The 60,948-nt window shown below is 44.8% G+C and overlaps 1 protein-coding gene and 1 non-coding gene across 5 annotated transcripts; both read left to right on the forward strand.

The window, feature by feature from the left end:
- Nucleotides 1–29,390: 29,390 nt before the first annotated feature.
- Nucleotides 29,391–60,043, forward strand: EIF4B (eukaryotic translation initiation factor 4B). Of its 4 annotated transcripts, none has more exons than XM_047786712.1 (15): nucleotides 29,391–29,484; nucleotides 38,477–38,614; nucleotides 41,960–42,168; nucleotides 45,001–45,117; nucleotides 46,883–46,937; nucleotides 47,548–47,682; nucleotides 51,924–52,061; nucleotides 52,151–52,324; nucleotides 53,937–54,165; nucleotides 55,141–55,253; nucleotides 56,818–57,031; nucleotides 57,579–57,634; nucleotides 58,703–58,811; nucleotides 59,047–59,119; nucleotides 59,508–60,043. In XM_047786712.1, exons 1-15 carry the CDS (start codon nucleotides 29,472–29,474, stop codon nucleotides 59,583–59,585), a joined length of 1,851 nt encoding a protein of 616 aa, XP_047642668.1. In that variant the 5' UTR covers nucleotides 29,391–29,471; the 3' UTR covers nucleotides 59,586–60,043. The 4 variants fall into 4 exon arrangements, with proteins under 4 accessions (XP_047642668.1, XP_047642669.1, XP_047642670.1 ...); XM_047786713.1 differs by having other exon boundaries at nucleotides 58,706–58,811; XM_047786714.1 differs by having other exon boundaries at nucleotides 55,141–55,238.
- Nucleotides 47,992–48,098, forward strand: LOC125131930 (U6 spliceosomal RNA). The gene has a single exon (XR_007136101.1). It is a non-coding gene; the product is annotated as a U6 spliceosomal RNA (small nuclear RNA).
- Nucleotides 60,044–60,948: the final 905 nt, after the last annotated feature.

The raw sequence follows: 60,948 nt of genomic DNA on the forward strand, positions 1-60,948 counted from the left end.
TACGTCACAGCAACGCCAGATCTGAGACAGGTCTGTGACCTACACCAGAGCTCAAGGCAACGCCAGATCTTTAACCCACTGAGCAAGGCCAGGGATTGAACCTGCATCCTCATGGATGCTAGTCAGACTCCTTTCTGCTATGCCACAATGGGAACTCCTCTTTCTTTTTTTTTTTTTTTTGTCTTTTTGCTATTTCTTGGGCTGCTCCTGCGGCATATGGAGGTTCCCAGGCTGGGGTCAAGTCGGAGCTGTAGCCACCGGCCTATGCCAGACCCACAGCAACGAGGGATCCGAGCCGCGTCTGCGATCTACACCACAGCTCACCGCAACGCCGGACCCTTAACCCACTGAGCAAGGGCGGGGACCAAACCCGCAACCTCATGGTTCCTAGTCGGATTCGTTAACCACTGCGCCACGACGGGAACTCCTCTTTTTTTTTTTCAAATGGGCACACCCACAGCATATGGAAGTTCCCAGGCCAGGGACTGAATCTGAGCTGCATTTGTGACCTACACCACAGGTGCAACAACACCAAATCCTTAACCCACTGAGCGAGGCCAGGGATCCAACCCACATCCTCATGGAGACTATGTCAGGTTCTTAACCCTCTGAGCCACAGTGGGAACTCAGAGGTCTTTGTAATTAATTCACTTACCTGCAAAACCTGACATGAGGCTGCTTCTAGGTTTCATATACCCCACCTAGGGGGGAATGGGTGTACGTCTCCCTGCAGAAATAATAAAGGGTCTGATTCCATGGTTTCAGGTGCCAAGTCAAACCCCGCTGTGCTTTTACTTGTACATTATACATAGTACGTTCCCTTTCTAAAATCTAAAAGATTCTGAATCCCAAGAGCCATCTGGACCTCTCGGTTGGGTTCAGGGATTGTGAACTTGTGATATCAATCCAGGTTTAAGGGGTTTTGTTTTGTTTTTGTTTTTGTCTTCTTTTCACAGCACACAAGTGGCATATGGAAGTTTCCAGGCTAGGGGTCAAATCTGAGCCGCAGCTGCCAGCCTACACCACAACCATGGCAACATTGGATCTAAGCGGCATCTGTGCAGCTTGCTGCAACACCGGATCCTTAACCCAGCGAGCGAGGCCAGGGATTGAACACATCCTGTGCACATACAGGAGTTCCCATCATGGCTCAGAGTAATGAACCCAACTAGAATCCATGACGACACGGGTTCAATCCCTGGCTGTGTTCAATGGGTTAAGGATCCTGAATTGCTGTGAGCTGCAGTGTAGGTCACAGATTCGGCTCGGATCTGGCGTTGCTGTGGCTGTGGTGTAGGCGGGCAGCTGTAGCTCTGTCTCCACCTCTAGCCTGAGAACCTCCAGATGCCACAGGCGTGGCCCTAAAAAGACAAAAAATAAAACAAAATAAAAATAGAACGTGCACATACATATAAAAGTGAAATTGTACCAAGCAGATCAAAGTAAGATCTCAAAGGAGAGGCACGTTTGACCTGGAGAAAGAGAAGCTGGGGAGGGAAGAAGGGCGCCCTGGGCAGTGTCAGGAGACCTGGGTTGCGTCAGGCTGACTCACCCGGCAACGCTAATACACCTCTTTCCCCTCCGGGCCATTTTCCTCCCTGACAAAACCTTCCATCTCCTCTGAGTTCCCTTCTACTCTCTATGACGTCAAATAGCTAAAGGCCTGTCATTCAGGAGACGAGACACCAGACTGGTCTTTGTACCTCCCCGAGGAGCCAAGCCTGGGTAGCCCAGGAGGCGGGCCTCCGTTCCCACGAAGGGCTGTGTGAGGTGCTCTCCCACAGTCCGGCCAGCTGCCCGCCTCATCCTCCCCGCAGTGAGGCAGCCTGGGGTTTGGGCATTGGGCAGGGGGCCAGAGAAGGGGCTCATGGCCTGAAAAAAGGCGGGTGGCCTCCCCAGGGACAAGGAGAGGGATGAACAAAAACCCAAGGGTCTGTGGGAATTCCCACTGTGGCTCAGTGGGTTATGAACCAGACTAGTATCCATGAGGAGGCGAGTTCGCTCCCTACCTAGCCTCGCTCAGTGGGTGAAAGATCCGGCGTTGCCATGAGCTGTGGGGTAGGCTGCAGATGCAGTTCCAATTTCACCCCGAGCCTAGGAACGTCCATAGGCCGCAGGTGCGGCCCTAAAAGGCAAACAGTACAAAACAAAACAAAAAAACCTCAAGGATCTGGGATCCGGGCACGCATGCTAGGTGTTGTCTCCCTCCCCATAATAGCAGCTGCAAAGGGCCCGGGCCCAGCTTCCCAGAAACACCTCCCCGGACAGAGCCCAGACGATGCCGCACAAGAACCATCCTCATCACCTCCATTCCCTGTCTCGGGACAGACCTTCTCCAGCCCCAGGATCTATATTCCAGGGAACAGTTCTGAGGATTGACTTCTGAGGACCAGTAAGGCCTGGCCTGGGGGTCACAAGAGAGAAAGGAGACACTCACTCTGGGGAGCCTGAGGGGGTGGACTGAGCCTTTGGGATGCACCCCCCACCCCTGGACCCAGTGAGCTTGCTCCAAACCATCCCCTTGCTCTTGAACTTCTGCCCTCTGCTTCTTTCTCCTTTTTCTTTTTCTCTCTTTTTTTCCTTTTTCTTTTTTTTTTTCTTTTTAGGGCTGCACCAGCAGCATACGGCAGTTTCCAGACTAGGGGTCAAATCAGAGCTGTAGCTGCCAGTCTATGCAACAGCCACAGCAACGCCAGATCCGAGCTGCATCTATGAAGGACACCACAGCTCATGGCAACGCTAGATTCTTAACCCACTGAGCGAGGCCGGGGATGGAACTGGAATCCTCATGGATATTATTCAGGTTCTTTTTTTTTTTTTGTCTTTTGTCTTTTTTGTTGTTGTTGTTGCTATTTCTTGGGCCGCTCCCGCAGCATATGGAGGTTCCCAGGCTAGGGGTCTAATCGGAGCTGTAGCCACCGGCCTACACCAGAGCCACAGCAACACGGGATCCAAGCCGCGTCTGCAACCTACACCACAGCTCACGGCAACGCCGGATCGTTAACCCACTGAGCAAGGGCAGGGATCGAACCTGCAACCTCATGGTTCCTAGTCGGATTCGTTAACCACTGCGCCAGGACGGGAACTCCGATATTATTCAGGTTCTTAACCCACTGAGCCACAACGGGAACTCCTGCCCTCCCCTTCTCCACTCCCACCTCCCCTTTGGGCTGAGGCCAGAGCGTGCAAAAGCCAGTGGTACCAATGAACTGAACCCTTCCCTGTTCGGTGCCAGGCCCTCTGGTCCGGAGCAGTTGACCCTGTCCTGTGCCCGCAGGAGGCAGGGAAGGCTTTGTCATCCATGCTCCACTGTGGACAGAACCACTGGCCAGATGTGGCCCCAAATCCGGAGAAGCCTTGGATTGGGAAATGGGGGAGCCAGGTCTCTCCCGGCTCCCTCAGTCCTCACTCCAGGCGCTTCTGGGCCTGCTGAGACAGTGGCCACAGCAGAGGGTGAGGGGCGTGGGAAATGCAGAGACCATGGGCCCCCCACCTCTCACCCTGATCAAGGGTCCACACTGTGCTTCTGGAATTGTCACCTATCCCCACTCCCTCCACCAACAAACACCTTCCATGGTCCCATTGTTGAGAGCATAAAATCCGGCCTCCACCTGCTGGTTCCTGCCTTCATCTCTGCCATCACCCTGTATTTGTCTCCCTGATTAGCCCTCCCGGCTCCTCCTTCTCTAAACCCTTTGTTCCTAGACAATGTTTCTTCAGCTGCCCCTGCCCGCTCCTCTATTTCCTGCTGCTCTTCCAGTTCCTACACCCCACACCTCCCCCAGGACTCAGCAGTAGGGACACCTTATTTGTTTTTTTGGTTTTTGTTTTTTTCACAGCTGCACCCGAGGCATCTGGAAGTTCCCCAGCTGGGGGGCGAATCCAATCGGAGCTGCAGCTGCCTACACCACAGCCACAGCAACGTGGGGTCCAAGCCGCGTCTGCAACCTACACCACAGCTCACAGCAACGCCGGATCCCGGACACACCTGAGCGAGGCCAGGGATCACACCCGCATCCTCACGGACACTCTGTTGGGTTCTTACCCCGCTGAGCTACAACGGGAACCCCATGACACCTCCGTCCTCATAAGTCTGGCACCCGATACTGGTGCCGTCTCATCAGGACCACTCGTCAAGATTACTTTTTAGTACCTGAAGTGCCTGTTGACTAGAATTGATTATGGGAATGAAAGTTGTATTCGTTCAAGGTTGTCCCCTGCCCTACTGCCCCAGGAGAGAGAGGGCAGAGGAGCCCACAGCAGGGGTCAATGACCCAGCCCTAACTCTAGAGATGTCCCTGTGATGATTAAAGTGAGACATCCCCCTCCAGGTTCTGAGGAGGCCCTGGAATCAGATGAGGATGACAAAAGGGATGCAGAGAGACCAAAGATGGAGCAAGGGCTGAAGCAGCGGCATGGAAAGCACTGGGGCAGACAGCAGACAGTCCTTCCCCCAGGAAAGAAGATAAATTTCGGGGACTTAAGGGAGGGCAGAGGGAGTTCTCGCTGTGGCTCAGCGGTGAAGAGCCAGACTTGTATATCCATGAGGATGCAGGTTCCATCCCTGGCCTTGCTCAGTGGGTTGAGGATCTGGCATTGCTGTGGCTGTGGTGCAGGCTGGCAGATGCAGCTCTGATTTGACCTCTGGCCTGGGAACTTCCACGTGATGTGGGTTCAGCCCTAAAGGGACTAAAATAAAATAAAATAAGGGAGTCGGGGGCAGAACGTAGTTCCTGAGAAAGAATGTGTTATTCATCCTAGAAGAAAGAGAATGGAAGCTTCCTGGAGGGGAGGGGGTGCTGATCTTATCTGCTGCCTACATTCCAGAGGGCCCCTGCTGCTGCTTCTCATCTTAATTAGAAAATACCTGAGGATCCCCGCTAAGTGCTGGGACAAAGGAATTCCGGCGCCTCCCCCCACTCCCACCCCAGTCCTGCTCCCCACCCTCTGACCTCCAGCCTTGCCCTGTGGAGGGATTGGGGGGAGCAGGGGCTCAGGCTGCATTTCTGTTTCTTCATCGACCTTGGGTGGATCCTTGAAGCTGGATTCCTTGAGAGATAATGGGAGAGGGTCTGGGAACTGTCAGGACTCCACGCCTGCTAAAAAAAAAAAAAAATCAGAAATAGCCCCTGAGAGAAATAGCCAAGTTTCTCACATCTCCACCTCGGGGTTTCTGGATGCTGACGCTTCACCCATTCGTCCATCTGGCGGTCTGTTCAAAGCCACTTATTAGGGGCTGCTATAGATGTGCCAGGCAGTGCTGGGGTACAGACATTTCTGGGGCAGTCTGTTTTTGATAATATACAATAATAAGCTATAATCTAGATATAAACATGCTCTGAGTGGGTGGGGACAAAGTTATGTTGCCGATATCCCAGAAGCTGACATCTGAGCTCCTTGAAGGATCCATCCAAGGTGAGCTGGTGCTAAGGCGAGAAGGGGCCACAGGAAGGGCCAAAGGAAGAACCCAAGCCAGGGTCTGGATCTCATCCCCTCCCACACATCATCAGCTGACCTTCCTCTCCTGCATCAGATTTTTCCCTCACTCTTCTAGATCCTTCTAATGGCTCTCCCCTCCCCCACCTCCTCCCACCCCACTCCTCAGCCCACTCCAGGCTGGTCAGGGCTCCCATTGCCCCACAGGAGCTACACTAGCCCAGGTTCCCAGAGACCCCCCCCCTCATGTTATTAAAAATCAGTGGACATGATATTCCTTCTATGCCTTGGCCTTTCAGCAGCTGAACATGAACACCTGCTCCTCGGGACACTCTTCCTCCCCGTCTCCTTGACACCTCCTCCAGGTTTTCCTCCATGTGTAGGGACTCAGGCTCTTCTCTCAGCTCCCCCCTTATCCCTTCTGTAAAAGCTGACATTCCTCTGCTCTTGTTACTATTTCCTTGAGGAATCTCACTGGCTACTATGCTACCCTGGCTTTCATCGTATCTTCTATAGACCAAAGGCTTCCCCACCTTCCTTCCCCTGATAAGTCTATGGAACTTTCTACTTGATGCCTCCTTTGGGGTGTCTCTTAGGCATCTCAGATTTATCCTGTTCCAAACTGAAAACTGGCAGTTCCCGTCATGGCGCAGCGGAAACGGATCCGACTAGGAACCATGAAGTTGCGGATTCGATCCCTGGCCTCGCTCAGTGGGTTAAGGATCCGGCGTTGCCGTAAGCTGTGGTATAGGTTGCAGATATGGCTCAGATCCGGCGTTGCTGTGGCTGTGGTATAGGCCAGCAGCTGTAGCTCCAATTCGACCCCTAGCCTGGGAACTTCCATATGCAGTGGGTGCAGCCCTAAAAGACAAAAGACAAAAAAAAAAACCTGAAAACTGAACTATTAATATTAGCCACCCCCTGCCCCCGCCCCCGCTCCTTCTTAATTATTGCTCATCTTAGTAAATGACACTCCATTCATTCAATTGCTCACAGCACAGCTTGGGAATCATAGTTGAGCCCTTCTTTCTTACCCCGTCTCTCTGCAGCTAATGAATTACTAAGTCTACTTCCAAAATACATCCAAGCCCATTCCCTTCATCTATACACCATGTCCAGGCTGCACCTTTCTCTCCTCTGTACTATAATTCCTCCCTGATGACAGGCCTTCTCATGGCCACCGGCTACCCCTTAGCCTTCCTCAACACACCATCCCATATGGTCTTCTTCAAATATAAATCTCGGAGTTACCCTCATGGCTCCGCGGTTAATGAACCCAACTAGTATCCATGAGGACTCGGGTTTGATCCCTGGCCTCGCTCAGTGGGTTAAGGAGCCAGCGTTGCTGTCAGCTGTGGTATAGATTACAGAAGAGGCTTGGATCCCGAGTTGCTGTGGCTGTGGTGTAGGCAGTCAGCTGTAGCTCCGATTTAACCCCTAGCCTGGGAACCTCCATATGCTGTGGGTGTGAACCTAAAAAAGACAAATATATATTATATATATATATGTCTCTTTGTGTCCCCCACCTGCTTAGGGTCCTTCAATGATCCCAGAAATGAGCCAACCACATGATCAGTTCCCTCTCTCTAGCCCTGTCTCTTGCAGGATCCCCTTTGCTGATCAGCCTTCTTCGGCACCAAGCTTCACCAGTTGGTTCTTCTAACCAGGCATGTGTTTCCAAGGACCTGGGAGTGTAGTCCGCTCTGCCAGTCACACTTCACACACCCACTCTTTGGGGGGGGTGGTTTTGTTTTTTTTCTTTTTTGGCTGTCCCCGGGGCCTTGGAAGCTCCCAGGCCAGGGATTGGATCTGAGCCCAAGCTGCGACCTATGCCACAGCGGCAGCAACACAGGATCTTTAACCCACTGCTGCAGTTCTGGGATGGAACTGGTGCTTCCATAGACAAGCCACATCATTAACTCACTGTGCCACAGTGTGAAAGTCTCACACACACACACACTCTCTCTCTCTTTTTTTTTTTCTTTTTAGTGCTGTACCTGTGGTCCATGGACGTTCCCAGGCTAGGGGTCAAGTTGGAGCTGCACCCACCGGCCTACAGACACAGCCACAGCAACGCCAGATCCAAGCGGCATCTGTGAACGTGGCCACAGCTCACAGCAACACTGGATCCTGAACCCACTGAGCAAGGCCAGGGATTGAACTGGCATCCTCATGGATACTAGTCAAGTTTTTAACCTGCTGAGCCACAAAGGGAACTCCCACACACACCCACTCTTAGGCGCACATGTTACCCCTCCCTTAACTCCCTCCTACCTCATCCTCGAGGGATCTCTCAGGCTCTGGCTTCCTCCCCAGGCTCTGGCTAAATGCTCTGGTACCCAGTAGGCACTGGATGAATATGGGGAAGGAAGAGAGGACAGACGGAGGGAAGGCAATGTGGGGGGAGGGGACGAGGTTCACAGCAAGGAGGTGTACGTGGGAGCAGGGGAGGACTGAGAGCAGTGGTTGGACAGGGACTTTCAGCTGCCTTTGTGCATTTAGTTTCAAGATCTGCACCTGTTGTGTTGCTGTGTTTTGTTCCCAGTATTTCATTGTCACAGTGACCCGTTTTATTGAATAGCTTCTGCGGGCATTGCACACCCGTGACTCCAGCAAGCCCTCTGGAAGCAGCACGTCTCTTAATCTACCTCTGCCCCCTGGTGGCCATCTAGACGGAGACCACGGTTCCAGGCTAACCCAGGGCCACCGTGCTGCGCTCTGATTCTCTGCCTTATAGCACCACCATCTGGCTGAAGGTGCAAATAGCTTCTCCACCAGCATTCACCTTCAACTTCTTTTCAACCTTCCCATTGGGCAGAGTTCAAAGAATCTTGGCCCCTTGGAGTGCAAATGACTTCAGCAAACAAAGTGACCTCCAGAGTGCATGTACGCTTGAATTTCATTCTAGAGGGCCATGCTAGAGGTGTGGACAGAGTTCCATGATCCAGCAGTCAAGGAACCAGCAATATGAATGGTAGGTGTGGGGCCCAAAACTCTGACATGTTCCTTGTGCCCAAACTATCCCAGGTTTCCTGGTCCTGCCCCCACCTGCCCCTCTTTCTGGGTACATCTCTCACTCTCCTTCACCCTTGATGGAAAGTCATTGGTCCTCCGACTGGATTCTCTTCCAGTTCAGTCCTATTAACCTATTAACCCAATCCTTGATGTCTGCCCACCTAACTCTGACCATGCTTTGAAAAATAAATGTGGGAGTTCCCGTCGTGGCGCAGTGGTTAACGAATCCGACTAGGAACCATGAGGTGGCAGGTTCGATCCCTGCCCTTGCTCAGTGGGTTAATGATCCGGCGTTGCTGTTCAACAGCGTTGCTGTGAGCTGTGGTGTAGGTTGCAGACGCGGCTCGGATCCCGCATTGCTGTGGCTCTGGCGTAGGCCGGTGGCTATAGCTCCGAATCGACCCCTAGCCTGGGAACCTCCATATGCCGAGGGAGCGGCCCAAGAAATAGCAAAAAAACAAAAAGACAAAAAAAAAGAAAAAGAAATGTGGCTTTTCCTTATTACCAAAGCAAGATGCATTCATTGTAGGAAATTAGAAAACACAGATAAGCAGAAATTAAATATTGGGGAGCTCCCTGATGGTCTAGTGTTTAGGACCCGGCACTTTCACTGCTGTGGCCCAAGTTCAGTCCTTGATCTGTGAACTGAGATTCCACATCAAGCCAATGCAGGCTGTGGCCGAAAATAAAAATAAAATTTTAAGGAGTTCCCGATGCAGCACATCAGGTTAAGGACCCAACATAGTGTCCATAAGAATGCGGGTTCAATCCCTGGCCTCACACCTGGGTTGAGGATCCAACGTTGTCAAAAGCTGCAGCATAGGTTGAAGATGTGGTTCGGATCTAGTGTTGCTGTGGTTGAGGTGTAGGCCAGCAGCGGCAGCTTTGATTCAACCCCTAGCCTGGGAACTTTTATATGTTGCAGGTGTGGCCTTAAAAGGAAAAAGAAAAAATGAGTATCGATTTTTCTTTATCTTGCTCTTTTTTTTTTTTTTGGCTTTTTAGGGCCGCACCTGTGGCATATGGAGGTTCCCAGGCTAGGGGTCCAATGGGAGCTGCAGCTGCTGGCCTACAACAAGCCACAGCCACAGCAATGCAGGATTCAAGGTACGTCTGCAACCTACACCACCTCTCACAGCAACGCCAGATCCTTAACCCACTGAGCAAGGCCAGGGATCAAACCCCGCATCCTCATGGATACTACTAGTCAGTTTCTTAACCCACAGAGCCACAGAAAGAACTCTTCACAAAAGTGAGATTGGACCGTATCCACCATTTCATTATCTCTTCTTTACACATCACACATATCATGGGAATTTCTTTCTTTATCAATAAATATTCATTTATATAGATTCTAATGATATTATTTTTAAGTATTGAATAGCATCCCCTTGATGAATGGATATGGCATAATATATTTAACAATTCCCCTATTGGGGGATATTTACATTACTTTTAGTTTTCTGCTATCATAAGCTGAATTGCAACAAATATCCCTCTGGTCATTTTTTTTGGCTGTGCCCAGGGCATGTGGAAGTCCCCAGACCAGGGATCGCACCCTCTCCCAGCAGCAACCCAAGCCACTGCAGTGACATCAGATCTTTAATCTGTTGAGCCACCCGAGAACTCCCTAAGATATAATTTTGCATTGTAAATGTTCCTGTGGGTGCATGCTTATCCCGTTAAACTGTGAAGACCCCTGCCCACACCTTTACCCCTCAGGCAGAGGCACATTTGCCATTGCTACCGTTCCCCTCCTTCTCTCCTCCTGGGAGCACAGGGGCCAGTAGACTCACTTCTCACCTAAATCCCTCCTGCTTTGGCTCTCCACTTCTCCGGGGCTTCCATTTCTTATTTTTCTTATGGACATAAATCAGTATCCATCTATGAATTCGCTTAAAAGTGAGGTGATGGGAATTCCCACCGTGGCTCAGTGGTAATGAACCTGACCGTGAGAACACAGGTTCCATCACTGGCCCTGCTCAGTGGGTTAAGGATCTGGCGTTGCAGTGAGCTGTGGTGTAGATCGAAGACAAGTGTAGATCCCACTTTGCTGTGGCTGTGGTGTCGGCTGCACCTGCAGCTCCAATTTGACCCCTAGCCTGGGAACGTCCATATGCTGCGGGTGGGGCCCTAAAAAAAGAGACAAAAAAAAAGTAAGGTGATATTTTTCCATGGCAAAGTGGAGTCAGCCCAGATCTAAGTTTGTTTTGGTTTTTTGTCTTTTGTCTTTTGGGGGCCGCACTGGCGGCCTATGGAGGTTCCCCGGGCTAGGGATTGAATCAGAGCTACAGCCGGAACCTACACCACAGTCACAGCAATTTGGAATTCGAGCTGTGTCTGCGACCTACACCACAGCTCACGGAATGCTGGATGCTTAACCCACGGAGCGAGACCAGGGGCAAAACTTGCATTTTCATGGATGCTAGTTGGGTTTGTTAACTGCTGAGCCACGACAGGAACTCCCAGACCTACGTTTTAATTGTGGATTCATTGTGGGTGTCACAGGCTGTCAGCCCATCCCACGGACATGTCTCAGGAAGGAAAGCTGACAGTGAACGCCTCCCAGGCGGGGCGCACCCTCCACAGTGGCGCAGGGTTGCTCTGTGTATTTGCGGCATTTGACTTTGAACTGGACACCTGGGAAGATGTTATCCCATTCGACCTTTAACAAGGATTTGTAAGGAGGGCCGGGCTGTGGGAGTAGTCCACCCAGAGTTAGGCAACGGGGGACACGCTGTCAGGAGAGAATTTGGCAACAACCATAAAACCGAAAGTCTGTTTTTATCAACTCCATGCGTAGACAAGGTCAATGATGAAATAGTCCATAAGAAAATCTTTGTGGGAGTTCCCGTCGTGGCGCAGTGGTTCACGAATCCGACTAGGAACCATGAGGTTGCAGGTTCGGTCCCTGCCCTTGCTCAGTGGGTTAAGGATCTGGCGTTGCCGTGAGCTGTGGTGTAGGTTGCAGACGCGGCTCGGATCCCGCTGTGGCTCTGGTGTAGGCCGGTGGCTACAGCTCCGATTGGACCCCTAGCCTGGGAATCTCCATATGCCGCAGGAGCAGCCCAAGAAATGGCAAAAAGACCAAAAAAAAAAAAAAAAAAAAGAAAATCTTTGTGGGTCTCAACGATAAACACATGCAGGGATGACGGTCGAGTATTGATCATACACGTGTAAGCTTCAAATTAACACACTTGCGTTACTTAGCGTACAAGAAACTTACTATTCCGTATGCTGAATACCCAGTGTGTTCCACAACACCGTTTATTCTGAAAGAAGTTTCTAACAGTTCAGAATTGTTCAAGCCCTTGCCCAGCTAGCCTTTGTGATCATACGTCTTCCGGGGCTTAAACAGCAGGTGAGAAATAGAAATTTCCATACACAGTGATTATAAAGAAACAGCCCTTGACTTACTCTAATTCTTCCTTCCTTTCTTTCTTTCTTTTTTTTTTTTTTACAGCTGCACCTGCAGCATATGGAAGTTCCCAGGCCAGGAGTCGAGGCAGAACTATGGCGGAAGCCTACGCCACAGCCACAGCCACGCCGGATCCGAGCTACATCTATGATACAAGCCACAGCTTTTGGCAACACCGGATCCTTAACCCACTGAGGGATGGAACCCACATCCTCATGGATACTAGTCGGGTTCTTAACCTGGTGAGCCACAACGGGAACTCCTCTGTACCTCTTTATTTCTATTCAGGCCTTCGGCAGATTGGATGGTACTCACCTAAATTGGTGAGAATGATCTTGACTCAGTCCACTGATTCAAAGGCTTTTCCCTTCCAAAGACACCTTCAGGAGTTCCCGTTGTAGCACAGCGAAAATGAATCCGACTAGGAACCATGAGGTTGCTAGCCTCACTCAGTGGATTAAGGATCCAGGCATTGTCATGAGCTGTGGCGAAGGTCGCACACACGGCTCGGATCTGGTGTTGCTGTGGCTGCGGCATAGACCGACAGCTATAGCTCCAATTAGACCCCTGGCCTGGGAACCTCCATGTGCCATGAGTGCAGCTCTAAAAAAACAGGCAAAAAAAAAAAAACCTAAAACAAAGACACCCTCACACACCCTCACAGACATAATATGTTACTACTGATTTATTACATAAAATAAATCATCACTTACAAATTCAAATAGTATAAGAGATACAATGGGGAATTCCTGCTGTAGCTCGGTGGTAATGTGCAGCTCCAATTCGACCCCTAGCTTGGGAACTTCCACATGCTGCAGGTGTGGCCCTAAAAAGACACACAAAAAAAGATACAATGAAAAGCATGTCTTGTCATATGACCCAGCAATTCCATTCCTGTGAACATAGTCAAAAGAAAATGAAAACACTAATTCAAAAAGATACGTGCAAAGAAAAATAAAAATAAATAAAAATTAAAATTAAAAAAAAGATACGTGCACCCCAATGTTCATAACAGCACTATTTCCAGTAGCTAAGATATTCATCAACAGAAGAATGAATAAGAAGAAGTCGGGAGTTCCCGCTGTGGCGCAGTGGTTAACGAATCTGACTAGGAACCATAAGGTTTCGAGTTCGGTCCCTGGCCTTGCTCAGTGGGTTAAGGATCCGGCATTGCCGTGAGCTGTGGTGTAGGTCGCAGACGCGGCTTGGATCTGGCATTGCTGTGGCTCTGGCGTAGGCCGGTGGCTACAGCTCGATTCAACCCCTAGCCTGGGAACCTCCATATGCCGCAGAAGCGGCCCAAGAAATGGCAAAAAGACTAAATAAACAAATAAATAAATAAATAAATAAAATAAAAAAGAAGAAGTGATACCTGTATACAATGGAATACCACTCATTCATAAAAAAGAATGAAACTTTGCAATTTGCATCAGCATGGATGGACTTGGAGGGCATTATGCTAAGCGAAATAAGTCAGGCAGAGAAAGACAAATACTGCATGTTATCACTTATATGTGGCATCTAAAATATAAAACAGGAGTTCCCTGTTGGCCTAGTGGTTAAGGATCTGGCATTGTCACTGCTGTGGCTCAGGTTTGATCCCTGGCCCAGGAACTTCCACATGCCAAGGGTGCAGCCAAAAAATAAAAAATAAAACTAAGTAGTGAATACAACAAAAAAGAGTAAGTCTTCTTATCTTAAATGCCCAGCCCCATACCTCACCCCAAATGTAACCACTACTTACAAGCTTTTTGTTTGTTTGTTTTTTGTCTCTTTGCCTTTTCTACGGCCACTCCCTTGGCATACGGAGGTTCCCAAGCTAGGGGTCCAATCAGAGTTGTAGCCGCTGGCCACAGCAACACCAGATCTAAGCCGCCTCTGTGACCTACACCACAGCTCACGGCAATGCCAGATCCTTAACCCACTGAGCAAGGCCAGGGATCGAACCCACAACCTCATGGTTCCCAGTCAGATTCGTTAACCACTACGCCACAATGGGAACTCCTACAAGTCTTTTAATTATAGGTAGATATAATTTTTTGCGTGGCCACATTCATGTGGAAGTTCCCGGGTCAAGGGTCAAACCCAAGCCACAGCAGCAACCCGAGCTGCTGCAGTGACAATGCTGGATCCTTAATGCGCCACAAGGGAATTCCAAGGTAGATATAATTTAAATTCCATTTTACAAATGAGGAAACTGAGACTGAGCAAGGTTGTGTGACTGCCTGATATCACCCAGCCAATGGAGCTCCCAGAACTGAATAGAGCTTTTCCTTGACACCACACTACCACCCCGACATCATCCTGAGTTCACTTGTACGCCCTGGATGTACAGCCTGGATTAGGGGCCCTCAGAGAGACAGGGCTGCATATGGAACCAGCTGAGGGCGGTACCCAGCACTGGACCTTTGGGCACAAGAGCAGGAGGCCTGGGATCCAGCCTGGGATTAGCTATTGCATGGTGCCAGGATCTCTTCATTTTCTCATCTGTCCTTCCATTCACTGGGCTATATTGGGACTGAAACGAGCTAAACGGAAAGATATTGGGAAAAGTAAAGGTGTCACGTGACATACACTAGGAAGGGAGGAGGCAGATACTGATGACAAGTTTAACTTTGTACTTTAATGTGGACGCACTTGTCCTTGTTAGGTGTAAAGTTCTAGAAGGGTGCCGTTTGTTCTCCGTGTCTTCTTTTGAAGAGGGTGGATCCCTGCTGCTTCAATGAGTCACCAGCCCAGTCCAGACAATGCACCTGTCAAAGCATCTCCATGGACATCTGGGAGATTTGGAGCCAAACTACATACCCACGTAGTGACACATCCTTCGATGAGCAGCATTGGAGTCCTAGTCAGCGGGGGCGCAGGATGGCTGAGCCAAGAAAGTCAATCACAGGGAGTAGCTTATATCCCCCAAAGAATAAGCACTTGTCACCCTAGCTGACGTTCTATGACTGCACAAACACCTCTGCATCAGTTTAGTCATCGGTGCATGACAAAACACCCCAAGACTTAGAGACTTAAAACAACAACCGTTTATTAGCTCACGACAATGTGACTTTAGCTGGGCTCATCTGGATAGTTCTTCTGCTGGTCTTACCCAGAGTTGCTCATGTGGCTGCAGGCACCTGGACCAGGATGGTCCAAGATGACCGCAGTCACAAATAGGACAATGAGCTGGGGCTGTCAACCAGGGTGCCTCCATGTGGCTCTCCCGCACGATAACCTGGGTTTCTTACTTGGTAATGCAGCTCCCAAGACAGGGAAAGTGGAAGCTGAGGGGTGTCCAGAAGTCTAGGCTCCAAAGGTCACACATTGGGGAGGTCCCGTCGTGGCTTAGCGGAAACAACGCTAACTAGCATCCATGAGGACGCAGGTTCAAGTCCTGGCCTCATTCAATGGGTTAAGGATCTGGCATTGCCATGAACTGTACTATAGGTTGCAGACTCAGCTTGGATCCTGTGTTGCTGTGGCTGTGGTGTAGGCCAGTGGCTATAGCTCTGATTTGACTCATAGCCTGGGAACCTCCCCATGCCACAGGTGCGGTCCTACAAAAAAAGACAAAAGTCATGCATTGAACTTTGTTGGCCAAAGCAAGTCACAAGGCAATTCCAGATTCAAGGAGTAGGAAATAGACTCTACCTCTTGGTAAAGGAAAGGTTAAAATTTTGGTCATGGTGTTCGATCTACCACAAGCTTTATAATCCATCATTCAATTATTCTCATCAACCAGCCAGCCTGCACCTGCTAAACACCCAGCATGCCCTGGGTGTTGTGCTCGATACTGAGGTACAAAAGAACTCTGAGACCCAGTGTATGTAGGAAAAATTGTGGGGGTTCCCACTGCGGCACATCAGGATCAGTAGCATCTTGGGAGCCCTGAGACGAAGGTTTGATCCCTGCGCTGGCACAGTGGGTTAAGGATCTGGCGACTTAGGTCACAGCCATGGCTCGGATCTGATCCCTGGCCCAGGAACTCCATGTGCCGAGGGGCAGACCAAAAAAAAAAAAAAAAATTGTGAAAGTCTAAAAAGAGCAAAAGAGTACTGGGTGCCTTTCAGTGGAATGCTGGGCTTTACCCAGGGAGTTTCCAGTGTTATTTTATACTGTAGGGGTCTACACCTTTGATTTCTTTTTTTTAACTTTATAAAAATAGTGTATTTTAAAGACTCTCGATAGGATTTCAACATCTCTCTCTCTCTCTTTTTTTTTTTTTTTTTAGGGCCACCCAGGTGACATACAGAGGTCCCCAGGCTAAGGGGTCTTAGTGGACACTTAGGTCTGACCTTTACGCTTCCGGCCTATACCACAGCCACAGCAATGCGGGATCCGAGCCAAATCTGCGACCTATACCACAGATCATGGCAACACAAGATCCCTAACCCACTGAGCAAGGCCAGGGCTCGAACCCACAACCTCATGGTTCCTAGTCGGATTCATCTCCGATATGCCACAATGGGAACCTGATTTCAACTTCTTATTTTCAGATATACCAAGAAGATAAAGTGTTCAGTATAACTTTGATTGTTTTTTGGTTATTTTTGTTTCGTTTTGCTTCTTAGGGCTGCACCTGGGCATCTGGAAGTTCCCAGGCTAGGGATCGAATCAGAGCTGCAGCTGCCGGCCTTACACCAGAGCCACAGCAACAGTGGATCTGAGCTGCATCTGTGACTTATACTGCAGCTTGTGGCAACGCCAGATCCTTAACCCACTGAGGGAGGCCAGGGATGGGACCACATCCTCATGGATATCAGTTGAGTTCTTAACCCACTGAGCCACAATGGGAACTCCCCCTTTGATTATTTTTAACTAGACTCATTTATTGCTCTACAAGTTGGAAAAACTGATAGTAAAGCAAACTATTTGGGGATGTAGAAATGCAAATGAATGTTGAGATAAACAGTCAGATAAAATTGACTTCTGCCTATTAGAAAAGATTCCAAATAGTACATTTTAGTACCTACAGGTATTAACCAGTTTTGAAGCTATTAGCACCTTCATTTCAGCATTCCTGATTGCCTATAAACGTCTGCTCTTCCTGATTCTCCTTTCAGTTAGTTTTAACAAATTGCAGGTTTTCACCTTGATTCATGAGTTAAATAAAATCTTTGATGTATGTTCACTTCAGGTTTGTATGAGAGTTGTTATTTTACCTTTTTTGAAAATTATCCTGGGAGTTCCCATCATGGCGCAGTGGTTAACAAATCCAACCAGGAACCATGAGGCTTCGGGTTCAGTCCCTGGCCTTGCTCAGTGGGTTAAGGATCCGGCGTTGCCGTGAGCTGTGGTGTAGGTTGCAAACTCGGCTCGGATCCTGCGTTGCTGTGGCTCTGGTGTAGGCCAGCGGCATATGGAGACCCCTAGCCTGGGAATCTCCATATGCCGTGGGAGCAGCCCTAGAAAAAGCAAAAAGACAAAAAAAAAAAGAAAAGAAAAAGAAAAAGAAAATTATCCTATAACACAGCTTCCTCAACTATAAAATGGCAATAATAATATTATGCACCTCCACATAGGGTTGTTGGACAGGTGAAATTAGATGAAGTATATAGATAAATGATCCCAGTAGCATGCTCGTAATAAATGTTAATAAACAGCAGCTGCTTTCTTGTTGTTGCTGTTTTATTCTTCAAAGGAGTTAGCATTTGGTTGGGAAATCCCACAAAACAGCAGCAATGGGGTTAAGTACATCATCAAGCTCTAAACCACGTGGCAAATGTTATTAATCCTGGTATTCAAAAGAGCTTAATAGAGTCTGGAGTCATGCAGGAAGGCTTCCTGGAGGAGTGGTCTAACTGGTCCTTGAAGAACGGGCAGGATTTGGAGAAGGAAAGAGAAGGCAGAGGAGATGGTCCCAGGCAAGGCGAGGTCAAGGCAGGAAAGACTCTCACTTAATCAGAATCTGAAACAGGTCCATCCTCCGTGGCATTTACCTTTGGTTTGTCTGTTAAGAGAATATTTCACTGGTCATCTCTCCACAGACGTGCAATCAAATCACTACTCCACTGAATTATTTTCTTATCAATACCTGTCAAGAATGCACAATTAACTATAGATTTATAAACTCCTCAGGGGCAGGAGGCTTTTAGCTGTTTCTCAAACACACTTCAGCATTAAAAAATTTTGAACTGGGAAGTAAGAAGGAGAAGAATTTGAGCCTGCTGCTGCCAAGAGCCTGACAAATGAGCAACCCTGGCTAATCTCTAGCCAAAGCCTTCACCAGCCACTCCTTTGACTCATCATCTCTAACCCAGGAAGTGAAACTATGGCAAGTTTGGTGTCAGAGCTTGGAGTTGGGCAAGAAAAAGTCCCCCCACACTTCTCAAGCAGAATTCCCTCACCGGGAGTTCCCACTATGGCACAATGGAATTGGTGGCATCTCTGCAGCCCTGGGACCCAGGTTCGATCCTGGGCACTGCACTGTGGGTTAAGGATCCCGTGTTGCTGCAGCTGCAGCACAGATCTGCTCCTTGGTCCGGGAACTCACAGAGGGCAGCCAAAAAAGAAAGAAAAAGAAAGAAATCCTCACTCAAAGAAGTACAAGGTACAAGGCCTTATAGGATACAAGGTCGTGCAGGAGAGGAAAAACAAATACGGAAGGACCTCCTGGAGTTTATAACCTAATTAGAAGGATTAAATCAACCAAGTATAGAACTAAATGGGAAACCAGGCCAAGAAGAAATCTTGGGATGATGTCTTAAAGTATGTAGGGCTTTTTGTGCAAAGAATTTAGCAAGGCCCCAGTGGGTTAAGGATCCAGTGTTGCCGTGAGCGATGGCGTAGGTGGCAGATGAGGCTCAGATCCCGTGTCGCTGTGGCTGGGGTGTAGGCCTGCAGCTGCAGTTCCAACTTGACCCCATTCGCCACAGGTGCAGCCCTTAAAAAAAAAAAAAAAAAAAAGGGATGTATCACGTAAGGCATAAGAAAGGAAACTCTAGAGTATATAAGGAGAATGGCAAATGTTATCTATGCATTCTTCCTTCAAGGGAGAAAACACTAGCTTTTTCTTCTGTTTCTGTCAAATTCAACCAAAAGTCACATTTGAAAAAGCATCCAAAATTATCTGAAATTTGTAAAAAGGCAGAAAAGTTAACAGGGTGTTTTTATAGCATTGTGCTGGGCTTGACTTCCTATTGATTGAGCTGTTTCACCAGTCTATGGGGACAGAGGTTAATGTATAGAATTTTGTTCCGTGGAGATGTAAACAGTTTCTAGTCAGTAGAATAGATAACCTCAAAGGTAATAGTTTATTGCCCTGCTGGACATTAACCACGTTTGCAGCCCTACCAAACACTGCCTCTAAATACCTTCTTGAGCATTCCTTAAACTGTACCTTACTGGTCCCCTCGTTAGTTAGTGAGTTGTAGGTGTTCTTGTTGTGGCTCGATGGGTTAAGGACCCGATATTGTCTCTCTGAGGAGGGGTTCGATCCCTGGTGGAGGGCTCAGCTGCAGCTCTGATTCGACCCCTAGCCTGGGAACTTTCATATGCCACATGTGCAGCTGTAAAATTAAAATAAAATAAAATAGTTACAGAAAGAAGGAAAAAAAAAGAATTTAGGAAGACTGAGAAGGTACAGGCTACTCTAGGTAAAGGGAATTGTGAGGAACAGCGGGAAAGCCTGCCTCTGCTCAGGCACAGCAGAACTTGGGGGCAACATAAAGTTGGAGAAGCCAACTGAAGGCAGATTACGATGTGCTTTCAGTGCTAGGGGTAGAGCCTTGGAAAGACATGGGATGTGTATCAGTCAGAGCCCCCTGGAGAAAATGGAACCAGTAGGATGCAGAAAGACAAATATAAGAGGAGGTTTATTACAGGAGTTGACGCATGTGATTGTGGAGGCTGAGAAATCTCATGATTTGCTGCCTGCAAGCTGGAGAACCAGAAAAGCCAGTGATGTATTTCAGTTGGAGTCCAAAGGCACGAGAACCCAGAAGCAGGTATGAGAGGTCAGGAGAAGACGGATGTCCCGGCCCAAGCAGAGTGAGCAATCCGTCCTTCCTCTGCTTCTCCCTTCTACTCAAGCTTGAATGACGCCCTCTAGCATCATTGCTGAAGGCTCTCTCAATACTCCACCTACCAACTCAAATGCTAATCTCGTCCAGAGATACCCTCACAGAAACACCAAGAAATAAAGTTTTACCAGCCCTCGGGGCATCCCTTAGCCCAGTCAAGTTGATGCATAAAATCAACCATCACAGAACCCAGTTTTAGGAAGGTTGATCCAGGCACCATGTACTGGGTGGACTGGGTGGAGATGAACCAGTCCAGAGGGGAGAGTGGCAGCTGGAGAAGAGGTGGGGGGGATGTGGCAGAAAGCAAGGATGGAGAGGCGGGTGGCTGCCCTTATTACCCTCTCCCTTGCTCACCAAGTTCCAGCCACTCAAACATGCCAGGCAGGCCTCCACCTCAGGGTCTTTGCCTTTGCAATACTCCCCCCCACCCCCAGATGTAAGTAAGTCTCATTCCCTATTCAATTTCTATTCAAGTCACCTCAACCACCAAATATAAAATAGCACCCTTGCGGGGTTCCCGTCACGACTCGGAGGAAAAGAATCTGACTAGTATCGAGAGTTCCCACCGTGGTGCAGTGGAAATGAATCTGACTAGGAACCATGAGGTTGCAGGTTCCATGCCTGGCCTCGCCCAGCGGGTTAAGGATCCGGCATTGCCATGAGCTGTGATGTAGGATGCAGACATGGCTCGGATTTGGTGTGGCTGTGGTGTAGGCTGAAGGCTATAGCTCTGATTCAACCCTAGCCTGGGAACCTCCATATGTCTCAGAGTAGCCCTAAAAAGACAAAAGACAGGAAAAAAAAAAAAGAAAAAAGAATAGCAACAACAAAAACTAATAATTACTGAGTACCTAGGATGTACCATTCTAAATGTGATAGTTTGCATCTACATATGTTACACACGTCAAAAATAAAAATGAATAAATAAATTAAATAATGCCCTTGGAAATTCTGGTCGTGGCTCAGTGGTAATGAATTCCACTAGTATCTTCATGGATACACATTCCATCCCTGGCCTTACTCAGTGGGTCAGCGATCCAGTGTTGCCGTGAGCTGTTGTGTAGGTCACAGACTCGGCTCAGATCTGGCGTTGCTGTGGCCCTGGTATAGGCCGGCAGCTGCAGCTCCAATTGGATTGGACCCCTAGCTGGGAACTTCCATATGCCATGGGTTCAGCCCTCTGAAGCAATTAATTAATTAATTAATTAATTAAAATAGCACCCTTCCTCATCTCTACACTCCCTATCTCTGTTACCTGGCTCTATTTTACTCCATGGCACTTATCACCAACTGACCTGATACATACCTGTTCATCGTCTGTTCTCAACAGGATGTAAGTTTTATGAGGCACGGTTTTGTTTTGTTTTTTTCAGTTCACCATTGAACCCCAGTGTCTCGAACAGGGCACCCAGTACAAACAATACGCAATGAATAAGTAGGTTGGTTCTGGATGGGAGGCTAATATGATACCAATGGCTTGAGACTATGACATGGAAAACAGTAGCCTCATTTATAAAGATAGGAAAGTTAGGATAGAAAAATAAGCTTGTTCAACTTGGAATATGCTGAATTTGAAGTATCTATGAATTTGAAGTATCTGTGAGATTGAAAATTCAAGACTAGTCCAGAGCAAACCCACAAGGAAGTGGAAAGCAGAATGCAAATCTCCAAAGATTAAAAAAAACTGAGAGAAGCAGGACTGAGAGTCAGGTACAAAGGGCATAACTCAGAGTTCCCATCATGGCTCAGCTGGTTAAGAACCTGACATTGTGTCCATGAAGATATGGGTTTGACCCCAGCTTTGATCAGTGGGTTAAGGATCTGGTTAAGGATAAAGCTGCTGCATAGGTTGCAGATGCGGCTCGGATCCAGCATTACTGTGGCTGTGGCATAGGCCAGCAGCGGTGGCTCTGATTCAACCCTTGGCCCGGGAACTTCCATATGTCACAGGTTCAGCCCTAAAAAAAAAAAAAAAAGAGGAGGGGGCATAATGTAAGGCCATAAATGGGAAAGGAAACCACTAGGTCTAAAACAATAAAGAAACATTCAGGTTGAGTATGAAATATGACAGGAAAAAGGCAGTTGAGGTCAAGGCTAGGAGAAAAGACCATCAGGCCCCTTACAGGTTGCATTCATGTGTTGCTGGCTGTAGGGAGCCAGGTAGGACCCACCCACAGTTTTGAACTTAGGACGTGCCCTCCACAATCTAGGCCAGCATGAGACACTCAGAGTTGGGCGCATCTGTGGAGCTCATCAGGAGCTGTGATACAAAGATATTGCTTCTGCCCCATCTGGACAGGAGTGACAACAGAAGCTTTGGGAACTGATGAGTCACGGAGGAAGAAGATGTTGCAACTGGAACCAAAGGGATAAACTGACCCCCAAAAGTATTTCATTTAGGCTATCCAAGGTTTTATTTTTCAAATTAACATCTGCTTTTATTTATTTATTTATTTACTTTTGCTTTTTATGGCCGCACCCATGGCACATGGAAGTTCCCAGCTTAGGTGGCAAATCGGAGCTGCAGCTACCAGCCTACACCACAGCCACAACAAGATGGGATCCAAGCCGTGTCTTCGACCTACAACTCATGGCAACACTGGATCCTTAACCCACTGAGCAGAGCCAGGAATTGGACCCGAGGCCTCATGGATACCAAACCAGGTTCTTAATCCACGGACCCACAACAGGAACTCCAACATCTACATTTAAATGTTGGAATTTTCACCGAAAACCTCTTATTTCTGGTTTATCTTGCAGAAACTGGAAGATCTGACAACACTGAGCTCACATTTCACTTGATAGTAAGAATCTGAGCTGAACTGTAACCACTGCCCCTGAAGGAAGTATGTAGGGTAGGCAGGGCTACAAAATAGAAGGACCTTAGAATGAAGATTTGTTTCATGTTCCCTCCAACCCCAGGATCCATGGGGCAAATCTCCAGAACAGCTTTCCTCCTAGCAATGACTCAGGGGTCCAGGCTGCCTACACCTGATGGCTCTATTTCTTCCCTTCCTTACTTCCTTCCCACCTCCCGCCCTCCTTTCTCTTTCTTTCTTCCCTTCTTTCTTCCTTTCTTTCCTTCTTTCTTCCTTTCTTTTCTTTTCTTTCTTTCCTTCTTTCTCTTTCTTTCTTTCTTCCTTTCTTTCTTTCTTCCTTTCTTTCTTTCTCTTTCCTTCTTTCTTGCCTTTGGCTGTCCAGAGGCATAGGGACTTCCCAGGCCAGGGATCAGATCCAAGTTGTACTTGCAACCTAAACTTCAGCTTCAGCAACACCAGATCCTTAACCCACTATGCTGGGTCAGGGATCAAAAATGCATCCCACTGCTCCCAAGACACGGCCAATCACACTGAGCCACAGCAAGAAGTCATTTTTTTTTCTTTTTTCTGATGGCTCTATTTCAACTTGTTTTGGGCTTTTGTCATCTTTTTTAGGGCCACACCCGCAGCATATGGAGGCTCCCAGGCTAGGGGTCTAATTGCAGCTACAGCTGCCAGCCTACGCCACAACCACAGCAACGCCAGGTCTGAGCCACGTCTGCAACCTACATCACAGCTTACAGCAACACCAGATCCTTAACCCACTGAGTGAGGCCAAGGATCAAACCCGCAACCTCAAGGTTCCTAGTCGGATTCATTTCCACTGTGCCATGATGGGAACTCCTCTATTTCAACTTGTGCTCTCCATGATCAGCAGTGAGCAGCAGCTGTTCAGATCAGGCTGCTCCATAGCTTTTTACATGCTTCCTACCGGGTGGGACACAAGCGCCTTCCCCCCTGACAGTCCATTTGCCAGAACCAGTCACATGCCCCGCAGCAGGAGGCTAAGACATGGGGAGCTCCAGGGTTTGAGGTGAGCAGTAAATGTTTCTGCCACAGAGGGCATGTGCTCCGCATGCAGTTTGCCACAATGCCCACCAGCCTGCTTAAATCATTCCCATTAGCTGGCTGGCTCCTAGAGGCATCCGCATTCATAGCCTTGGAGGCAAAAGGACAGGGCGGGGGCTGGGAGAGAACCTGGTGCAATGCTACCAAGGACTAGCTCACAACAGAACCCTCCCCTGGCAGGTGTCTTCCTGCCTTTCCTCTCCTCCTCAAGGTAGCTGGCTATGGACAGACAGAACCCACACCTGGGAGTGACCTAGCCATCTCTTTCCCAATCTCCTGGGCACACCCCTGACAGATGCCTGCTTATTCAGAGATGAGGATTCAAAATGCTTTTGTGTTGCATATTTCGAATTCCTCGTCATCAAGAATACTCTTCTATCTTCAATCCACTTTACTTCCCCCTGCATAGCGTTTTCCTGTTTATCCTTGTTCTACAGAGCTGACTAGGAAGAGAGCCACAACAAGAACCTGCACTATTAGGCTCTAGACAGTAGGACTTCTGATATAAAATATTACTCAGGAAGACTCAATTTATGTGCTGTCTCTACAAAGTGCTGGCTTTATCGATCTTATTTTACCCCTAGTTTTTAAAATTATTATTATTTTTTTTAAGGGCCACACCTGTGGCATATAGAGGTTCCCAGGCTAGGGATCCAATCAGAGCTATAGCCACCAGCCTACACCACAGCCACAGCAACGCAGGATCTGAGCCTCATCTGCAACCTACACGACATCTCATGGCAACGCAGGATCCTTAACCCACTGAGCGAGGCCAGGGATCAAACCTGCATCCTCATGGATGCTAGTCAGATTTCTTTCCGCTGAGCCCCAAAGGGAACTCCTAAAATTATTATTATTGGAGTTCCTGCTGTGGCTCTTTGGGTCAAGAACCCGACACAGTGTCCTTGAGGATGTAGGTTCCATCCCTGGCCTCACTCAGTGGGTTAAGGATCCAGCATTGCCACTAGAGCTGCAGTGCAGATTGCAGACACGGCTCAGATCCTGTGTTGCTGTGGGCTGTCGTAGCTCTGATTTGACTCCAGCCCAGGAACTTCCATGTGCCACATGGAAAAAAAGAAAAAAATTGTATCTCTTCAGACAAAAGACACATCATCCTTTATGCTGTAGTTGTAATATATGTATTACACCTCGATACACCATAAATCCCATGAGACAATGTTCTAATATTTGCTATTATTTATTTTTCTTTTTTGGCCACACCCACGGCATGTGGAAGTTTTTTGGTTTTGGTTTTTTGTTTTTTTGTTTTTTGTTTTTTTTTTGCTTTTTAGGGCTGCACCCGCAGCATATTGAAGTTCTCAGGCTAGGGGTCGAATTGGAGCTGTGGCCACTGGCCTACACCACAGCCACAGCAACACGGGATCAAAGCAGCATCTGCGACCTACGCCACAGCTCACGACAATGCCAGATCCTTAACCCACTGAGTGAGGCCAGGGATCGAATCTGCATCCTCATGGATGCCAGTCAGTTTCGCTAACCACTGAGCCACAGCGGGAACTCCCATGTGGAAGTTCTTGGGCCAGGGGTCGAGCCCAAGCCACAGCAGTGACAATGCCTGATTCTTTAACCACTAGGCCACCAGGGAACTCCATGGCACTCTAAGAATCTTGTTTCTCTGTCTTCAGGCCTCCATAATTCATGGTAATCCCACAGCCATTCAAATTATTGTTCCCCTGTATATGACACGTCATTTTCTGAATGCTTTCCAAGATTTTCTTGATATCATTGGTTTTCAGCAGTTTGACTACGATAACCCAAGGCAGTTTTCTTTTTCTTTTTTTGCTTTTTAGGGCTACACCCACAGCATATGGAAGTTCCCAGGCCAGGGGTTGAATCGGAGCTGCAGCTGCTGGCCTACGCCACAGCCACAGCAACACAGGATCCAAGCCACGTCTGTGACCTACACCACAGCTCACAGCAACACCAGATCCTTAACCCATTGAGCGAGGCCAGGGATGGAACCCACATCCTCAAGGATCCTAGTCGGGTTCATTAACTACTGAGCCACGAAGGGAACTCCAGTTTTTGTTTCTGCTTTTCTTTTTATAACCACAACGCTGGATCTGAGCTGCATCTTTGAGCTACACCACAGTTTGAGGCAACACTGGATCCTTAACCCACTGGTGGCCAGGGATCGAACTCACATCCTCACAGACACTGTGTCAGGTTATTAACCCACTGAGCCACAACAGGAACTCCAATGTTGAATAATTTTCATTGTATCTTGTACACTGTGAATGCTATGTTGAGGAGACTCTAGATTCTGCTATAATCCTCAGTGGCAAGCAGAATGTTGGCCCCTTCAAAGATGTCCACATTCAACCTCTGGAACCTGTGAATATGTTGTTACACAGCAAAAGGGAATTAAGGCTGCAGATGCAATTAAGGTTGCTTAACTGGATGACCTTAAAATAGGAAGATTATACGTATCACAAAGTCCTTAAAAATGAAAGAGGGTGGCAGAAAGAAAAGTCAGAGTCAAAGTGACCAATATAAGAAGGATTCAACCCAATGTTTCTGGCTTTGAAAATGGAGGAAGGTGGAGTTCCCATCGTGGCGCAGCAGGAACGAATCTGACTAGGAACCATGAGGTTGCAGGTTCCATCCCTGGCCTCGTTCTGTGGGTTAAGGATCTGGCGTTGCCGTGAGCTGTGGTGTAGGTCACAGACTTGGCTTGGATCCAGCGTTGCTGTGGCTGTGGCGTAGGCCAGCAGCTGTAGCTCTGATTCAACCCTTAGCTTGGGAACCTCCATATGCCGAAGGAGCACCTCTAAAAAAAAGAGAGAAGAAAAAGAAAAGAAAATGGAGGAAGGGAAGCATGAGTCAAGGAACATGGGCATTGTATAGAAGCTGGAAAAAGGCAAGGAAACAGAATCTCATATTGAGCCTCCAGAAGGAACAATCCTGTCAATACTTTGATTTTAGCCCAGTGAAAGCCATTTTCTGACTTCAGATCCAGAGCTGTAAGAGAATACATTTTTATTATTTTAAGCCACTAAATTTGTGGAAATTTCTTACAGCAGGAACAGAGAACTAACGCATTCTCTGAAGATGTTCAAGTTTTTATTTTAGCAAGCAATGAAACTGGTTGGACCCAAACTAGAAACTCTCTCATAAGGTAGAGAGTAGCTCAGATCTGTTCAATTCTCTTTTTCTTTCCTCAGCTGTTTGCAGCCTACTTCATGCATTCATGCTTCAAGGACCCACCAGAGACTTGGGCAGAGTTGACACCAGAATTCTGGCTCTCTTCTTTTTTTTGTTTTTTTGTTTGTTTGTTTGTTTGTTTTGGGCTGCCCCCGCAGCATATGGAAGTTCCCAGGCTAGGGATCAAATCAGAGCTGTAGCTGCTGGCCTACGCCACAGCCACAGCAATGCCAGATCCAAGCCGAGTCTACGACCTAGGCTGCAGCCCATGGAAACACCAGGTCCTTAACCCATGGATCGAGGCCAGGGATCAAACCTGCACCCTCATGGATGCTAGTCAGATTCATTTCCTCGGAGCCACAACAGGAACTCCCTGGCTCTCTTCTTTATAGGAATGTTCCCTGACTTTCTGAGAGCAGAGACCAAGTAAATGATATCACCTAAGTGTTCATGCCAAAAACTTGGGAGAGTTCCTTCCCCCATGCCCTTCACATCTAATAATCACCAGTCTATTTCCAAAACAGACCGTCACCGACCCCTTTCCACCTCTAGCCTCACGTCTAAACCAGCATCTTCTCTCACCAGGATTACAGTAGCCAAAGTTGACTTTTCCAGTAGGCACAGCAAGTATAGAACCAGGGCCCCTCCACCCTTTAAGGGGTCCACAAAAACATTTTTGCTTGTTTGTTTATATTCTTTTGGCCGCACCCATGGCATGCAGAAGTTCTCAGGCCAGGGATTGAACCTGTGCCTCCGCAGGGACCCAAGCCTCTGTAGTTGGAATCTTAACCCACTATGCCATAGAGGGAACTCCCCCCCCTTTTTTTTTTAATTAAAGAATGACTTCTAGACAGTAAAGTACACAACTCTTTAAGTGTACAATCTAATGGATTTTTACATACATACATATACATGTAACCACCACCAACATCAAGATACTAAGTAACCCTTTTCAAAATTTTATTTCAAGTCATGACATTCTCTGGCAGGAACTCTTTCCACACTTTCCCAATCCACTTGTAATAAATCCAAATTCCTGGGAGTTCCTGCTGTGGCACAATGGGTTAAGAATCTGACTACAGTGGCTCAGGTCACTGTGGAGGTGCCAGTTCAATCCCCAGCCCAGTGCAGTGGGTTAAAGGAACCAGGGTTGCCACAGCTCTGGCTCAGATCTGATCCCTGGCCTAGAAACTTCCATATGCTGCAGATGCAGCCATTAAAAATAAGATAAAACCAGTTACTTAAAAACAAAAAAAGCAAATATAAAAAAAAAATTCCAAACTCCTTAACCTGGTTGACAGAGCCTTACATGATCCCACCCCTACCCATCTCTCAAACTTCATCTTGTACCATTTTTCTCCCTCCCTCACCAAACTTGGCTGTGGCTGTGGTGTAGGACAGCAGCTACAGCTCCAATCTGACCCCTAGCCTGGGAACTTCCATATGCCCCTCAGATGCAGCCCTAAAAAAAAAAAAAAAAAAAAAAACACACACACAAAAAAAATCCTGGACTCGCCAACTTGTTCCTGCCCTGGAGCATTAGATCTAACTGAACATCCTCTACATTCTTCTAAAGCTCTTCACACAGCTGGCTATTCATAATTCAGATCTCAATTTAAATGACACTTCCTCAGAGGCTTTCCCGGACCAGGCAATCTAAAGTTGCACAAAATCACTTTTACCAAGACCCCTTAATATTCTCCAGAGTGCTTAGCACTTCTAATATTTTATTTATTCACTGCTTATTGTCTGTTTTTCCTTCACTGGACTATAATATCCTTTGAGGCAGTTTTCCATTGTACCCCCCAAAATGCCAGTAACAGTGCCTGACACGTGATCAGTGAAATAGTATATATGATAAAATGTAGCATTAGCTAGAGGAAGCATGGATAACACTCGGCTGTGAAACCCTAAGGGCCTGAGAATGACTGAATCGAGTCAGTAAAATGAAGGACTGAAAGAGAGAAAATCCCACGGCAGCAAGTGTTCAACATTTCTTACTTTCTTATTCCTTCTATACACGCCCAGTTAAAACCGTCCTTACGTGGAACATTGGGTTTGTTTTGCTTTAACAAAAAACGATTTACAAAGACACTCAGAACCTTCCCTTTCAGGAAATCAACTGTAGCACGCCCATTCTGGGTTCCAGCCGCTTCCATTCGGTGCCAGGGAGGCGGAACCTGCAAGCGCGACCCCGCCCCCTCCCGCCCACCGCACCAGCCGGAAGTCGGCGGACCAGGAGAGCCCGCCCCGGGCCCACCCCCAGCCCCCGCGTCCGTGCGTAGCGCTTCGTAAAGCGTGAGGGGGTTCGCGACAGCCCTGGCCCCACCCCTTTGGCCACATGTCGCGCCGGTCTCCCCGTCAGACGCCGCGCCACCTCCTCGCGCTGCTTTACGAACTTAAAGCAGCGCCGCCCCGCCTCCTGTGTCCCTCCTCACCTCCCCGCCCCCTCCCTGTTTCGCGTCTCCTAGCCCGACGCGCTCGCTATACTCACGTGACTGCCTCATCCGGGTCCTTTGCGTTCTCTCTCCCTCTCCCAACATGGCGGCCTCAGGTGAGTGAGCGGCCGAGCGCGGCCAAGGACCGGGCTCCGAAGCCACTCTCTGAGCCTGATCCACGGATTCCCTAGGGTCGGGGGGTGGGCGGCACCGCCTCCCTTCGGATTTTGGGGCCGCGGCAAGCTGGCGGCTTGGCCGTGTTAGGTTATCGCCTCGGGATGTTTGGGGGAGGGGAAGGACTTCCCCTCCCCCCTCACACCCTTTTCACCCGGTCTGCGCGAGGTTGGAGTGGGGAGTAATGGTGGACTCTGGCTTGAGTTGGAGTGAGAAGGCGCAGAGAGATTCGCGGGAGATCTGAGGCCTTCTCATAGACGTGAAGCACTGTGCCCGCGTGGACGAAGGAAGGAGGCGGTTGGCGCGCGGACCGGTGCACACTAGGCCAGGTTTCCGAGGCGCGAGGCCGTTGCGGACGGGAGTGGGGGCAGGGGAATAAAGGGGGGGCAGTTAGAACGCGAGCGCGAGTCGGTGGAGGGGCGGGGGAGGGAGGCGGTGCGCGTGCGCGGTAGCAGAGCCCAAGGTAGTGGAGACGGGCGCGCCTTAAAAGCACGCGCGAGAGCCCAGATGGGAAGGTTTTATACGTCTGTGTTGCCTTCTTTTAGGTTCTTCCACTTTTCTGTTCTTCCCCTTTTGGAGTGTGACCGGCCCTTATGTTCATCCAAGGGTAAACGTGTTAGGTTTGGAGATTGAAGCTAGTAGAGTTAGGTGGGGGTGGGGAACCCAGCTTGGTGCGCCCACGTGTTGGAGGAATGGAAGCAAGGGTGGGGACCTAGATTTCTAGGCTTTTTTCTTTATTCAGTCCACACGTTTTTACTGAGTGTAAACTATGTATGTCCCAGTCACGGTTCTAGGTACTGGAGGTACAGTGGTGAACAAGGTCAGATCCCATGACAGCTTCCACTTGGGTTGAATTTTGATAGCCTCAGTGATAGGGTTTGGCGCTCTTCTTTTACAGATAACCGTATAACTAATATGGGGTTGCTTTAAAATAATATTATTAGCTGGAGTTGGTTTCATTTTTAGATTTGGGGAGAGAGAATATCACTGACATACAAGTCTACTTGAATTTCTGATGGACTTGGCCAGTGAGCTGTGCCAACATTTTGTAGCATTAATTGGGGGGGGGGGGGGGGCTGCTTCTCCCTGGAATGATCCTGCATTGGACAAAACATTTATTGAACAACTATCATCCCATGACATTGATTTCTCACCAGGAATTTCCCTTCTCTATATGTCTTTGGAAAATGTTGAGGGAATTGATGTGTATTTGAACTTAATACCTTTCATTAATGTAGCACTTGACAGTTAATCTAGCACTTTTTATGTAAGTTGGCTACTTTGATGTTCTGTGAGATAATGTAGGCAGGTGTTGGTAGCTCCCATCTGAGGAAGATGAAATTATTTGTTCAAGGTGACATTGCATGTGATGGCAGAGTAAGGTCGAAATCTTGAGACTTCTGACCCCTCTTGTACTCTTCTCGGTTACCAACTGGGAAAATAACAAGGTTGGCCTCCATAAGTTTGGTGTGCCCGAGAGTTTCATCTGAAGTAAGGTACATATTTGGCCTGAATTTGCTATCTTTGGTGGCTTCATGTCATAATTTAGTGAAAAGCCTTTATTCCCTTTCTCTGTAACATTTGTGGAATTCTTAAAGGTGGAAAACAATTTAACAGTCTGTCCTTCATATTGCAGAGCTGAGTGAAATCTGTACTGGTTAAATGGATTTGCTTAGTGAGGCCTCCTGTGCTTCCATACTTAAAATTCTACACCCTTCAAGCCTCATTTCCTTTAATTCGGTTCCATAAATCTTTTTAGTTTGGGTAGTATGTGTAAGGGACACTATGCTAGTATCTAGGCACAAGCTTACCTCTTGAGAGTCTGCCCTTGAGGAATTAATCAAATTTCCCACTTTTAATCTTTTTCCCATGACATTAACTGTTGAGTCTCCACTATTCCTAGATATGACAGTATTGAATGTGTAAAACTAGTGTATTTTCATTATATTTCTTGACGCCCAGTATTTTGTTGAAAAAAACAGATCTTATATTTTCTTAGTGAAAATACATGATAAAACTTCATGGGCTTCTTTTGCCATTAAATGAAACCAAAAAATTCTTTGCTGTAATATCCAATGTGACCCATTATTGACCTTCAAGAACTGGAAGCTTTTGAATCTGTTCTCCTTGCCTGTAGGGGAGTGTATGTTTTTGATGGGGGTTAAATTATTTGAGATTAGACTGCTTTGAAATTGGGAATAGTGTACCTATGCGCACACTTCAGAATGCCATTATGTATGTGCCATCTTGTTTGATTATTTTTTATGAGGAGAGGATAGTCTGATGGTTGTTTTCATACAGTGCTGACCCCTATGGTGAAAAATAGTTTCAGTGGTTACCATTATATGCTATTCAAATGTTACTTATTCTCACATCCTGTTTTCTACCATATGTTTGTTATTCTGGGAGTAAGATACCCAAGTTCAGAAGGCCAGTTTTCCTTAATGAAAATTCAAGTACAAATAGAAAAGTTATCAAGGTAAAACATGGTATTTCTATGTCACTTTACAAAAAAGTATATATACTTTTGGACAGCTTTGAGGTATGTGGTAGGTATAGCTTGAGAGATATATATATTATAGCTTACCACATTGTATTTGTATCAAAACATCCTAGAATTTACTGTTTTTGTGATCCTGGGGAAGAAATTAACTAAAGGTTTTGTTTGTTTTTTTAATCAAGTGCTTGCTTGTAATTAAGTATGTGTATGTACATCTATAAGTGCAGACAACAAAATCAGTTTCTTAGATTTGTTAGGGATATTACTGTAGTCCCGACAGTAGGAAAATGCCTAAAACAAGTTATTCTTAAATATCTATAACTCCAAGTAAGTGATCAAATTGAGTATGTGTGGAGAGGTAAGGAAAAGGCAATATGGCATTTTCCTCAGATTGTGTCTGTGCGAAGCTGGACACATACTCAATTTGATCACTTACTTGGAGTTATAGATATTTAAGAATAACTTGTTTTAGGCATTTTCCTACTGTCGGGACTACAGTAATATCCCTAACAAATCTAAGAAACTGATTTTGTTGTCTGCACTTATAAATGTACAACTGAACATAGGGGTCAAGGTGGTGAAGCTTATTGGTTCTTAGTCTTGATTCTCTGCTGTGCTAAACAATACCACAGTAGGACTTGAGGCCTCTCAGCAACGTGATACTGCATTGTATGAAACATCTTTTCATGCTAGGCTTTAAACAGCAGTAGATTAGTTCTAGGCACTCTGGTTTGAGTGGGTTGCATTTATACAGTATCGTTTCTTTGAGGAAACTTTATTGATCATTAATTTGTTTCCAATTGTGGAGACTTTGGCAGGATTCACTTTCCAGAAAAGAAACAACTTGCCCATTAACAGTCATTTCTCTTCCCCCACACCCATCATTAATCTTACTATTTTTTGTATTTACTTATCCTGAGCATTTCATATAAATGGAGTCATCTAATAGACTTGTTGCTAATGTTCACTTAGCATGTTTTTTAGGATTCATTTTTATTGTAGGATTAGGATGTATGGATACTCATTCTTTTTTCTTGCCAAATCCATTGTATAGACATCTGTATTTTATTTGTCTCTCTGCCTCTCTCTCTTTTTTTTTTTTTTTTTTTTGGCAGAACCCTAGGCATGCAGAAGTTCCCTGGCCAGGGAAGGACCCCCTGGAGCCACAGCAATGACACCCCCAGGTCCTTAACCTGCTGTGCCACCTGGGAACTCCTTTATCCATTGGGCATTTGGATTTTTTCCAGTTTTGAGCCCATGATGAATGATGCTGCTATGATCTTGTACAGGTTTGAGTTTTTTTGTTTGTTTGTTTTTCTCTCAGCCGCACCTGCAGCATATGGAAGTTCCCAGGCCAGGGGTCAAATCTGAGCCACAGCTGTAGCAATACCACCAGATCCTTAACCCACTCTGCCACAATAGGAACTCCATTATACAGGTTTTTGTGACACTTTCTGAGTGTAATCATTAGTCTGTAATTATTAAAACATTCAGAAGAGTTGATAACCCTACAAAGTAAGTGAGGAAACTCAATTTTTGACAGAGCTTCATCTGAATGTTAAGGGCTATATGGATTCCCCTTCCTAAATAAGAAAAGCTCGTTTGGGGGGGGGTTGTCTTTTTGTCTTTTCTATATACTGCTCCCACAGCATATAGATGTTTCCAGGCCAGGGATCTAATCAGAGCTGTTGCTGCCGCCCTATGCTAGACCCACAACAACACAGGATCTGAGCTGTATCTGCAATCTACAGCACAGCCCAAAGCGACGACGGATCCTTAACCCATTGAGCAAGGCAAGGGATGGAACCCGCAACCTCCTGGTTCCTTGTCGGATTTGTTAACCACTGAGCCATGATGGGAACTCCAAGAACAGCTCGTTGAAGAAGATGAAGAAAGTAGGGTTGCATTGAACAACAAATAAGCTTTATGGCTTAAGGTACTTTAAGGTGTTTGAAGAACTAGTAGCCTGTCCATAGATTTTATCACTCTGATATCTGTCAGTTGGTGTTTTTATTACTAATGCTGTGGCATTATAATAGGGAAACATTCTGAGAAAAATTAAGGAAGCGTATTTTTACCTGCTTCAGCCTGATAATCCTGAAGGCTTTGTTTATTACAGTCACTTTTCTGCCAGTGTGCTTTATATAGGGCCAACATTTCCTTTTAAGTAATTTATTGATGTAAAAGCACCATTTAAGACTGTGTTTCTCAGTGATGGGCAGTTTTGTCTCACCCACACATGGGGCATTTGGCAATGTCCAGAGACGTTTTTGGCTATCTCCGTGGGGTTGGAGAGGTTTGCTACTGCGTGGAGGCTGTTAAATACAATGCACAGGACAGGCCCCCAACCCCAACAAAGAATGCAGCCTAAAAATTTGGGCAGAGATTGAGAAACTAAGAGTTGAGCTGGTTACTTGTTGTATTTGCTTTTACATCTACCTTAACAAACCCTGCTTTTTTATTAAGAAGGCCACAGTTTTATTGTCTCTTGTCTAAGGACTTGTAGACTTAACATTTTGAAAAATGCTCTTTTTAAGATCTTGGAGTTCCCCTTGTCCAGTGGAATCCAGCTAGTATCCATGAGGATGCAGGTTCGATCCCTGGCCTCCCTCAGTGGGTTAGGGATCCAGCATTGCCGTGAGCTTCAGTGTAGATTGTGAGCTTCAGTGTAGATCGGGATCTAGCATTGCTGTAGGCCAGCATCTGCAGCTCTGATTTGACCCCTTGCCTGGGAACTTCCGTACTCGTGGGTGTGGCCCTAAAAAGCCCCCGCCCCAAATCTTTTCTTTAACCTAGATGTAAATAGAAAGAGCCTCACAAACACCTAGTACTTAATGAATTACAATAATGAGGCAAGCGGGCAGTTAGAGGGTTTAATAAAATTTCTGGGGTGTGATTTTTTTTTTTTCTTTTTTAGCCCATGTGGATTTGGTCTTAAATAGTTGGGGTGTGTTTTACTAGGTGGTTGGTTTGACTTTAACCAATTCATATAAGACTTAAAGATAATTAAGAGTTGGATCACTTCAATCATTGTGTCAAGGGATTGATACCCCTAGAGTATTAAAAGATGCGTTACTTACAAAGCATAAGGCATTGTTGAAACCTTAAACTTGAAATGGACCTAGAAGTTGCAGGAGCAAAGGGCGTGGTGGATTTAGATAACAAAGTTTCTCAGTTTGTTGCAGGATAGCAAACACTTAGGTTTATTAATTTTACTTAAGTGCTTGTTCAGTTAAATATGCTACTTATATTGTGAATCAGTGCTATTGCTAGATTTAAAGAAACATAAGTTAAAGATCTTGTGAAAGAATTTTAGTCTGCCCCTTTTTTTTTTTTTTTTTTAAACAGCTGTATCTGCAATATATGGACGTTTCAGGGCCAGGGATTGAATCTGAGCCACAGATGAGGCAATGCTGGATCCTTTAACCCACTGCGCCAGGCTAGGGAACTGAACCTGTGCTTCCGCAGCCACCTGAGCCATTGCAGTCAGATTCTTAACCCACTGTGCCACAGCAGGAATTCCTAGCCTGTTCTTAAGGAATAGTTCTGTCTTTAATGATAGAACTCCTTCTGTCATCCAATAGTAATTTCTCAGCCGGAAGTTCTTGGAGTGGCTATTACAGAATCGGGAAAGGGAGATGTACAATTTGAAAAGACATTCTGCAAAAGTGCATTAATTTTTTTGGTCATGATATTTGATTAATTATTTTGAAATTCAGATAATGTTAAAGGAGCATGTGTGACTTGTTTGTCGAGAGTCAAGGGGTAAAAGTTGAGAGATTCTAATTTAGGAAATTGATTTAAGACAAAATCAGACCAAAGGTCAGGTTAATTCCAGATTCTTTTATATTAAACAGAATCAGATCAAAGAGCAGGCTCATTCCAGGTTCTGTTACATAAAACAGAGGGGAAAGGGGTAGTACCTCAGTCAAATTCTTATTATTACACTGGATTTGAGCTCACTATATGGACTGACCACCAGTTTTATTTTTATTTTCTCAGTGACCAGACAGGTCATGATACTAGGTTAAGCCCCCCCCAAAAGGTAAAGATTTTGGAGTTCCCGTCGTGGCGCAGTGGTTAACGACTCCGACTGGGAACCACGAGGTTGCGGGTTCGGTCCCTGCCCTTGCTCAGTGGGTTATGGATCTGGCGTTGCTGTGAGCTGTGGTGTGGGTTGCAGATGCGGCTTGGATCCTGCGTTGCTGTGGCTCTGGTGTAGGCCAGAGGCTGCAGCTCCGATTTGACCCCTAGCCTGGGAACCTCCATATGCCACAGGAGTGGCCCAAGAAATAGCAAAAAGACAAAAAAAAAAAAAAAAGAAAAAAAAAGGTTTCTAGCTGCCCTACTAGTCCTAGACACTATTTTTTGAATTGGACAATTAAAGTAAGCCTATACACTATAATCGTTCTACTTCAGAGGACTGCTTTATGTCTTATTCAAATTAACTTATTAAAATTTCCCCTAGGCCTTTCATTATGAGTTAGGAGCAATATCAGTGCTGTAAGACTCAACCTTTGCATTGCTGCTTTCTTTTGAGGCGTAAAATAGATCCAGAATATAATCTGGTTGGTCATAAATGATAGTTTTGGGAGCAGGATTAGTATTCAGTCACTTGAGAAGCATAGAAAATTCACATTCAGAATCGTCTTTTCTCTGTATAATTACAGCCCAATTCATCTGGTTTGCACATTGACACCATAATACCTCAGGTTCATATTGTGCCCAGAAGATTCATAACATAGTAAACAGGTCTTTATTTCCTGAAAATGGTATTTTAGAAGAAAGGCAGGTACCATGTGAGACAGCAACCTCCATGCAGTTAAGCAAATGGCGTATATCAAATTACAGATTCTACGTCCTCTGGAATTGAAAATTTGTTGAGAATTGGAACATGGAGGAGGCACTCTTCATTATAAAGCTATGAAACTGATCTTTGTTACAACCAAGCTGCTTGTTTTTTTCTCACCATGTCATAGCTGCTCTCAGGGGCCAGTTCTAGAACTTCAGTTTATTAGTCCTTTCAATTCTTCTGCAGTAGTTGCTGATTGGTGCCATCTCAGAAGTTCTGTTCTAGAAGTTCAGTTTAGTCCTTTCAACTCTTCTGCATTAGCTGCTGATTGGTGCCAACTTAGGACTAGAAAGTTAAAGAGCTGAGGTCAGTCCACTACATGGAGCCATTTAGAGATTCCTAAAGATACCTTAACCATGGAAAACATTTAAACGTGTTGGTTCTTGTGGATTTTTTTCTTAGGTTTTCCCTTTAATATATCTTCATATATGGTGTTACGGTAGAGAAGGAGATCTTTTTTTCTTTTCTCTTTTTTTTCCTTTCCCTAGGGGGCAGAGAGGTCACGCTATGTATATGAGTCTTATCATTGCAACACTTTAAAATGACAGCACATCATTTGCCCTGGTTGTGACAACCTGCCATAGAACTAAAAACAAGCTTCTTGGAGGCTGCAGCTCCTATGAGAAGAGCCCTAGACTTGTTAGCCAAAACCTTGGGTTTAATTCTTCTGCCATCTAATATCACTGTAGCTTTAGGATAGTCATTTAACCTCTCTGAAACTTGGTTTCCTTCTCTATAAATTGATAACAATGATTTCTTTTTTTTTGTCTTTTTGCCTTTTCTTGGGCTGCTCCCGCGGCACATGGAGGTTCCCAGGCTAGGGGTCGAATCGGAGCTGTAGCCACCAGCCTACGCCAGAGCCACAGCAACGCAGGATCCGAGCCATGTCTGCGACCTACACCACAGCTCATGGCAACGCCGGATTGTTAACCCACTGAGCAAGGGCAGGGACCGAACCCGCAACCTCATGGTTCCTAGTCGGATTCGTTAACCACTGCGCCACGACGGGAACTCCAAGATAGCAATGATTTTTATCTCATGTGGTTATTTTACAAGTATCAAGCAATTCTCAAAATGTCCTTAAAAAGGTTATTAGGGATTTTTTTTTTTATGTCTTTGTGTCCCAGGAGCAATGAATGTAGTAACCTGTCTTAAACACAAGTAGTTGTTAAGTTAAAAATCTCAGGGAGTTCCCTAGTGTCTCAGTAGATTGAGGATCTGGTGGTGTCACTGCTGTGGCTGGGTTCAGTCCCTGGCCTGGGAACCTCCCAAGTTCGAGGGCACAGCTCCCCCCACCAAAAGCTCAAAGGATATGCAGGTGAATATAATAGGAAATAAATAACCCGTTTTACTTCCCAGAGTAAGTTTGAAAATCCTCCTAGGTCCTTTTCCATACATAAGTGTAAAGTGTGTTTAAACAAGAGGGAAATCTTGTAATACATATTAGTGTGCCATAATCTAAACCTTTAATGGGCCTTTATTGTTGCTTTCTTTATAAGTACATGTAACAATAGTGCAGTGTACAACTTTGTAAATACCTAAATATTGATGAGTAATCTTTCTCTTGCCTTTTTTAAAACAGCAAAAAAGAAGAATAAGAAGGGGAAGACTATCTCCCTAACAGACTTTCTAGCTGAGGATGGAGGGACTGGTGGAGGAAGCACTTATGTCCCCAAACCAGTCAGCTGGGCTGATGAAACAGATGACCTAGAAGGAGATGGTAATTTTTTTTTTTTTTAACTTTCCTTCATGCTTGGAGTTTTCATTACCTTCTAGACAGAATCTATTCCGTAATAATGATTTACACTTGTAATTTGGATGGAACTTACTAATGTTGTAGAACCTGAAATCTTATGTTTATGTACTTTATAGAATCTTAGGTTTAGGCTGTAAGAGTTTGTGATAAGGACTAAAGCGGTGATTCAAGAGAGCTTAGTGCTGGTTCTGACTATTGGAGTAACACACTCTTCTCAGGGTACTATCCTTTTAAGCCTCATTTTCTTCATTTGGAAAGTAAGAACTAGATTATTCATCTCTAGTCTAGAATTCTACACTATCCTTATAAAGTAATATTGCAGTATAATCTATAAGCTGTTTATACTCAAAAGTCAAAGAGTAATTTGTTCTAGGAGCTATTAGTATGAAGTCAGGGTGCCCCCTGGTGAACAGAAATGGTCTGAGGTAAGTGAATAGGACAAGTAATTATGGTGGGGAAATAGAGACAGTCATTGGGGTATCTTTGGGGTAAGTTCTTTGCCTTTAAGGAATATCTAGGAACAGGCAGGAGCTAGAAAATCATTGGGTATAACAACTGATCGCCCATCATTTTTCTCTGAAAGCTTTCCTTGCAAACTGGAGAATACTTTTGTGACCTAGTTTCATAATAAGAAATTTCATCTAGATCATACCTTCCATAAGTGTTGAGGTACAACAACTTAAGGTACAAAATCATGGCAGTGCTGTTGGGACATCTGGCTGTTATTAAAGTGGGGAGGATAAGCCATGAAGGAAACTTTCTCTAGCTAGAAAGTAGGAATGTGAGAGTTGGGGTAAATACATTTGGATTGAGAGGAACCCAGGTTTGAATCCTGGCTCTGCTAGGATTACTATCCTACACTACCATCTGTGTGACCTCGGGCAAGTTTCTAAACCTCCTGGAAATCTTAGTTTCCTTTTCTGTTAAGTGGGGAATAAACTTAGAGAATTATTTAAAAAGGTAACATGGGATGTAATGAAGTACCTGGCACATGATAACATTCCATAAATAGTGAGTGATAATTCTCTCCTTTCTTTGCTACATGAGTTACTATGATTCTGTTTACAAAAGCCAGGGCCTTAAAAGACCTTCAAATACAGAGAAACAAAGAGACAGTAAATATTGAGTCTTTTTGCATTGCTACTTTGTTTTGTTTTTGTTTTTGTGTTGTTTTGTTTTTCATTTTTGGCTGCCCTGCAGCATACAGAGCTCCTGGGCCAGGGATTAGATCCCAGCCATAGTCCCAACCTAAGCCACAGCTGCAGCAACGCTGGAACCTTAACCCCCTGTGCCGAGCCGGGGATGGAACCCACAACCCAGGGCTTCCAAAATGCTGCCGATCCTGTTGGCACCACAGCGGGAGCTCTCGCATTGCTACCTTGATTCTAAAATTTCAGAAGCCTTTTTTTCTATAAAGTACCCTTATTGCTGAACCCCTGCGCTTTTTATCTGCTTATTTCCTGACATAGCTTATTTACACTCAGCATACATTCTCTTACTCTACATTGGCAGTAAGGGGAGTTTCTTCTAAGTTTTCCCCCCATTGGAGTATAGTTGATTTACAGTGTTCTATCACTTTCAGGTGTACAGCAGAGTGAGCCAGTTATTTGTATAAATATATCCATTCATTTTTCCCATATAGGTTGTTACAGACTATTGATTAGATTTCCCCTGTGCTATACATTAGGTTTTTGTTAATCATCTATTTTATATAGTGGTTTATAGATGTTATTCGCACCATCCCAGTTCTTCCCTCCCTCCAACAGTTTCAGCTATGGTAATGATAAGGTTGTTTTGAAATCTGAGTTTGTTTCTGTTTTATCTTCTGAATTTCTTTTCTTTTTTTTTCTTTTTTTTTTATTACTCAAGTGAATTTATCACATCTGTAGTTGTATAATGATCATAATAATCTGATTTCACAGGATTTCCATCCCACAGCCCAAGCAGATCCCCCCACCCCCCCAAACTGTCTCCTCTGGAGACCATAAGTTTTTCAATGTCTGTGAGTCAGCATCTGTTCTGCAAAGAAGTTCCGTCTGTCCTTTTTTCAGATTACACATGTCAGTGAAAGCATTTGATGTTGGTGTCTCATTGTATGGCTGACTTCACTTAGCATGATAGTTTCTAGGTCCATCCATGTTGCTAAAAATGCTGGTACTTCGTTCTTTTTGATGGCTGAGTAATATTCCATTGTGTATATGTACCACATCTTCTGGATCCACTCCTCTGTAGATGGACATTTAGGTTGTTTCCATGTCTTGGCTATTGTAAATAGTGCTGCAATGAACATTGGAGTACATGTGTCTTTGCGAATCATGGTTTTCTCTGGATAGATGCCCAGGAGTGGGATTGCTGGATCAAATGGTAGTTCTATGTTTAGTTTTCTGAGGAATCTCCATACTGCTTTCCACAGTGGTTGCACCAATTTACAATCCCACAAACAGTATACTAGGGTTCCTTTTCCTCCACACCCTCTCCAGCACTTACTGTTTGTAGACTTTTGGATGATGGCCATTCTGGCTGGTGTAAGGTGGTACCTCATTGTGGTTTTGATTTGCATTTCTCTAATAATGAGTGACGCTGAACATCTTTTCATGTGTTTCTCGGCCATCTGTATGTCTTCTTTGGAGAATTGTCTGTTCAGATCTTCTGCCCATTTTTGATGGGGTTGTTTTTTTTTTTGGTATGGAGCTGCAGAAGTTGTTTATAAATTTTGGAGATTAATCCCTTGTCGGTCGATTCATTTGCAAAGATTTTCTCCCATTCTGTGGGTTGTCTTTTTGTGTTGTTTAGGGTTTCCTTTGATGTGCAGAAACTTTGAAGTTTGAGTAGGTCCCATTTGTTTATTTTTCTTTTTATTGTCAATACTCTGATAGGTGGATCTGAGAAGCTGTTGGTGTCGTTTATGTCAGAGAGTGTTTGGCCTATGTTTTGCTCTAGGAGTTTGATAGTGTCTGGTCTTATATCTAGGTCTTTAATCCATTTGGAGTTTATTTTTGTGTATGGTGTTAGGGAGTGTTCTAATTTCATTCTTTTCCATGTGGCTCTCCAGTTTTCCCAGCACCACTTATTGAACAAGCTGTCCTTTCTCCATTGTATAGTCTTGCTTCCTTTGTCATAGATGAGTTGGCTGTAAGTGCATGGGTTTAATTCTGGGCTTTCTGTCCTGTTCCACTGATCTATATGTCTGTCTTTGTACCAGTACCATGCAGTTTTGACGACTGTTGCTTTGTAGTATAGTCTGAAGTATGGGAGCCTGATTCCTCCAGCTCCTCTTCTGAATTTCTTATGTCCACTTTTCTCTCCTAGTTTCAACCACTTGGCATAGTAATGATGACGATGTGTATAGGGCACCTCCAATTGACCGTTCCATTCTGCCCACTGCTCCACGGGCTGCTCGGGAACCCAATATCGACCGGAGTCGTCTTCCCAAATTGCCACCCTACACTGCTTTTCTAGGGAACCTGCCCTATGATGTGACAGAAGACTCCATCAAGGAATTCTTTAGAGGATTAAATGTAAGTATAAAGGTTTTAGGCAGTTAATTAGATGTGGAGGGTAGTGTGTTGGTAGTGACTATCCCTGAATTTCTATGTTGAAAGGTTGTTTTGTTTGTTTGTTTTTTAGGGCTGTACCCATGGCATATGGAAGTTCCCAAGCTAGGGGTCAAATCAGAACTGCAGCCACTGGCCTACAGCACAGCCACAGCAACTCAGCATCTGCATCTGTGACCTACACCACAGCTCATGGCAGTGCCTGATCCTTAACCCACTGAATGAGGCCAGGGGTCAAACTCGCATCCTCATGGATACTAGTCCAGTTCATTTCCACTGAGCCACAATGTGTTGAAAGGTTTTAAGGTAGTATCTGGACCTGGAAGAAACAGGTATGTGAAAATAAGGGGTGTTTAGGCCCTTTGGCTGAGAATGTTCTCATCCATCACCACCAGTTGGATAGTCTTAACAGCAAAATTAATACTTTATTGATACAGAGAGAATCTCAAAAACATGTACGCATCTCATTAAAAAACTTAAAAAAGGTGATGTATCCCGTTAAATGTCAACAGGTAGAAAGTTTCTCTAAACTCAGCCATTCTGTTAATGATGTTCAGGCTTATATCAGTATAAATTTTAGTTTTTAGGCTGCAGCCGAAGCACGTTAAAGTTCATGGGCCAGGGATCAAACCAGCACCAAAGTAGCAGCAACGCTGGATCCTTAACCCACTGTACACAGGGCAGCGTAACTTGCACCTTTTAATATTTTATATGAATTCATTTAACTGAGCAGATACCTAGTTTATATTAACAGAGTCTGTTCACATATAGTGGAATTCAGTGTTCAATAGGCTTGCTTAGAAAAACTTAGGAAGGATTTTGATAACAGTGATCTGGAAGTTTCCAGAAAATGAAAATGAGTATGAAGTACTCAGAAGTTCTTTTTCCAAACTTTGATTTTAAAATACTTAGTACTTCTGGAGGTCCCGCCATGGCGCAGTAGTTAAGGATCCAACAGCAGCAGCTCAGGTTGCTGTAGAGGTGCAGGTTTGATCTCTGGCCCAACAATGGGTTAAAGGATCTGGTGGCGTCATGTGTTGTAGCTGCGGCTCAGAATTCAATCCCTGGCCCAGGAACTTCCTTATGCCCAGGGTTCAGCCATAAAATAAAAAAGTTAAAAATAAATAAAGGGAGTTCCGTTTGGATACTAGTTGGATACAAATCCAACTAGTATCCACGGGGATGCGAGTTCTATCCCTGGCCTCGCTCAGTGGGTTATGGGTCTGACGTTGCCATGAGCTGTGGTGTAGGTCAAAGATGTGGCTTGGGTCTGGCGTTGCTGTGGCTGTGCTATAGCCTGGCAACTGTAGCTCCGATTCAGCCCGTAGCCTGAAAACTTCCATATGTCGAAAGTGTGGCCCTAAAAAGCAAAAAACAAACATTAATGAATAAATAAATGAAATACTTAGGACTTCATTCTATTGAGTTTTTCTCAAGAGTCTTTGCCAATAAGAATACATTGAAAAGTAGCTTTCTTCTAAGAACTTGCTCAGCCCTTCACTGTTGCTGTTTAACTCCCTTCCTCGATAGATCTCGTTTCTGCAGTGGGCCATCAACTTCCGCAGCTGGCTTTTCTTGTGTGATTATTTTTGACCACCACCTATAAATCTTAATTATGTAGACCTCTAGAAGGCTGACCTGTTTTTGATTCCTCTAGCGACCTCTCTTTTGTAGAATAACCTCTGGCCTGTTCAGGTTTTTCAGCTTTATGGTCTAGAATTGGTCTATGGCTGCTACTTCTTTAAATTTTATTCTTTTCCTCCTGTACTCATGAGTTGAGTTAAACTAGATTTTCTCTTTTTCTTTTCTTTTTTTTTTTTTTCTTCCTTCTGCTTTTTAGGGTCCTATCTGTGGTATATGGAGGTTCCCAGGCTAGGGGTCAAATTGGAGCTGCAGCTACCGGCCTACACCACAGCCATGCACGATCCAAGCCATGTCTGCAACCTACACTGCAGCTCACAGTACCATGGGATCCTTAACCCACTGGGCCGGGCCCTGAACTCGCATCCTTATGGATACTAGTCAGGTTCTTTACTGCTGAGCCATGACGGGGACACCTCAACTAGAATTTAAAAGTGACTGTAACAAAATCTATATTTGAGGAGCCCAAAATAAACTATCAGGGATACAGAAGATAATCTTGAATATATGCAAAATATTGAAGAAATGAAAAAGTAAATGAAAGGGGTAAGAATATAGACATAAAAGGTGGCAAGAAAGTAGTAAAAAGTATAATTGGTTTACTCTCGGGATTCAGCAAAGAGGGTAAGGACGGTGAGGATTCACAATCCAGTGTTTGATTCTGCCAAGCTCTTAGTATATGAAGGTAGTGTTCTCAGATAAGTCTGGGCAGTCATATACTGCCCCCAAAAATCGGCAAAAATTGAGTTAGACTTCTGAAAGGTAAGAACTGGAAACAAAGTGTGGAACGAGCAGCTGCTCTTAATTGAAAAACAGGAAGTTCCCGTTGTGGCTTAGCAGGTTACGAACCCGACCAGTATCCATAAGGATTTGAATTCGATCCCTGGCCTTGCTCAGTGGCGTAAGGATCTGGCGTTGCTGTGGTGTAGGCTAGCATCTGTAGCTCCGATTGGACCCCTAGCCTGGGAACTTCCATAGGCCACAGGTGCAGCCTTAAGAAAACCCACAAAAGCATAGATTAGCCATATATATAATGTAAGGACTTTGCGAGCAGCATAGGGGGCAGGGGATAGAAGGGAAGGTTCCCTGAAAACAACAAGACAAATGAACAAGAACATTGAACTGGCAAATATTTTTCTTTATTTACTCCTTCAGATCAGTGCAGTGCGTTTACCACGTGAACCCAGCAATCCTGAGAGGTTGAAAGGTTTCGGTTACGCTGAGTTTGAGGACCTGGATTCCTTGCTCAGTGCCCTGAGCCTCAATGAAGAGGTAAATAAAATGAGGGTGGGGGTTTAAGGGCCGGGAGTTAACAGCTCTTGTGCTTATCAAACTGGTATTTTTTAGGCTGGCTTGGTAGCTATTTCAAAGATTCCTGTAATAGCTACAGAGAAAAACTTGGATAATTTATCACTGTTACACTAAACATTTGACATCTAGCATGTCACACCCCCTTTAGCAGATTCAGCAGGGCCCAGTAATTCAAGAAGGTGTTTAGGAGGGAGATTGTGAAGAAATCCAGTGCACTAAGTCCTTAATAAAAAAATCTCACTGTAGTTCTCTCAGAGCAGAGAGCTCTTATGACTGTCTTTTCAGAATAATAACCAGATCAAGGCAAATAGAAAAATCATGTTATTTTAGTATTTAAAGACATTATTTCATTTTCAGGGAAGTAATGGTTTGGTTTCTGGAGGTTGTTAGATTTGTTTTTGTTTTGTTTAATTTTAAGAGCGCTCAGAAGCATTTCACACCAAGATGTCATTTGTAATACGTGCTCCTAGGAATCTTTTACAGGAAAGTAACAATAAACATTCAGTCCTGCCTTTTAATGTTGCCCATGGATGTTTTTCTGTCCAGATACACTAGAAGCTTAGTAGGAAGAGGAGATTCAGCTGTTAATATACAAAGGGGAATGGGGATTACATTTAATTGTTAATAGTTATTTGGGTGATTGGTGCCATGTAGGGATTCTTAGGCTAGCCTGTGCAGGATTTTGAAGCATTCTCTTTTAATTCTAATAACCCCTCATTGTTTGTTGAGAAAGCAGATTTCAGTACCACTTGTGCCATCATTCTGTGGTTCCAGATCTACCGTTGGATGTAATTGAAAACAGCACCTTAAAATATTTTTCCTGCCTCCTAACTCAGTGGCACCATGATTATCTGAAGCAAATGTCAAAGAGGAATAAAAATTAATATATTTAGTTAAATATGTGGAAAGCTAAAGTTGTTTCAAAGTTTTTCTTCTCAGATCATTTTTAGATTTTATTATATTACTAATTTTCAACTTCTTAGGATAAGAATTTAATTGTTATTGTCTGAAGTTTGCTGGATCGACTGTAATTTAAAATGTCAGGGTCCAGACTTATGAGTTACTTTGTATTTAGCAATTTCATCATAGTGGTATTGAACATAATTCCAGGGGTTCTTAATTGAAATTCATTGTTATCCTTCTTCAGCTGTAGTAGATTCTACTATGAAATGAGGAAAATTCAGCAGTAGAATTAATTGGGTTCAAAAGTATATAAATAATGATGTGGGCAAGGGAAATCAGAGGGTATCCCAGAGGAACTGATTTACCCAAAGGTAATAGTGAGAGAAAAGATTTGAGATTATACTCAGAGACCATGCTTTATGCAACTTTGCTAGTATATAGTAGAGACTCCAAATGTTTATATAATTGCTCTGGACCCAAATAATGCCTTGTATTTTGTCTAGAAATGGTTTTTATTACACTTGACAAATTGCCTTTGATAGTTAAAAAGTTAAATCTACTCCGTGAGATTTGACTTAATAAAAATGGAAGGATAATTACATTCACTTAAACCCAAGTTAAATGTTGATTTTAAGGGTTATTTCATATTCAAGTCTTTATAAGGGATTCTTTAGCCAACAAATTGTAGTGTTGGCTAGATTACAGTGTTTTTCCTTTATCTTCCTTCCCCCAGTGCTTCTGCTATGCCCAGACGTTCAAGGTCACTCATGGGATTTGTGCATAATGGGGCAAAAGGTTGGTTAATATGGTCCTATCCTCTCAGTCTCTAGGTAACAGGAGAATTCGAGTGGACGTTGCTGATCAAGCACAGGATAAAGGTAAGAAAGCTGACGGATGTTTCCCGTTTCATCATGGTGCTAAGATGACAAAGCAGAGGTACCCTTCCTCAGAAATTTTTAATGGAGGTCGTTCTCAACTGAGGATGCTTTTGCTTCACAGGGGACATTTGTTGATGTTAGCATTTGGGTTGTCAAAACTCTGGGGAGGGTTACTGGCTTCTAATAGGATCAAGGACTAATCCCATAATACATATAACAGCCCCCCACAACAAGGAATTGTCCAGCCCAAAATGTTAGTAGTATTGTGATTGACTTAGGTGAACATTAAATGTATAATAACTAGATTAGGTACCTAGCAGCACAGTGGACACAGGGGAAGCCTGATTCATGTATATTTCAGGGGCTTCTGGTCTGTACAGAAGATGAAATAGATAAGCATTAAACCAGTAGGAATAACTTAACTGTGAGGAAGGGAGTCAGTCACTTGATGGAGTTGGAGAGTGCACTTACACAGCCTGGGGCGACTTCATGATGATGCTGTGATAGGAGTGAGGAAAATGGGGTGGGGGCAGGGGTCTATGCATGTGAGAAAGATAGAGCAAAAGTTAGTGTAAGTTAACCTCTGTCATTTCATTCTCTGTATCTGTAGACAGGGATGATCGTTCTTTCGGCCGAGATAGAAATCGGGATTCTGACAAAACAGACACAGACTGGAGGGCCCGGCCTGCTACAGACAGCTTTGATGACTACCCGCCTAGAAGAGGTGATGACAGCTTTGGAGACAGTAAGTTCATTTTTCTCAAGTTAGTTTCTTCTCTGTCCTGGGGTTGTTTTATATAATAGGACAGATGTGTTAATGTAGATTATCACATTAGCAGATAAAGGGAGGGGAGCAGTAGATACAGGGGGAAAAAATATAATTTTTAAAATAACAGAAAATGTATTACCTTCGAAAATACTGAACATCTGTAATACTAAAGTCTTGTAAGTCCAGGATATAGCAGTGAACAAAACAGACAAATACTGTCCTTGTTGAACATTGTTTAAACTAGGGGAGAGAAACAATAAGCAAATAAGTAAAATTAATTTTGAGCTGCTCGCTTCGGCAGCACATATACTAAAATCAGAATGATGCGGAGAAGATTAGCGTGGCCCCTGCGCAATAATGACACACAAATTCGTGAAGGTTCCATAGATTTTGGTGAAGTAAGTCAGAAAGACAAATACTATATGACATCACTTATAAGTGGAATCCACAGCACAAATGAACCTTTCCACAGAAAAAACCATGGACTTGGAGAATAGACTCTTGGTTTCCTGGGGGGGATGGATTGGGAACTTGGGGTTAATAGATGCGGACTATTCCTTTGGAGTGGATAAGCAATGAGATCTTCCTGTATAGCCCTTATGATGGAATGTGATAATGTGAGAAAAAAGAATCTATACATGTATGTGTAGCTGAGTCACCATGCTGTACAGTAGAAAATTGACAGACTACTGTAAACCAGCTATAATGAAAAATAAAAATAAAAATCATTATATATATAAAAAAGTTAATTTTGGAGTTCCTGTCGTGGCGCAGTGGTTGACGAATCCGACTGGGAACCATGAGGTTGCGGGTTCGGTCCCTGCCCTTGCTCAGTGGGTTATGGATCTGGCGTTGCCGTGAGCTGTGGTGTAGGTTGCAGACACGGCTTGGATCCCACGTTGCTGTGGCTCTGGCGTAGGCCGGTGGCTACAGCTCCGATTAGACCCCTAGCCTGGGAACCTCCATATGCCGCGGGAGCGGCCCAAGAAATAGCAAAAAGACCAAAAAAATAAAAATAAAGTTAATTTTGAAAAGAGGACTAGAGAATGTCATGAAGTTGGGATGAATTACAACTTTTACACACACCACCTGAATCCAACAAAAGCTTTAGAAAACGTTTATGGAAAAAGATGATACAACTTTATGGAAATACATTAAGAAAGAGTCAACACTGTCATATTTTAAATGGAAAGAACCACCTGTTTGGTAAGAAATGACTTAAGTAGTGGTTTGTCCATATAATGGAATCCTTGGTAGTATAATATACATGTAATAACAGGGATAAAATTCAGGAATTTCACATCGTGGCTCAGTGGTTAACGAACCTGGCTCGTATGAGGATGCGGCTTTGATCCCTGGCCTTGCTCAGTGGGTTAAGGATCCTGCATTGCCGTGAGCTGTGGTGTAGGTCGCAGACACAGCTTGGATCTGGCATTGCTGTGGCTGTGGAGTAGGCTGGTGGCTACAATTCCTATTAGACCTCTAGCCTGGGAACTTCCATGTGCCATAGGTGTGCGCCCCCCCCCCCCAAAAAAAGCAAAAACTAAATGTATATGTATGGAATAAAATTCAAAACCTATATGTTAAAGGAGAAAAGCAAAAATGTGTAAAAATTTGAAAACAGCATCCTGTAGTATTAATCCAGAAGTTGTAAAGCTTTGTGCATGGTGCTGTAGCCTCCCTCTTGATTATGGATGGGCTCCTGTAGCTACATCTAACATCTCTACTTTTAGATCTAAAAACTGAAACAAATGTGTTAAAATATTAATGTCCACCAAACCTAAGTATAGGTTCGTAAGCCTTTTCACTTCTGTAGTTTTCTATGTGTTCAGAAAATTTTGTAAGTCTTAAAAATCAGGGGAGTTCCCATCGTGGCACAGTGGAAACAAATCTGACTAGGAACCATGAGGTTGTGGGTTCGATCCCTGGCCTCGATAAGTGGGTTAAGGATCCGACATTACCGTGAGCTGTGGTGTAGGTCATAGACGCAGCTTGGATCCTGCAGTTGCTGTGGCTGTGGTGTAGGCCAGTAGCTACAACTCTGATTAGACCCCTAGCCTGGGAACCTCCATATGCCACGGGTGGGGCCCAAAAAAGAAAGAAAAAAAAAATTTTTTTTTTTTTTTTTTAATTTTAAAAATCACAGCAAGCAACATGGATAACAAGAGTGAGTATTGCATTTAGTGTTGTTATCCAAAGCTGCCAAATTTCTAAGACCAGGTTATGGCCCCAAAGTTAGCTCTGCCAACAACGTTAGAGATCAGTCCCACAGAATAGCAAGAAGGCAGAGACTCATAGCCCAAATATGGAGCCCATAAAAGATACGGTGGGGGTGGGGGGTGTTATGCTAAATAGCACTGTAAAATCTCAGCGGACACCTGTATATTTCCTGGCTGTCTTAGTAACAGCATACTGCTCTGCTGCTTTTCTTCACTGTAGATCCCTGCTTTCTTAGTGCAAGCTTATAATTACAAAATTTAAACAACCTGAGAATGAATGAATATTTATGTAGACAAAATGATGTCTTTTGCAAAATGAAACCATTGTGTGATTTTTTTTTTTTTTTTTGGCTTTGAGGGGAGGGGTCTTTTTTTTTTTTTTCTTTAGGGCCACACACACCTGTGGCATATGGAAGTTCCCAGGCTAGGGGTCGAATCGGATCTGTAGCCACTGGCCTACACCACAGCTCACAGCAGCGCCAGATCCTTAACCTACTGAGCAAGGCCAGGGATCAAAACTGCATCCTCATGGATGCTAGTTGGGTTCATTAACCACTGAGCCACAGTGGGAACTCCCCTGAAACCATTGTTTAAAAGAACGCCATCATAAAAATCAAATCCTTCTTTGGCCTGCTCAATAAATTATTAAACTCAAATTTTTTTTTTTAATTTGTTGGTTCATGTTTAGAAATTGGGGGTGGTGCTGTATAAAAATCTGTATTTCCAACATATCAGCTGAAGCTCAATAGCACACGATGACTTTAATGTTATAAACAACATTGTGGAGAACCTTCTTGTGCATGTATCTTCTTTGGCCCCAGCCATGGCATGCAGAAGTTCCTGGGCCAGGGATTGAACCCAGACCACAGCAGTGATAATACTAGATCCTTAACTTGATGAGCCACCAAGGAACTCCAGTATTGGTACTATTTTTAACTCATCAGCAGAGTAGGAAAGTTATTCCGCTAAACTCTGCCAGTATAAGATGTATCATTTATTTTAACTTTTCCATTTGGGTGACAGAAAAAAATGTCCCGTCTTAGTTTCTGTTACTTAAGCAGTTGTCGTATGTTGCATATTTTTTTTTTCTTATTTTGTTGGCTTCTCAGATTTGTGGTACGTGTATCTGTGGGTTTATTGGCCACAACTGTGGTATATATGGAAGTTTCTGGGCCAGGGATCAAACCTCTGCCACAGCAGCACCCCAAGGCACTGCAGTGACAACACTGGATCCTTAACCCACTTAGCCACAAGAGAACTCCATTCCATGATAAACTCTTTTTGAGTAGTCTTTGGTTTTTTTGGTATCATGCATGAAAGATTTAAACTATACTTTTTCTGATACTGTTTGCTTATATTTTTAAATAAATCATTAATCCTGGAAGTTTTATTAGTATAAAGTTTAATTTATAAATTAGGCATAGTAAGAGATAACAATAATGACTAATAATAGAATAATTATAACAGTATCCTATGATAAAAGTTATATGAATGTGACCTCTCAAAATATCTTACTATACAGTGGATACACTGGACAAAGGGATGATTCATGTTCTGGGCTGGTCGGAGAGAAATGGCGTGAGATTTCATCATGCTACACAGAACAGCACACTGTTTAAAACTTAGAAATTAGTTATTTCTGAAAGTTTCCGTTTAAAGTTTTTGGGCTGTGGTTGACCATAAGTAACTGAAACTTTGGAAAGTGAAACCACAGATAAGGGGGGCTACTATAGAGACTTTTCTCTCTGACTCCCTCCTAAACTGTTGGCCCAGCAACATTTATTGAGTCACCAGAGAACGTTTTTTAAAGAAATACTTTAATTCAAGAAAACTTTAATTCAATACAAATTCTTCTGCCTTGGATATAATATGTGCGTGTGCTTAGATAAAAGCAGACACAGCAGTGAACATGAACTCAAGAAACCAAACTGACCTAATGAGCTGTCCTCTCTCCAGTGTCAAAAAAGGAGTGATGTCACCTGTCTCTTCTCCTTCTAGAGTATCGAGATCGTTATGACTCTGACCGATATCGTGATGGGTATCGGGACAGTTACCGTGATGGGCCGCGCCGGGACATGGATCGATATGGGGGCCGAGATCGTTACGATGACCGAGGCAGCAGAGACTATGATAGAGGTTGTTAGAAAACAATCAAGTTAAATTGCTTTATATTAAGAACTCCTTCCTTCCTAATGTGATGATTACAATTTGGGGTATATTTACAGGCTACGATTCCAGGATAGGCAGTGGCAGAAGAGCGTTTGGTAGTGGGTACCGTAGGGACGACGACTACAGAGGAGGCGGGGACCGCTATGAAGACAGATATGACAGACGAGATGACCGGTCATGGAGCTCCAGAGATGATTATTCTCGGGACGATTATCGGCGTGATGATAGAGGTAACCATTTTCTTTTTCTTACTTAATAGGTCTTATCCGTAGAGAAACTGGTTGAAAATTTTTTTGTTGTTTCAAACCCCTCAAATGGGCACAAATAGAATCTACACATAATAAATGAGACATCAGGACAAAATAGAGCATTAGATAAAAAATGACAATGGAAATAAAACAAAGGTTAGTTCTAACCTATCTTAGTATATAGATTTTTCAGTTAAAATGTAATTAGATGTTCCCACTGTGGCACAGTGGGTTCAGGAACATTCTGTAGTGCCAGGATGCAGATTCACATCCCTGGCCTGGCACAGTGGGTCAAAGTATTCGGTGCTGCCAACAGCTGTGGCATAGGCCACAGTTGCAGCTCGGATCTGATCCCTGACCCAGGAACTCCGTATGCTGTGGGAAGGCAAAAGAATAATTATAATAATTGAATAAACAAAGGAAAAAACATTTGCCAGGCATTCTTACAGTATGATCTCATTTAAAATAAGTAAGCAATGTTAGCCCCATTTTTCAAGAGAAGGAAACAAGCCTCAAATGTGTCTCCTAGCCAGTAACTGGTTGGCACTGTAGGCTAAACATGTTGCTTCTTTCCATGCCGTTATACCAAATAATTGTTAGCCATGAAGAAGTAAAGTAACTGGGCTCATAATTTTTTATCCTTAATTAGACCTAGACAGTAGACCTGGGCTTCTAATATCCCTGTCTTAGCCCTGACATTGTGCCAGGTACTTGATATACATCAACTCCTTTAATCCCCTACGTTAAGGAAGGGAGACGTAGACAACTAATAAAACACAGCGAGGTGGCAAAAGTCATCAGAGCAATATTGAAATTATGCAGTTAAGTTTTTCCTCCTTCCTCAAAGTTAATGTTTCCAGTTTTGTTGTTGGTTTTGGCTGCTTGTTGGGCATATGGAAGGTCCTGGACCAGGAATTAAACCTATGCCACAGCAGCAATCCAGGCCTCCGCAGTGACCACACTAGGTCCTTAACCCACTGAGCTACAAGGGAACTCCAGGTGTTTCTGTTTTTTGGTTTTTTGTCTTTGTTCCTTATTTTAGGGCCGCACTTGGAGCATACCGAGGTTTCCAGGCTAGGGGTCAAATAGGAGCTATAGCCGCTGGCCTAGGCCACAGCCATAGCAATGCGGGCTCTGGGGCGGGTCTGCCACCTACACCACAGCTCACAGCAACACTGGATTCCCCCACCCACTGAGTGAGGCCAGGGATTGAACATGCATCCTCATAGATACTAGTCAGATCCGTTTCCACCACACCACAACGGGATCTCCAAGACCGTGTTTTTAAACTCAATACTTTTCATCCAGTAGTTTATCAGAGTCAAAAATTTCCCCCCAGATAATAGTAATCATGTTAAATGATTTATTTACCACTAAAGTCTTTGCCTCAGTCTCGAACTGCATCATGATACTTGGACTTGATTCTTTGGGCCACCCATTTTCAAATGCTCTCCCTTCTTACCTTTGCTGGATTGGCTAGCTGATCTGAATCCCAAAAAGCATTTCATAAAAGCCATGTCTGGAAATCTGGCGTTCAGCTATTGACTTCTGATGATTTTTGAAAAGCTATTACTTAGAGTTTTATTTAACTCAGGTCCCCCCCAAAGACCCAAACTGAACCTAAAGCCTCGGAGTACTCCTAAGGAAGATGATTCCTCTGCTAGCACCTCCCAGTCCAGTCGAGCAGCCTCTATCTTTGGAGGGGCAAAGCCTGTTGACACAGCTGCTAGAGAACGAGAAGTAGAAGAGCGGCTGCAGAAGGAGCAGGAGAAGTTGCAGCGTCAGCTGGATGAGCCAAAACTAGAACGGCGGCCTCGGGAGAGGTGAGGTTTCCCAGCCATGAATCCAGTGATTCTCAAGTGGGGACATTACATCCCCGGGGGCAACTTGAGAAATGTGTGTGGCTGTTACGGGTTGTCATTTACTAGCATTTAGTGTGTGTGGGCTGGTGCTGCTAGGTGGTCACTGGGTGGGACACCTTCACCCAGTGAAGAGGTCCTTCACAATTTTCAAAAGGCCCTCTAGGCTTAACCTGCATTAGGTATGAATTGGTGGTACTTTAATACAAGAGTCCATAGAATGTGGCCTGGACCTGTTTTTGTTGGATTTTGGTTATTTGGGTTGGTTTGTTTCTTTGTTTTTTGCTCTTTTAGGGCTGCACCTGTAGCATATGGAGGTTCCCAGGCTAGGGGTCAAATCAGAGCTGCAGCTGCCAGCCTACACCACAGCTCACAGCCACACCGGATCCTTAACCCACTGAGCAAGGCCAGGGATCAAACCCGCATCCTCGTGGATTCTAGTTGGGTTCTTTAACTGCTGAGCCATGAAGAAAACTCCCTGGACCTGTTTTTATAGTTTTTCTGGTCCTTTAAGAAAAAAAAAATTGCCAAGCCTTTTTATAGTATATAGAGTAAAACCCCACCATGATGAGGAGGTAAATGGATTTACCTCTTTTCAAGTTATTGGGGGTGGAGTAGAAAGAATGTTTTCACTGATAATAAGTATAGGCTGTAAATTATTTTCTAGTTCTTTTATTTGTGTGTATGTTGGTTATATTATCTAAGTGTTATTTCAGGGTAGTTAAGGAATGTTTATTATTAAAAGGTGGCACTGAATCCAGTAGGGTAGAAGTCTCCTATAATAATGTTCTAGAAAGCTAGGCCTAGTTTTGAATGACTTGCAGAATTGTCTTAACCCTAGTTGATGCTCATAAGTGAGTTCTCGAGCGGTCAGCATGGGTCCAAGGTGGCCTTCACTGAGCTGGACATAATGTGTTTTGTTAAATCTGTTTTATGCAGACACCCAAGCTGGCGAAGTGAAGAAACTCAGGAACGAGAACGGTCAAGGACAGGAAGTGAATCATCACAGACTGGGACCTCAGCCGCATCTGGCCGAAGTAAGTCAGACCAGGGTGGGTATCATATTGTTGCCCTTTTCCATAATCTGTCTGTAGGTGGATTATGCAGAGACTTTGGAGTATGGAGTTTAGTCATGGACTCTTTATTTGGGTTAGCAGGGGTTGATCTAACTTTCACATCTTCTGCTCTGAAAAATCTGAGATAAGAAGGATTTAAATGATCCATTTAATAATCTTCCATTCAAGAATATACTTGGGTTTACCCCTTCATCTTAGGTCTTGACATCTTGGGGTTTTGTTTTTTTGTTGTTGTTGTTCTTTTTGCCTTTTCTAGGGCCGCTCTCCGCAGCATACGGAGGTTCCCAGGCTAGGGGTCCAATCAGAGATGTAGCTGCTGGCCTACGCCAGAGCCACAGCAACTCCGGATCCAAACCATGTCTGCGACCTACACCACAGCTCACGGCAATGCCGGATCGTTAACCCACTGAGCAAGGCCAGGGATCAAACCCGCAACCTCATGGTTCCTAGTCGGATTCTTTAACCACTGCGCCACCACAGGAACTCCAAGATAGAGGTCACTTCTAAATTGACTTCTTTTTAAGAAGCATTTGAAAATAAGGCTCAGGAGTTCCCATTGTGAGAAACATGAAAAGAAAAGAAGGCTCACGGCTGAAGTGATCTGGAAATCTATCCAAGTGTTGTAGAAATTTTCTGGAGACTATTCATGCTGAAATAACCTCTTGGTAGTAGTAGGATGGTAATGCCTTTCTGTAGCCAGGAAGGAGTGTGATGGGTTGGTTTGTATACCTACTTGTAAAGAGCTTGCATTTAAAATGTAGTAAGAATGTGACAAAAAAACAAGTTTCTAATTTGAAGGAGACGTTGGGTACCTTTTTTAAAAAATGCTTATGTTCTATTTTTGGTAAATGTGATTGTTACACTTTTTGTTATTGTTACGCTTTTTGTTATGGGTGTATGTGTGCATGTGATCCGGTAGTTCACCTAGAGTTTGAAGTTTCATTGTAGGCCCTTTTCACACACATATATGTGTCTTTCTCCAAGTCCCAACACTTAAAACACTGAGAATATAGGAAGTTTATCATCCTAAAATAAAGAATAGTCATTCTTAGGAAAGGTCAGATGGCTATACTTGGAGAGTCATTATTTTTCCTATTTTTCTTGCATGGGTAAAACATTTTCTCCGGAGGACTTTTGGAAACCACTAGTTTGGGGATGATTTTTATCTATTGGGAGCCAAATTCAGGTCTGTATTTAAGAATAATGATGGAGGAGTTCCCATCACGGCACAGCAGAAATGAAGCAGAAATGAAGCCAATGAGGTTGTGGGTTCCATCCCTGGCCTCACTCATTGGGTTAAGGAGCTGGCATTGCTGTGGCTGTGGTGTAGACCGGCAGCTACAGCTCCAGTTAGACCCCTAGTGTGGGAACCTCCATATGCCGAGGGTGCGGCCCTAAAAAGCCAAAAAAAAAAAAGAATAACGATGGAAAGCAATAAACTTGAATGTGGACCATTTTCCACTCTGCTGAGGTCCTAATAAGTTTTTGTACAATAAGCCCTTTTTCCTGGTGCTTTGACCTTCTCATTCTGACTTCACAGATGCACGAAGAAGAGAGAGTGAGAAGTCTCTAGAAAATGAAACATCCAATAAAGAGGAAGACTGTCATTCTCCAACTTCTAAGCCTCCCAAACCTGAACAGCCTCTAAAGGTAATGCCAGCCCCTCCACCAAAGGAGAATGCTTGGGTGAAGCGAAGTTCTAACCCTCCTGCTCGATCTCAGAGCTCAGACACAGAGCAGCAGTCCCCTACAAGGTGAGTCAGCTTGGAAATGTGGCAGTTGGTTGGCTATAGACTCTTCAGCACTGAAATCATGGTGGAAAGACCCTGGGGGGTGCTGGCCGTGTGGCATCTGACAAGCTCTGCCGTCTTTGCTCTCATAGTTCACATTCTGAGATGTGCTGGAGCTAGTTCATAAGAGCCAGTTATTCAGTTTTCTGGAGTTTTAATAGCTGGTTGACATCATTTTGGCGACTCAGTCTACAAACACTGTAAATCAGAGTCCGCCAATGCCACATTTTGGCAGTGTGGCCTTGGGGGTCACTTCACTTTCCTAAGTCTTAGGATTCTCATTTATAAAGTAGATAAGATTAATCTGGTATGACCGTGATGGTTAAAGGACTTGGCTCTTGGTCAGGTTAACAATAATTGCTTTCATTGTTGTCTTTCCCATATTTTAATGTTTCCACAGTGTTAAGTATGTATGGTTCTTTGTAAAACTTACTTGAGGAATGATTAGAAGTTTCTTATCTGTTCTTTCCCTGAAGAAAACTGATGAATGTGATTACGTGTTTTCTTCTAGTGGTGGAGGGAAAGTAGTTCCATCTCACCCATCTGAGGAAGGACCAGCAAGGAAAGGTAAGACCTTTTAAAAGGGAATAGGTTATTCACCGAGGTAGAGGCCTAAAGAAGAAAGCTTCTATGAGAGTTCCCTTTGTGGCTCAGCAGCTTAAGAACCCAACAAAGTTTCTGTGAGGATGGGAGGTTCAGTCCCTGGCCTCGCTCAGTGGGTTTTGGATCCAGTGTGGCTATGGCGCGTAGGCTGGCAGCTGTAGCTCCAGTTCAACCCCCTAGCCCAGGAACTTCCATGATGCCGCAATTGCTGCCGTGTTTTGTTTTGTTCTTTTTTTTTTTTTTTGGTCTTTTTCCTATTTCTTGGGCCACTCCCTCGGCCTATGGAGGTTCCTAGGCTAGGGGTCGAATCGGAGCTGTAGTCTCCGGCCTACGCCAGAGCCACAGCAATGCGGGATCCGAGCCGCGTCTGCGACCTACACCGCAGCTCACGGCAACACCGGATCGTTAACCCACTGAGCAAGGCCAGGGATGGAACCCGCAACCTCATGGTTCCTAGTCGGATTCGTTAACCACTGCGCCACCACGGGAACTCCTTGGTTTTTTTTAAAGGGGGACTGAGGATACACAGTATTGAACTTCCTTGCATTTTGCACCCATTTTGGGTGTTAAAGGTTCTTTGTCTGCCTTTTCCTGCCAGTAGAGGGCAGGAGTGGCCTCTTTGGAGGAAGCATAGAGCCCTGCCCTTTCCTGGCAAAGCATTTCTTTGAAAGGGGGAAAAAAAGGAATCGGAAGGAAATTAACGTGCTCAGTCCAGATTAGAAATGTCACCATCTGCAAGGCCAAGGTCACTACACTGCGTCATAGTCCTTATTTCTACTTTGCTTTTCATGATGGTGGAAGCCCAGGGTGGACCTTTTCAGTGGCTCTTGCTGTGGTGTGTGTGTGTCTAATATAGAGGACGTGGGAAGAAGGGCTCAGGAAGGAAGCCCGGACTGGGGGCAGCTTTCATTTTCCCCCAGTAGATACGGGCACACTTCTCTTCAGCTTAAGGGAAACCTGGCAGGGGGAGAGTGTTTATTTTATTTGCTTTTTTTTTTTTTTTTTTTTAACTTCCATTTATTTTTCCTCAAGCAGATGAAAATAAAGTAGATGGAGTGAGTGTCCCAAAAGGCCAAAGTGGGAACTCCAGCCGTGGTCCAGGAGACGGAGGCAGCAGAGACCACTGGAAGGAGTCAGATAGGTACGTGTCTTCTCACTCTCATCGTTTGTAATCCTTCTTCTGATGCTAGATACCCATGTCTTTGTAATTAAGAACTTCTTGGTTCTCCAAGCGTTGCCAGATCTCCCACGGTGAATCTAGAAGTTCCAGAATGTCTGATAGCAAGGACTTCTGGCTGGAGGTGCCTGTTCAGCACCTCAGAACTGCCGGTGGGTGTTGGGAGAGTCCTCCCCTAAAGTTGCTCACGTCTCTGCAGGAAAGATGGCAGAAAGGATCAAGACTCCAGATCTGCACCTGAGCCAAAGAAAGCTGAAGAAAACCCAGCCTCTGTGAGTGTCAAAGATTTGCCCTCAAATTCTCTTAGCTCACTTCGGCCACGGAAATCCTGTGCACTGGGGGCTGCAGAAGGAGTGGTTGGAAATAGGCGTTTCTGCTTGCCTGAAATAGTGAAGGAGCTTCGTTGAGCATTTTTGTTAAATTCTGCCTTTCACTACTCTGACCCCTTCTTTAAGATAAAGGTGGTGTCTGTCTTCCCTAAGAACATGCAGGCTCTGACCAGCTCTCCCTAGCTACTCCTGTGGAAAAGGCTCGTGAGCAAGCAAGTGGGTGTGGTCTGGACAACTACCTCCCATCTGCCCAAGTGTCCGTATCCTGTTCCTTGGTTTCCGATGTGCCAATTCAAGGCCTGTGTTACCTTATTGCTCTTGTCTGTTACAGAAGTTCAGTTCTGCAAGCAAGTATGCTGCTCTCTCCATTGATGGTGAAGACGAAAATGAGGGAGATTACACTGAATAGACCTCTGCGTTGTGTGCTTTCTCCTAGTCTCTCTCCACCCTGGAACATTCGAGAGCAAATCAAACCTCTATCCAGACAAGACAAAATAAAACTCACCATCTCCTGGAGACCTTTCTTAACTTTTTTTTAAAAAAACAAAACAAAATGAAATGAAATACTTTTGCATGCTGCTGCAGCCTTTAAAGTATTGAACTAACTGGAGTATCACCAGTGTAGAGATGTACAGCTTTTAATGGGAAAGTTGTGCAGTTTTATGACACATGCAGTTGCCTGTGTGATTAGTGCCTAGGGGCCTCTGTTTAGCAGAATGGCAGTAACAGTGATGCAACGTCTGGAATCTGGGCAGTAGGGCAGGTACAAGGAAGACTATGAGGTTTCTGCCTTTAATTCTTATTATCCTATTGTGGCATACATGAATTCTCAAACATCTGAATAAATACTCCATCCTTGGCAAGGTAGGTTTAGTCTCTGGTGTTGTTTTAGTCTCCAGGAGGCTGCAGCCCCTCCTCTTGAGTTACTGGGGCCAGCCTAGGGGGAGTGTCTTCATTTGTACCCCCTAGGGGGGTAGGTAGAAGTGAATCTACAGGCCACTGAAAAATAGGACTGTTTGGTGACCAAAATAAAGGGGAAAATCGTGGTTTGAAAAGCTTTGGGGATTTGATGAATTATTTTTCACCAGTAATTGGGAAAATGGTATGACCGCCAATAAACACATGAATGCTTTACTTCCTGGAGCAGGAAGCACTTAGGGGTGGTGGGACTTCCCAAGTCGTTTATGCGTCCTGATTTCGCCCTTTCTTAAACACTATCCCTTCTAAGACTTCACATATATTCACATTCTGTTAAAATCTTGAAGCTTTAAAAATGTAGGTTCTTGGCATCTTACGTTCCTCATGCTGCTCTGTCCTGTTACCTTCCCAAAGGCAGCTTCTCAAGCCACAGCCCGATTGCCTCGGCCTTCTCCACAGCGCCAGGGAGCTGGCCAATGAGGAAGCTCTGCTTTTCTTTTTCGCAAAGCGAATCTTGGCTCCTTCGTGTCTTGACTCTCCCTCCTTCCCCCATCCATTCCTGCTCTTGCTTCTTGGATCCCTTTTCCACTTCAGAGAACTTGATAAGTACCGGTCTTAGGTAGTCAGGGAGGGTGGTTGAATTGGGAGCCTTTCTTAAAACCTTGATTGGGGGGGGAAGCTATTTTTTTCTAAGCAAGTTTCCTCTCTCCTGAAATCCCACTCCAATGTTTGGATTTATAATATGGTCTAGAGCAATGTGGGGTGGGGGTGTTTGGCTTTTTTAGCATCCCTTGAGAGAAGAAATGATAATGGTGAGAAGGATTTAACAAGGTCCTGGCTTCTCTTGCAACACA

This window comes from Phacochoerus africanus, chromosome 7 (assembly GCF_016906955.1).
Source record: "Phacochoerus africanus isolate WHEZ1 chromosome 7, ROS_Pafr_v1, whole genome shotgun sequence".
Taxonomy (NCBI): domain Eukaryota; kingdom Metazoa; phylum Chordata; class Mammalia; order Artiodactyla; family Suidae; genus Phacochoerus; species Phacochoerus africanus.

Coding starts and splice junctions, on each gene's coding strand:
- EIF4B (XM_047786712.1), top strand. Junction 57,032..57,578: donor GAGCAGCAGTCCCCTACAAG/GTGAGTCAGCTT, acceptor GTTTTCTTCTAG/TGGTGGAGGGAAAGTAGTTC. Junction 57,635..58,702: donor GGAAGGACCAGCAAGGAAAG/GTAAGACCTTTT, acceptor TTTTTCCTCAAG/CAGATGAAAATAAAGTAGAT.